At 38.3% G+C, this 72,089-nt stretch overlaps 4 protein-coding genes and 1 long non-coding RNA gene across 9 annotated transcripts; 2 read left to right on the top strand and 3 right to left on the bottom strand.

Annotated features, from left to right (window-relative positions):
• Positions 1-3,587: 3,587 nt before the first annotated feature.
• LOC139196984 (uncharacterized) lies at positions 3,588-7,026 on the bottom strand. 3 transcript variants are annotated; one of them, XR_011581913.1, is made up of 7 exons: positions 6,612-7,026; positions 5,767-6,472; positions 5,625-5,688; positions 5,253-5,471; positions 5,015-5,169; positions 4,623-4,704; positions 3,588-3,796 (listed from the first exon to the last, which is right to left on the bottom strand). It is a non-coding gene; the product is annotated as an uncharacterized lncRNA (long non-coding RNA). The 3 variants fall into 3 exon arrangements; XR_011581912.1 differs by having other exon boundaries at positions 4,623-4,689; positions 6,612-7,025; XR_011581914.1 differs by lacking the exon at positions 4,623-4,704 and having other exon boundaries at positions 6,612-7,025.
• A 20,928-nt stretch (positions 7,027-27,954) lies between these two features.
• Positions 27,955-39,510, top strand: GPAT (glycerol-3-phosphate acyltransferase, chloroplastic). 3 transcript variants are annotated; one of them, XR_529611.4, is made up of 14 exons: positions 27,979-28,523; positions 31,010-31,107; positions 32,460-32,546; positions 32,696-32,793; positions 33,635-33,692; positions 34,207-34,308; positions 34,423-34,484; positions 34,591-34,701; positions 36,601-36,679; positions 37,355-37,474; positions 37,545-37,658; positions 38,314-38,493; positions 39,138-39,249; positions 39,374-39,510. XR_529611.4 is itself a non-coding variant. In XM_008375303.4 (13 exons), exons 1-12 carry the CDS (start codon positions 28,103-28,105, stop codon positions 38,446-38,448), a joined length of 1,485 nt encoding a protein of 494 aa, XP_008373525.3. In that variant the 5' UTR covers positions 27,955-28,102; the 3' UTR covers positions 38,449-38,493; positions 39,138-39,510.
• A 500-nt stretch (positions 39,511-40,010) lies between these two features.
• Positions 40,011-43,223, bottom strand: LOC103436856 (receptor-like protein EIX1). The gene has a single exon (XM_008375305.4). The coding sequence runs from the start codon at positions 43,109-43,111 to the stop codon at positions 40,187-40,189; it is 2,925 nt and encodes a 974-aa protein (XP_008373527.3). The 5' UTR covers positions 43,112-43,223; the 3' UTR covers positions 40,011-40,186.
• Positions 43,224-44,390: 1,167 nt separating this feature from the next.
• On the bottom strand, positions 44,391-49,717 carry LOC103436857 (uncharacterized). The gene is made up of 7 exons (XM_008375306.4): positions 49,519-49,717; positions 49,250-49,320; positions 48,886-49,007; positions 47,616-47,764; positions 46,278-46,425; positions 46,042-46,201; positions 44,391-44,781 (listed from the first exon to the last, which is right to left on the bottom strand). Exons 2-7 carry the CDS (start codon positions 49,260-49,262, stop codon positions 44,690-44,692), a joined length of 684 nt encoding a protein of 227 aa, XP_008373528.1. The 5' UTR covers positions 49,263-49,320; positions 49,519-49,717; the 3' UTR covers positions 44,391-44,689.
• Positions 49,718-61,684: 11,967 nt separating this feature from the next.
• Positions 61,685-71,590, top strand: LOC103413612 (probable inactive shikimate kinase like 2, chloroplastic). Its single transcript, XM_029104438.2, has 8 exons — positions 61,685-62,155; positions 62,241-62,431; positions 62,676-62,870; positions 63,079-63,140; positions 63,818-63,884; positions 63,998-64,116; positions 70,359-70,535; positions 71,181-71,590. The coding sequence occupies exons 1-8, from the start codon at positions 61,952-61,954 to the stop codon at positions 71,288-71,290; spliced, it is 1,125 nt and encodes a 374-aa protein (XP_028960271.2). The 5' UTR covers positions 61,685-61,951; the 3' UTR covers positions 71,291-71,590.
• The last annotated feature ends 499 nt before the right edge of the window (positions 71,591-72,089 follow it).

Raw genomic sequence — 72,089 nt, 5'->3', positions numbered from 1 at the left:
ATACAATAAATCATATACTTTACTAATATGTGGTACCTATGGACCAAATATCAGGTTAACAGCCGACTCATCAGATCGTTTTGAAAGGATTATGTTATCCTTTAGAGTGAGAAGATTCTTAGCTACCACAGTAGCGGTTATGTTATTCTTCATCACAGAGTCCCCAACTATAAGAGGACCATTAGAAGATAAGAAGGACGGGCGCCATATATTATCCTGACGATGCTCGTTTGTATCACTCCTAAGACTCAAATCTAAGCAGATGTTAGATGGACAAGCCATTTTCAGAAATGATGAAGGAAAAATGAGGTCAAATAAAATCTTAAAAGTGCAAGAAGGAGAAATTTTCTACAGGCAACAATTTTTTTAGCATATTCTTGAACACAATTGATGTCTCTATAAAAGAAGAGACAACATAGCCACTTGTTCAGAGATCGAAGAGACACCGTTCTCCGAATTTCAAAAGACAGATTTTCCTAAATAAAGTTTTTTGGCATTTTTCAGACACAATCTCAGCTTTTTCGAGTATCGCGTGCAACTTTGTCGAAGATCTCTGATAAAGTTGAAAATGCGTAAATCTTAATGTTCTAATTACACCACAGTTGCTGACAAGAGTAAAGGCACAACACCACTACTTGCTATTGTGAAATCTCTATATATGTCGACCTCTGTTCTCTATAACAAGGCAAACTTGCAAGAATGTCTAACTCTTCCTCATCTTCGAGAATGCATCTTCAACATAGCATTTCGAAATACTCAGTTTTCTTCCTCTCCAAGAATACCTCTTCAAACAAATCACACTATAGCAAAAGTATATCATATCATCAGGGTCAAAAAGTAAGAGCATCTCATATCATGCTTTCTCTGTCTTTTCCTTTGTTCTTGTTCTTACCTGCAAAGACAAGGATAAAAAAAGCAATATTTCGGAACCTCCAATCAAACTTCCGCTGCCACACATGGATAAGTCACCAAAAAGTGATGAGCCATTCAAATGCAAAGGTTGCATTCCACTCCTGCATCAGTGGACAAATACTACAAGAGAAGATGCCACACATGCATGGGGCAAAACCAGGGAAAATACCACTTATGCAAGGGGAATAGATAAGGCAAGCAAAAATGATACATTGAAGCATGTGGAGACAAGCATAACAAACACGTGTTGATTTATCCCCGACAAAGATGAAGATCACTTGCCACGTGAAGCTCCTCATGGTCTAATTTCATTCAAGATCAAGCATCTAAGGTCCTTGAAGAAATCACAAGTCTAATTCAAGATCAAGTGTCCACCACCCTTGAATCAAATTTAGCTCCAGATAAATGAAGTAAATTCAGACTTTTGGAGGAAATCAGAAGACCCTCCAGCTCAGTTCAAGAACAAGCCTGTGGAAAGTTCACAACAAGTAAAGCACATTTTTCGGCAACTCTTCTTGCTAAGAGACTGAAACAGAATGATCAACGATCAGCTTAAATGAGTTGAAATCAGGGGGGGGATATTTATCAGGGGGAGCATCCAAAACAGATTAAGATTTTAACGAGTCAATCGAAGACTTATGGCCATCCAAGGGGGAGTGTTGTGAATAATATATGGATGGCCCACATGAATGGTTTGATAATATTTATGCACAATATTTTCACTATTCATTTGTGGAAAATTTGTAAAGTGAATAGTGTTCTCTTTGCTTATAAAATGAAAGAGAGGTGAATAAGGAGTAGAGATATGAATGAGGATAGAAGCAACATGGCTGAGAAGAGAGGAAGAATAGAGAGATAATATGGAGAGTTATCTTTGTATTCCTATTATTCCAAATTATAATGAAAGCATCATTGCTGTCCCGAGAACGTACTCTAGTCACACTGATTGTAGAGGAACCGCATAAATTTTGTGCCTTGTTTTATTTATTTCACTGCACACACCGTCGATTTTACAACAAGAGGGTGATTTTTGTTAACCATTTGATGTCTTAATATTTCGTATCCGATATCTCACCAAACACACTATAAATAATACGGTCATTAATCCGATATTGTACTAAAAGCCTGATTAATTTAGTCAGTACTATCCAATGACAGATTATCCTATCCGATTGAAATAGTCAGTATAATCTAAGCTGCCAAAACAAGGCCTAAAATGGTGGCTAATCTCGGTCTAGGTTTGTTGCTACTCAACAACACGTGTTAAATGTGATGTTGAGCGTGAGTTTTTCCTCCAATACTGTCATGGATGTGCGCTTAGGTTTTCATTTGTTTTGGGTCAATAGTTGGATATAAGCTTCTGTTACGTTTTATAATGGGCCACTGAAAAAGGGCCATGTGTTAATAATCAACACAAATGTCATTATAATGTCTATTTGCTTTCACCTCCACCTCACTGTGAGATTTTGAGAATTCATGTGAGATGGAAATGACAAGCAGGTAGTTGATGGCCACCATCACTTGAGTGTCGCCCTGGACAACTGGGCTAGGATCAATAGCGTGGTACTGATCTTTTCCTATTCTAAGTTATTTATTTATTTTCTTCTTTTTTGTTTTTTTCCTTCGCGCTTTGTCTTCATACGTTACTTTGTTTAAGTAACAACTAGTAAATTCAAATATCTTTACATTTAGGTTTTCAAGTGTTTAAATATGAATTATAATAGATTTTTCATGGAAAAAATAAATTTTGAAGAACATGAATATGATAGTTTGTTGTTATGGTAAGAAAGATAAAAAAAAATAACAAAAAAAAAAATTGAAAAGGGGGGTCAGTATGAAGCCAGGGATTGATTTAGATCCCCTCGCTACCCCACTAGTGACTTTTACAGAGTGAGGTTGTTACCTTGCTAGTGACACCTTTCATAGACAATCGGTATCAAAGTTCTGATTGTATCATTTTCATTTTAGCTATTTATTTTCTGCCTTTTTCTTTTCCCATTGCATTTTTTTTCCTTCCTATGTTACTTTATTTAGATTCAAATATCAGTAGAATTAGATTTGTATCCTTGTTTTCAAGTATTTTCACATGGATTATAAAAAAAAATTCACCGAAAATACATTTTGTAGAACATGAAGATTATAGTTTGGTGTTATAGTAAGGAAAAAAAGAAAATTTTAACAAAAAAAAAACACATAAAATAAATAATATTGATGGTTTAGAGTTTAGGAGTGTGTGGATAGTAGCAGGCCATAAAAATAACACCTTGAGTTCGGTGCAATTCAGCACTCGACACACGAATTTTTTTTCCCTTGTTGTGGTGTGGTAGATAGATTTTTTTTTAAATAAGGGGTTACAATGTTAAAAGTGACGACTTTAGATGCACCAAAGAAATATAGAAAAAAATTATTATGTTACTGAACCGTTAAATTGTTTTTGGAAAATATTACAACCCATTAATGTTAAATGTGACGACCTTAGATGCACCCATAACAAAATCCAAATCAATTGAAGAATGATTACAACCCATTATTATTAATAATAAATTATTATTATTATTATTATTATTTAGAAAATATGACACACCCCGATCCTAGAATCAAGGTGTGCTGGCCGTCACGTGGGCGTGACGTAACCAAAAGTGCGAGGCGGAAGCAATAGATAAGAGAAATACGAATAAACAAAAACCAAATACTAGCAATAATAACCAAGTAACGTGCTAGAGTAAGTTTAAGTGTGAAACACACAAATTCAGAGCATAAGTACTAGGTGCAGTCAAGTAGGACCATAACTAAATTACAACACCCGCATGTGGGTCCTACATTTATGTAGTCTGTCAGTACGCCGTGGGAATCATCGCGGGCCACCAACGCTGCTAACTAGAACCTGGAGGGGCGCAAAACAAAATTGAGTGGGTCAGTAAAACCAAAGTTTTTCAAAAACATTTCATTTAAAACATTTCTAACCCCTTACTATAAAACATGTATACTTTCCCAGAAAATAACATAATATGCATATAATCTTCGTATATCTCAAATCACAATTCTTTATCAAAACCCAAAAAATATGCCATGCCATAAATGTCAATAACAGATTAAGAATGCATCAATATAACAGGTGACATAATGAATCAACCGGAGACCCTGCAGTTGGTCCTGTACGGTTAATTCCATAGCTCAATATCCAAACCAACCGGAGTCACCACGGTGACCTGTACGGCACTACTCTGCACATAAGTCGGAACTACCTGAAGTAGTCTGTACGACAAGAATGATGTAATAATACGCTCTAGTGCTTCTCTCATCAATCACCTGTGCACATAATCTAAGGTCACCTACCAGTCGGAACTACCTCTAGTGATCTGTACGATTAGCATGTCGGAACCTTCTCATGGTCTATACGACATGCACCTACTTGGATCCAAGGTGAGCGTGCGGTGCGGGTGAATAACATAAGCAATAACACCAGGGGTGCAGGTTATGAGCTCTCAACACAATTCACATCATCAATGATTCACATGAATAACATAAAACTCACTTGATACTCACCTATGCGTCCACAACACCAATTCACATATATATATGCATCAATTATCAATTCATATATTTCATGTATATGTATGCATGGCATTTTAAAACATACTTTCATTTAAATTCAATTTCTGGGAAAATCGATAGTATATAGGTAAATACAGAAAATACTGCCCACACACTGGTAAGTCGAAGGGTCGTAACCCCCGTGACGTCCCTGGATGCGCTTGTCCTCGGGATAGGTATCACCTATATGCGAAACAACTATAAAAACGTTAATTAAAGCACATAACCGACAATTCGTAATAACTTCTCATATGGTGCTCAATTTGGGTATATGAATATACCACAGTGACCTACTCGACGTCACGGACGTCGACATATTTTTAGAAAAAAAATTCGAGGCTGCACGCGCCTCCACGTGCGTCATCTTCTTCCTCCAGTAGCCAAACTGTTTTTTTCGGTCACTGGAAACTGGAGATTTTTCAATCTCTTTGTTCTCTGTCATTTCTCAACCATTTTCCATGAAATTTTCACCAAAATGTCCTAAATCACGAGGGGAAGAAGGCTATACCTCTTTGGAGCCTCAAAACCTTCGAAAATCACGTCAGGAAACTTCACCAAAATCGGCCACCTTCGAACTAGGGTGTCTCGACATCCAAAACTTCCAAACGAACGTCCCCGAGCTTCGTGGGAACTTCCTAGAGCTCACTATGAGCATGGATTGTCCTAAAAACCAACCATTACAAAGTTCATGAATAGTACTCAATTCGGACCTTGAGTTTTCAACATGAAAACAAAGGGTTTCTTACCTGAAAATGGTACCTTTGAGTTCGTAGGGCACTCACGAACACAATGGTGCTAATCTCCACTTTGATCCATGAAGTTTCAAGGGTTTTTGGGTCGGTCCGTACAGTTTCGAGAGGGAGAGAGTGAGAGTGACAGAGAAGGAGGAGAGAGAGAGAGCACGGGGTGAGGGTATCCCGTGTGTGCATGTGCGGTCCATCCCAAAACAAGTCCAACTTCTTTCCCTAACCACACAAAACACATACAACCTTTAATCAAAATTCAAACTTTCCAAAACTTAGGGAAAATGCATTGTTCAATAATATGTCACACACCTACCTTAGCACCTGTCAAAACTTAGGGAAAATGCATTGTTCAATAATATGTCGCACACCTACCTTAGCACCCGTCAAGGATAATTTCGTCATTTCACAACCTCGATAAAAAGAATCACGGGACGGGCTGTGACAAAATATTACAACCCATTAACAAAAAAAACCACACAATTAATCAAACGTTAGTTGATGAATTTCAACAAACCTGGAATGATGGCTTTTGCTCTAATGAGGCGCGTCCGTGTGGATAGTTGTAAGGGAGAGTGGCACAAGGTTGTAATGAGGAGCAACAAATTTGGGTTGAGCAGAGACAGTGCACAGGAGAGAAAGAAGAGTTGTTGTTGTTATTGTCATTATTATTATTATTAGCATATGAACACACACAAAGTGTGTGAGCAATTTTTTTATTTTTGTTTTTGAAATAGAAAGAGAAAGGAAGAGAGTGATAAAGAATATGGGAGTGGGAAGTTTTTTTATTTTTTTTTAATTTTTTTTTATAATTAGAGATATGTTAGCATTACATGTAGGTGAGGTTTTGAAAAAAAAAAGCAAAATTTGGTTGTGTAAAATTATATTTCTGCCTTATATTTCTTATTCATGTTCTGTTTTAATTAGAGGGTTAAACTGTTAATTTCATAGGGTTTTGGTTGACAATGAGTGTTTTATTAATTAGTAGAGATTATTATTATTATTATTATTACTACTACTACTACTACTACTATTACTACTACTACTACTACTATTACTACTACTACTACTACTACTACTATTGTTGTTACTAGGGCTGGTTCGATATGGGATATCGAACCAAAAGTGGCATAGAAAATCCCGAACTGAAAATTTTCGGGAAGAAAATCTCATGATTGACCCTAATAGAAATTTTGGTATTTTGGAATTTCCCGAAACCAAACCTGCATTAGAATCCAAATCATCTAGATTGAAATTGAAATCATCCAAACGTGCATTAAAAATCCAAATTGAAATTAGAGACATAATGATAGTGAATCAGTGAAGATTTATGGTAGAGAGAGATAAAGTGAAGAGAGACACCTGCGTCATCCTCATGACCCGAGCCCTAATTCGAAACCCTAAGCCCCAATTTGAAACCCCGGAGTGGAGACAGTTCGTCAGAGTGAGATTGTTAGACAGTGGGTGGCTGCTGAGCTTCGAATCCAAGAAAGAGAGAGAGTCTGAGACTAAGTGAAGGCAGATGAGAAAGGCAAAATGAAATAAGAGAGAGTGAGTAAGGATGTGTCGGCTCGATTTTGGATTGAGTGGAAGGAAGGGTGGTTTGGGTTTTGAAGTGAGTAGGGGTGGTTTATGGGTTATAGAGAAAAAGATAATACAAGAGATAAGAGATGGAAAATAAGTGAGAGATAAAGGGTTAGGTGGTTTATGGGTTGTAGAGAGAGAGACAATACAAGATAGATGACTGATGAGAGAAAATAAGATAGAGAAAGAGAGAGAGTTCTATCTAGAAAAGCACCTGTGACCCATCCATCCTACTTTTGTCAGCACCACACCACACTTTAGTGATTGTAATACTCTATAATAATAGTCATTACACATTCCAACACACACACACACATATATATATATATGTAATACTAGTTAGCAAAGTTCGGTTCGGGAATACCGAATTATTCAAAGTGTGAGACCGAATCATATACCAAACAATTCGGGATCGGTTCGTTTTCAGTATGGTTTCGATATGGTTTGGGATTTTTGGTATTTTTTTCCAGCCCTAGTTGTTACTGTTATTATTACTATTTATTATTATTATTATTATTATTATTATTATTATTATTATTATTATTATTATTATTATTATTTTGTTGTTGTTTTATTTTTTGAAAAGAAGCGTTGTATTGATTAAATAAACTCATGCAGAGTTACATATGTCTTGTAGGAGGAGCTCCTGAATGAAAGTAGGAGGCTCCTTAATCCAAATGAGATTATTGCTACTAGACAAAGCAAACTTAGCAAGATGGTGGGCAACCCGATTACATAAATGAGAGACATGAATAAATCTCGCCATAGAAAAGGTGGAAGCCAACTGCAACACATCCTCTGTGATCATACCTATAGCCGATGAATCTATATAGGTCCCATTAGGAACTGCAATAGCCTTCAGAGAATCACTTTCAACCACGACTTATTGAAAACCTTGTTGTTGTGCTACCTGCAAACCATACTGCACATCAAATAGCTCAAGGAGTGGCACCTAAGTGACGCCTGGAAACTGCTGCTCCCCGACCACCAAGAACCCACCCCTCCAATCCCGTATCACCACTTTAACACCCCTCATATTATTATGGCCATTCATCGCCCCATCCATATTAATCTTAACCCACCATTGGCTAGGAAGAGACCACCGTGGAGTGGGTACTCACCCTGTCCTAGCAGGTTCACAATGCGTGCGACTAAAACACTAATAACCAAGAAGAAACCTTCGGCTACACAACCATATGTAATACTTGGGAACCCCTCCACACCCGTGAGTTCTTTTCTTGCTAGATGCCCCACATAATCAAACAAGACAACTCAAAAACCACTTCTTTATTTTCTAGCACCGTAAAAAACTAATCCTTAAGTGGTATTCAAATACTCCTAGATAACCGGAGACCAAACGAAGAACTAAACCACACCGCTCTAGCAAACGAACATGTAAGCAACACATGTTCTGCAGTTTCCTCCTCCCCATGACACACCCCACACGCCAACTTCGCTCCCACGCCTTTCTTACGGAGATTCACTTTGGTTGGAAGAATATCATGGCACACCCTTTAAGTGAAATTCTTAACTTTGGGAGGAATGTTAGCCTTCCAAAGATGCTTCCACAGTTTCACATATGCACTTACATTGGTAGAGGAGGATGAACTACTATCAGAGGATTGTAGCCATTGCCGAGCCACCCAATACCCACTCTTAACAAAGAAAAGATCATGCTTATCATAGTGCCACACCAACCTATCCTCTGGAGCAAGGAAACTAATAGGAATAGATAGAATAAGAGATACTTCATCCGAGCTAAAAAATTCTGATAACAAATCGGTACGCCACACCCTTGTAGAAGTATCAATTAACTTCTCAACCTTCATTTGAATCCGTTCTGGGGGAAGTGCCAAGATTACCTTAAAAGTACTAGGCCGAGGCAACCACTTATCCAACCAAACCCTTATTGTCCAACCATTTCCCACCACCCACTTAGACCCATAGACTAGGACCTCTTTCGCCTTAATAATACTTTGCCAATAATAAAAAGAGGATGTGGGGGCTTCTGCTTCCCAAAATGAGGAATTCGGGAAATATTGTGCCTTGAAAACTTGCGCTACCAAAGACGAGGGATGGTGGAACACCCTCCACCCTTGCTTAGCTAACACCACCATATTGAAAGCATAAAGATCACGGAACCCCAACTCACATTCAGCTTTAGGTTTACACATCTTGTCCCATAACTGCCAATGAATTTTTCGATCCTCCGAACCATTCCCCCACTAAAACTGAGCCATAAGCTGATGTAATTCATCACAAAATATCTTCGAGAGCAAAAAAACAGTTCATTGCATAAGAATAAAGAGTTTTAGCAACAACCTTTATAAGAAGTTCCTTTCCCGCATTACTCAGGAGCTTACTTTTCCACCCGTTAAGCCTTTGCATCACTCGTTCCTTAATATATGAGAAAGTTTGTTTTTTATTCCTTCCCACACATGTCGGCAATCCCAAATATCTCTCATGCCGTTCGACCAACTGAACTCCAAGGAAACCTGCTAACATTTGTTTGTCATATTGAAGCACATTCGCACTAAAAGCAACACTACGCTTACCAAAGTTCACTTATTAACTAGAAGCTTGAGAGTATATGTCTAAAATATGTTGAATCACCACACATTCATCCACATTCGCTCTACCAAAAAGGAAACTGTTGTTAGCAAACTAAAGGTGGTGAATCGTGGACGCTTCCCAACATAGCCAAATGCCACTCAACTCCTATACTTACTCTTTTTGTGTAATAAGTGGCGAAAGGCCTTCAACACATAATAAAAATAAATATAGGGATAATGGGTCCCCTTGCTGAAGCCCTCAGGACGGAATCAAATAACCACATGGCTACCCATTAATTAAAAAAGAGTACGACACAGATTTAACACACGACATCACCATCTTAATCCACTCGCTAGCAAAGCCCAACTTCTCCATCATAGCTTCAAGAAAGCACCATTCAACTCGATCATAAGCTTTACTAAGATCAACCTTAAGAGCAAAAGAACCATCCCTACCACTCCTCTTATTGTGCAAAAAAATGCCCAATCTTCACCGCCACAAGCGAATTAACTGAAATTAATCTTCCCGGGATAAACGCACTCTGATTTGGTGAAATAATTGAAGACATCATACCTTTGAGTCGGTTAGCAATCACCTTGGCACCAATTTTGTAAAGCACATTACATAAACTAATGGGGCGTAATTGGGACATATCTTGCGGCTTATTAACCTTAGGAACCAAAACAACATGAGTAAAGCAAACTTCCCTACTTAGATGGCCAGACTACGGAAATGACTGTACCACCTCCACCACTTCCGAGCCAATAATATGCCAAAATTGCTGGTAAAAGAGTGGGGATATGCCATCCGACCCCAGAGATTTTGATGGGTGCATTTGGAACACAGTCACCTTAATCTCATCCACGAAATAAGGTTGCAACAACACCTCATTCATTTCCAAAGTAACCCTATGCAAAACAGCCCTCAACACCTCATGTACAACATTATTAAAAATCCCCTGCGTCTGAAAAATTCACCTAAAATAATCCACCACTGTGTCTTCAATTCCTTTTGGCGAGTCATGCCACACGCCATCATCCCCATGTAAACCCTTAATTGTGTTCTTCCACCGCCTATTCGAAGCACGAGTATGGAAGAACCTCGTATTCCGATCACTTTCCTTCAACCACTGGGTTCTCGCCCTCTGTTGCCAAAAGGTTTCTTTTTAACTAAGCAAATTATCTAACCCTTTCATCAACACTCCCCTACATTCATGCAGGTCCGGCGAAGGAGGGTGATCTAACAAGATCCCTAATTTATCTCTAACATTTGCAATCTCCATCTTAGTATTCCCAAAGGTAGTATGCTGCCACTCCAACAAAGCCACCCTAGTGGCTCTAATCTTATTACAAACACGGGCCAGTGGTGAACCCCGTCACTGCACATTCCAAGCGGATGTAATGGTTTCCTCACAACTAGCATCCTGCAGCCATATCTCATCAAAACAAAATCTACGAGATTTTCAGATAGTCCCACCTATCGAGTCCCGAATCTCCACCGCAATAGGCAAATGGTCCGATTTGGAAGGCTTAAGATGACAAACCCGAGAGTGGGAATATATGGATCTAAGCCTGAGTAGCAAGCGCACGATCAAGACGAAATTGAACCTCATCTTCCCTGTTATCAGTCCACGTGTACTCACTACCAATAAATCCCAAATCCACCAATTGACAATAATGCATGGCCTCCCGAAACCCATTCATCTGACTTTTCCTCTTCCCAACCCTTCTAAGTTATTATAATGCACTCAACACCTCATTGCATTCACCCACGCACAACCATATAAGAGAATTTTGTCAACTTAACGTTGACAACAACGTCCATGACAAATGGCGCTCTGCCGTATTCGGGAACCCATAGAAACCTGTAAATCTCCACCAAGTCAAAGAACGCCCAACCTTACATTCCATATTAATATGATTCAGAGAAGATGACTTTACCACCAACTCCACCTCCTCATTCCATAGTAAATATAAACCCCCCGACCGTCCATTACTCACCACTGTAATCGAATTCTGAAAACCCAAACCACCTTTCTTAAACTCCATAGCTTGAGAACTACATTTGGTTTCACATAAGAAAACCAAAAGGGGATGTTGCCGCTGGATGATTTCCAGCAACGCCTAAATTGCTCGAGAGTCCCCCAACCCTTGACAATTTCAACTTAGACAATTCATTATGAACGGTGGTTGTTCACCGACAAACCCCACTGATGGACTAGAGCACTTCTTCTTAGAACCGATAGAAACCTCGTCTCTAGTATAAACATCCCCATCTATGCACCTCTTACTGCCCGTTAACAACATTTCCCCTAACACCAAGGTAACGGGCCCCATCGGGTTTGGACAGAAAGAAAGCAAGTCACCACCATCTCGAACCCGATCAAGTGAAGCTTGCTTAAAAGCTTGCAAAAAGTCACCCAACTAGAATAGACCACCCAAGAGCATTCAGGGCCCATGGCCATCATCATTGCCTAACCCACCTTGTTCCGCCTGAAGCTCAATAGCCTTCAACTCACCATGAACGACCTCTTCCTCCAGAGCACGTGAAGCCTTTCCAATAGCATCCACATCCATGTCATCTATATCCTTCCCATCCATAAAATATGGAGCTTACACTTCGATCTATTGCTGCCTTCATCCTCTAAACCAAAACAAATAGGCCGAGACCCCCATAATGATCCCAGGATGGGTTGCCCAGTCTTCAACCATGTACCAAATGGTGTCCTAAATTCATGTATAGAACCCTGAGTAAAAGTGGAACAGTGAGCCCCTTTTGTGGTCTAAAATACCACACAAGAAACAGAAATCCGGGAGACACTCATATTGCAACAGAATTCCCATCAACCTATCTACTTCCACATCAGTCAATCGGACCTATAACCTTCTTTTGAGTGCCATTGAGACATCAATCCCCACCCTTATTAGCATAAACTCTCAACACAACTACCATTATAATCACAGTCAACCTTCACCACCCTACCAATCGTAACCCCTAGTATTTCCCTCATACGCACAGACATGAGAGATGAGGGAAGCCCATGGATCTGAATCCAAAACTCTTGTTCGCGAAGCGAGACGTTTACAGGCACCTTTAATCCCTTTACCTCTGCGAGAATAGGCAACGATTTCCCAAAGAACCAAAAGTTTCCGCTCAGTACCGTTCGCATATCATCTTCAATGTTAAAAGATAACAGAATTCGATCCTCCCTAATTGCCATGGCTTCCACCGCAACCTTAGGCCGCCACAACTCCTTAATAACCCTCATCACTATACTAGAGCGAAACTTCTTCCTAGTGAGCACCTTCCTTACCACAAAATACTTAGACAACTTCAGCCGCTCTTTCGCCGTATCGCTAAACTTCGCTTCGATCTCCTCCCCTTCATTCAAACGCAGCATACTTAGAAATAGGTTTAGCACACATTCCATAATCACCGCACTCCCCATGCACCGTGTCGTTGACCCCCAAAGACCAACGTTGACGGCAAGGGAATAAAAACCCTAGGGAACCCTATAACTTTGAAAACCCTCACGCACGCAAGCAGAGAGACTTTTAATATTTAGTAATTCAATTGAATTGTATTTGTGAGAAGAATTCTATTTTGTTGTTGTTGTTATTATTATTATTATTATTACTGCTATTATTATTGTTATTATTATTAAGAATATTATTATTGTTGTTGCTGTTGTTGTTGTTATTATTAGCATATGGGCACACACACACAAATTTTATTTTTGTTTTTGAAATAGAAGGAGTAAGGAAGAGTGATAGAGAATGTGGGAGTGGGAAGTTTTTATTTTTTATGTTAAATTAGAGATATGTTAGGATTACATGTAGGTGAGGTTTTGAAAAAAAAAACAACAAAATTTAGTTGTGTGAAATTACATTTCTGCCCCATATTTCTTATTCATGTTATGTTTTAATTAAAAGGTTAAACTGGTAATTTCATAGGGTTTTGGTTGACAATGAGTGTTTTATTAATTAGTAGAGATTATTATCATCATCATCATCATTATTATTATTTCTAAAATATTACAACCTATTAACAAAAAAACCACACAATTAATCAAACATTAATTGAAGAATTTCAACGAACCTGAAATGATGGCTTTTGCTCTGATGGGGCACGTCTGTGTGGATAGCTATAAGGGAGAGTGACGGAAGGTTGTAATGAGGAACAACGAATTTGGGTTGAGCAGAGATAGCGCATAGGAGAGAAAGAAAAGGCTTTATGGTTTTGGGAATTAAAAAGATACAGAGGATGAGGGTACGTAGGCAGTCTAACACAGAGGTTAGATGCACCCAAGAAATATAGAAAAAAGTTACTACGTTATTAAATTGTTGGGTTGTTTTTGGTCATGACTTGTAAGCAAGGCATGATAGTTGAATAGGGACATGGTGATGTCACCTGTCGATCCTGGATGTATCTCGAGATCGGGGCGTGACAAACGAAGACAATGAAAGACCATACTTTGTTTCAAAAACCACAATATACACAAAATAAACTTGATGCCTAACCTTATAATATTGTGTACCCGGGCCAACACAAACACAACTCATATACGGCCAAATAAACCATTACAGTTACTTTATACATTTGTAACAAATTACTTTAAACAAGATCTTTTAATAGAAGGAATTGAGGAAAATAGGGATGGTAATAAGGCGAGGCGAGGTCAAGGGGTGCCACTGTAACAACACGTCCCTAATTTTACAATTTTATTAATTTTAAATGAGTGAATTGACAAAAATGCCCTTTAAGGTAAGATTGTAGACTTTCGTTGACTGTTAGTTCGTGACGCGAATGAGCTATTATTTTACCATATTCTTAAAGTACTCGACAGTATGAACATGTAGATGCAAGCGGAATAGAATTCAGAATTACGACGAAGATTTTACAGAACTACGAATCCGAAAAATTCTTTTGTAAAAATTACTAATTTATATTTTATATTTTTATATTATTATTTTCATATTTTCATATTTGATCTTTTAAATATTTTAATAATTTATTTTTGGCCCGTGGGGCCCACACGTCTCAAACTCTTTACTCTCTCCATGTCGCGTGTCCTTCTTCCCTCACTCTCCTGGACCTCTCTTACTTATCCCGCTAAACTCTATGAGCTTTCTTTCTCTTTAAAACCCTCTTAGCTTTCTTTCTCTCTAGAACTTTAGACTCTTTCTTCTTCTCGGCAAACCTGAGACCCTCACACCTCTCGCCACTCCGGCAAACCCGACTACACCACCACTTTCACTCCATCAATCAAAGTTAGATCCACGAATCTGACCATACCTCTCGCTCTCTGCACAGTGGTACCCCCATTGTTTCAAATTTTGCTCCAGTGAGTTTTCACCATCTTCGACGAGGTAAGTTCAAAAAACACCCCAAACCTTCATGGATTGTGGTTAGGACTACGATTAGGTTGTTTTGAGACAGTTTGGTGATGTTTGGACGCAGAAACACCAAAGTATTTCCCCAGATTCCGACGAACCATCCAACACTTTGCAGGCCATTTTGGGCCAGTACCGACCACGACTCAGTCCCATTTAGTTATATTTTTGTTTCTTAGCTCTTAAGCTTCATTTTGTTGAGAAATGAACTCGTTATGGCCATTTAATGTTTTCCGGCCACTTCCCCTGTGATTCCGATCTTCTTCATCATTGGGTCCGACAACCCGCAAGCCAAATAGGTCAACTCGACCCAATACAAAAAAATGAATAAGAGAAGCCCAAACCGGATCCATGGGCCGATCTAAATCTTTGGCCCATTAATATGATCTAGCCCATTTCAAAAATGGACCTGGAATGTTCCTAGAATTTTCTCTGTAATATTCCTAGAATATTATTGCCTTGTGTTGACTTTTTCAAAATTCAAAATTTTCTCGGAAACCATTCTAGGCTATTTCGATGCCCTGAGTCTGTTTTTGACATCCGTTTAGTGAAATTCCAAAATTTTAATGTAGTTGATCGCATGGGAGGCTTGGTGACTTTTTAGCGGTGACCTGTTGACTTTTTATCAAATTTTCTCGGGACCTCTCTTAGCGTATTTCGACGTTCTGATTCCAAATCCGCACTCCGTTCACCCGAATTTAGTCATTTTAGTTAAGTTTTACCAACGGGTTCCAATATTATGCTTATGTGAGATTACTATCGGAGACTCCAGCTTTCTTAGCTAGAAAGGATGTGACATCGCAAGTATTTGTGAATGAGTCTTTTCTTTTAAATATTATATATTTATTTAGTTTTCATTTATATATTTGATAAAGAATTTTCTATGTTATACCTAGATTAGGTTAACATATATAAAAATGAGAGTATTGACGGAATTCATGAAATTATACTACGTCCTACGGGATGCACAGTATGGATGCTTTAATTATATTTACAGTCATGAATAGTATTTCACTTATTAGAATTATTGAATTATCGAATTATCCATTTACCATTGCATGATCATATTTATGTTATTTGCTCATCGTGTGCTACACTGGTGTTTGTACTCGTCTGGGCCAGGGCCAGTGTGACAGCCCGTCCCGGAAAATATTGATTTCTATAATTTTATTAAGTGATTTTACGAAATTTCCTTACGAGACACGTGTGTTGACTGAGATTATTTATGGTATCGTGTCACCTAAACATTTCTTTCTTGGCCTATCCTCGTAGTACTCATCATTACGGACGCGTGGGCGCAAGTGGTTCATGATTTGGAGCTATATCGAAGAAGTTATTAAAGTTTGAAATTTGATCAATTTTATTAATTTCTGAAAATATGGATTCTTCCTTTATAAAATCTGGTGTGCTATTTGGATGGCCCAGATTTAAAGAAGGAGAAATGGATGGTGCGGATGGAAAGGAAAGAAAGAAAAAGAAGAGGAAGAAGAAGAGGTTGGGCAAGCTGCCCAACCAGAGGGAGAGATGCAGGAGCTCCGGGAGGAAAAGAGAGAAAGACTGACCAATCGGAACAGGGAAGGGAGGAAAGGAGAGAGGGTGAGAAGCGGAGGAAAAGAGGGGAAACGGGTTGAGAGAACCCGCAACCCGTGTTCAACCCGGTCGGCACCCGTGTGTAATTTCGACGATTTTCACTCATTTTTCCGTCGAATTGCTACAAGAAATTACTTGGGAACTCCTCCACGACCTTCCCTCTATCCATTCCATCTCAAATTTGGAGAGAATTGGTCTTGAAAATGAAGGAACCCGCGAGGGAGGGTGCGGCGACCTTGGCTTCGAATCACCCAATCCCGAAGCAATTTCTTTCAATTGCCACCACCCATGGCATCCTCTTGAGGCCTAGAACAAAGCCCAAGCAATGGTTGGGACGGCGAAGTTGATTTGAGGACGGATTGAGCACACCCAAAACCTAGGGTTTCCGACGGGTTTTGTTGAAATTGGAGGCCTTTCCGACTGAATTGGCCTTGGCCACATGTGTGAAAGTTGCTCTACTCATTAAGATCTTCATTTCTGTAAATTTTTTTAATTTTTGGAAATAGTTGGATTTTCCGGCGAGCCGGGGCGGCCGACCGCCACCCACGGCGGGGCGTGCGGCGGCACGTGGCCAGTGGGCCGCCAATGTTATTTTTAAGTTATATTTGATGTCTTGAGTTCAGTTATGATAGTGGTTTAACGTCAGTTGATCATTTGGACTTAATTTCAATACGATTCATGGTTAAGCTAAAAGGTGAATTGACGATCTAACCGTCGGATCGTCACCAAACTTTGATACGTAGTAGTATGTAATATTTGAAGAATGCAGGAACTTACGGATTGGAAATCCTACGTATGGATCTTCTCGAATTGGATTTGTAAGTTCATAAAAATAAAAGGTTAACCGCCACTCGGTTTTGGAAATTGGCGGAGATCCAACCGTCGGATCGTAACGAAATTTTAGTATGTTGTTCTAGAAGCTTAATGTGTATCTTGGGAAGTGACAGACTGGAAATTTGAGTTGTGGATCTTTCAGATTGAGTTATGTGGGGTTATGACTCTACCGTCGAACTTAGTCGATGGTTGACCTTTGATCAACGGGTCTCGCATTATTCTTGAATGCCCTTGTGGATGTGTGTTATATGAATTTCATATTCTATGGATAAGAGTTCTGAGACGTGGTTTGATAACTGTTTTAGGAGCCGAGCGTTCGGGACGCCTTGGTTCTGATGTTAGGGAGTCGTAGCGCGGACCCCAGGTGAGTGAGCAGTTTTGTTTTCGTATTACCTACATACTACTGTTTTTCCCAGAAAATGCGTTTATATGAAAATATGATTTAAATTGCCATGCATGTAATTGTTGAGTTATGAATTGATAATTGATGCATATATATGTGTGAATTGGTGTCGTGGACACACAGGTGAGTATCAGGTGAGTTTATATGGTTTATATGAATGAATGATGATGTGATTGCGTTGTGAGCTCATAAACTGCACTGTTGGTATTAGTGCTTATATTATTCACCACACCGCACGCTCGCCTTGGATCCAAGTAGGTGGATGTCGTACAGACCACTAGAGGTGATTCCGACATGCTAGTCGTACAGACCATTAGAGGGGTTCCGACTGGTGGGTGACCTTAGATTATGTGCACAGATGATTGATGAGAGAAGCACTAGAGCGTATTATTTCACCAACTTAGTCGTACAGACTACTATAGGTAGTTCTTACTTATGTGCAGTGTAGTGCCGTACAGGTCACAGTTGGTGACTCCGGCAGGGCCATACAGGACCACTATAGGGTCTCCGGTTGATTTATTATTTCACCTGATTTATATTGATGCATTCATATTATATTTTGGCATATGGCATGGCATGGCATATTCTTTCTGAAAAGCGTTGAAGGATTGTGATTTGAGCTTTTGATGATATATATATGTTTATATACGATTATATATTATTTTCTGGGAAAGTATACAGGTTTTTCAGAGAGGGGTTATAAATGTTGAATAAATGAGATGTTTTGAAAAGCTTTATTTTCGCCCACTCACGTTTTCTGTTTTGCGCCCCTCCAAGTTCTAGTAGCAAAGTTCCTTATCGACGAGGATTCGTGGCATGTCCCTGTTAAGGTGGCTACTTTTGTGGGTACGGTTTTTACCTACATTGCTGTACTTGACTATGCTCTGACATCACGTGTGATTTGGGTTCATACCCACACACAGTGCACTCTGTTATCAGGCACCTTTAGGTTTAAAATTATTTGCATTTTTTTCCTTATCATCATTTTATGGCTTCGTCACCTTCCAGGTGGCAGCCAGCACAGCTCGATTCGGGGTCCTAATGGACATTCCGGATCGGGGTGTGTCAGTTTGGTATTAGAGCATAAGTTGGGCAGTCTTGCGTTCATCACACACGTGATGTGAGCATTCTTGGTTTTCGTGTCTACTATTTGAATCTTGCCACCTCGTCGATTACGAGAGAATGTAGTAGCTCCTCTAAGTTTTGGTAGTTGGGTTGACCTCTTAATGTTTTAGAAGGGCACTCCGGTGAATGTTCTCATAATTGAAGTGAAGTTCTCTATCAAGGAGTGAATCAGAGGAAATATGATGGCCTAAATTATGGTTAGCGCAGCATTGGGTGTTATCAGATGCTTTGCCAATTAATTCGATACTTATCCTTTAGCCACCCGTATTAAACTGTTGAGATTGGAATTCCGGAGTTGTTTGATTCCTTGACAGTACCTATTGGATTATTACCTATTGGAATTCTTGTGAAGTTTACCTTGTTAAGACTCAAAGACAGTCTCGTGTGACGATGGTGCTAAAGTAATAGCATTTAATGGAAAAGCACTTTAGAAAGATCACTTTGGTGTATGATTGGACTTGGAAAGTGATATTGTACACCCTTATTACTAAGTATCTTGTATGTGTAAAGGATGTGAGAATCAATAGTCTTGGTGTTGGACCTATGCTATGCTTATGTGGAGTTTCAGTGGATGGTAGCTTTACTTAAGTGGGAAGCTGTATTCTTCTAGCCCTAAAGCTTAAACTATTAGCGATGTTTTCTTTCCTTTAAAAGGGCGCTAATATTTCGACGACCAGCATCGGTGGATCAACTGAGATAGAAAGGTGAGTTGTTATTGATTTTCTCTCACCTTGTTATATAAAAGTCCGTGTTCACGATCCAATCAGGTGTGGAGATATAAAAGGAATTAAAAGTCGAGGCTCCACCTGATGTGATTGAAGGAAATTCTCAGTCTAGGTGAGCTTGCCTTTGGTTAAAGCAGAAGAATGTTTGAGGATATACAGTTCAACTTCCTGGGTAACCACAGTTTCTTATTGGTTGTTTCCAAAGGATGATGGCTTTATGAGAGAGCTACTTTGGACTTTTATACTAGTTCGGACAATTAGAAATCGAACTAGATTATTATTTGGATATAATTGTAATTAGCAATATTGCATGTTTTATTTCAAGAATTGAAAAGTCTTTCCTGAGGTTATGAGTACTGGATAGTACGTGAATTGCGGACGAGCATCGTAATCAGGTATTTGGAGGATCAAGATTGTGTCATAGAAATTTTATGATTTTGACTCGATGTTTGAAAAGGTAGTACGTGAACACGAGCAAGGTTTTGTTCAGATGTGGCGTTCTAAAGTTTATCAACTAAGGAATGTATTCAACCAAGTCTTCTAATTAGGGAACTTCGAACTTTGGGATTTTACTTAGATTTAGTCACTTTCTTAAGTGACGGTTGGAGTTATTTTCCTCAGACACCAATTTTATTCAGACTGGTACTTATATCGGAAAGTGTGATCTTCACAGATGGTATTCCTTTCTCATTTCAAAAAGAGTTATAGGGATGAAGATTGAAATCCTTATAAAGTGTCGTGAGATTTAAGATATTCTTGGTCTTATTGAGGTTATCGACTATTGATGGGCGAACTTACAGTTATAGTGTTCTGCATCACTTTTGATCGAAGAAGTTGGTCTAGTGTGTGATGTGAGTTGTGAATAAAGATCTCTGACAGTTTAAGTGTTGCCTTTTCTTCATATGATTTTTACATCCTTTGGTAGCAGTGAGAAATTTTGGAAATTAAGGTGACGTTTTTCTCGGATGTTGGTTAGGTAAATGCATCGAGATGGGGTAACACTTATGCTTCCTAGCAGTGGAACCAATAAAGATGAATCATCTTATATGCGTTTGGAGGTAACAATGGTCATTTTTCATTTGAATACGGTTTGGTACTTCTTCATGGAGAAGTGTGTCCAAAATCTTCATTAACTTGGAGCTTTTTAATTACACTTACTTTTGGACAGAGTGAGTTGCTGGCAGCAACATTGGAGGGATTAAATCAACGCCTATGATTGCACTATCGTGTATTATCTCAGTTGTGCAAACGTAATTACTGAGCATCGTAGCACAGATGGTTTTTATCCTAAGTATTTTAGTCTCCCTCATTTCATTATAGATGACCTCTTGAGTATCGTTGCAACGTTATTTGGATTCTTCAAGAAATTGTCTAAATGGGTTACATCACTTACCACATCCAGATGCAAACGGGATAATTACTATAAGCTCTTGGTAAGAAGTATTTTGGTACATGTGGAGTGATAGTGATGCCTTGATGTTTATGGATTGACTTGGCAATCAATCCATTCTTCCATTAATTCTGAGGGAGCTACAGTTGGACCACTTGTTAAAATTACCTATGCTTGAATTTATTGGTTAGTTGGCATTTTGGTCAACATCATTTCTGGTCATGACTTCGTATTCATCCCTTGTGCTAAGAGTGTATTTGGTCAACTTTGGTACATGCCTACCCTATTACAATTCACACTATTTTTAAGGACAGATAGTCATTCGAGAAAAATTGCTTGGATATTGAAATCTAGTTGGAATCGTTAATTCCTCAATCACCTAACGATTATTCTGTGGATTAGATTATTACCATTGGTGATTGAGTATTCTGGAAGTTGTTTTTGGTAAGGGTAAGGACAACCAATCAGTTGGATATCATGAACTTTGAATGTGATGACCTTGTTTGGGGTTCTCAGATTTTCGAGTATGCTTTAACCTTCTTGACATGATTTTTCACTCGATCGATGAGTAATTCGATACATTGTCTCGGCGAAGGCGTGCGCCAGTTTTATATCGATGTGTACAAGAAATCTTGAAGTACAATCTCCTCATGAGTTTATTGGACTTACCAAAAAGGAATTTCATGTGGTATTGAGAATTGAATGGATTTCAGCTGAGTATTGGTGAAGGTATGAAGCCTAGTAATATTGACGACACTCTTCATGTAAGGTTGAGATTACAATTGTCGCTTGAATGTTGTTGATAAAGATTTGGATTCTCAAATTTTGGATTTCAGAGGTTATATTCTTGATTCGGTGAGCGATACTAGTGAATAATCGCGAAGGAAATATTTGAGGATATATGTTCTTCTATACGCATCTTTTCAGGACGTCATTCCAGGAATTGATAATTTGGGGAGTTCATGGGTATCAAACACTCCTAATAGTTAGATTGATGCGCTTGAAGATTTTATGATGTTGTGATCAAGACACGAATTGGATGATTTGGACATAATTGCATTCAAGGAGCAAGATGATTCTTACTAACTTATTGAAACAACATTGAACTATCGACAATTCAGGCCGCAAACAATAATATCAATGGCTTAATTTTGGGTTCTCTAAGTTAGTGGGCAAGACGACTCATCTTTAATAGTAGTTACTAATTAGTTATATTTCAGTCTTTCCCGAAGTTCGTGTCACGACAAATGTTTGGCAAGGACCATTTTCATTTTGAATCTTGATTTTTGTGTGTAAGCATCTTCTATGAGATTATTCTATTTATTTGAGTATTTCTGATTTTGCAAATGTTGAGTGAGTTATTTCTACTCTTGATTTTAAGTTTGGCGCAAGTATCTGAACTGAAGGTTTCTATATTGATAGTTGTTTTTGATATCCGTAAACTTTTCTTAAGCCATTACGGGGTAAGTGGTATTCTTACTTGACGGATTTTGTGGATGTTATATTACTATACTGATGAGGAAGGAAAAAGGTGTGAGCTTGGAGGCATGAAAGAGGAATAATTGCAATCCGATCGCGACGGAATGGCACTCTCTTTTATGCAACCGCTCTAACTTGATCTCTTCCTTGTGTAAGTATTTTTTATATAATGGTACTCTTCTTATTTTTTTTGAGTATTTTGCATCTAGCAAGTTATTTGAAATTTCGGGGACGAAATTTTTAAAGGGGGGAAGATTGTGACAGCCCGTCCCGGAAAATATTGATTTCTATAATTTTATTAAGTGATTTTACGAAATTTCCTTTCGAGACACGTGTGTTGATTGAGATTATTTATGGTATCGTGTCACCTAAACATTTCTTTCTTGGCCTATCCTCATACTACTCGTCACTACAGACGCGCGGGCGCAAGTGGTTCATGATTTGGAGCTATATCGAAGAAGTTATTAAAGTTTGAAATTTGATCAATTTTATTAATTTCTGAAAATATGGATTCTTCCTTTATAAAATCTGGTGTGCTATTTGGATGGCCCAGATTTAAAGAAGAAGAAATGGATGGTGCGGATGGAAAGGAAAGAAAGAAAAAGAAGAGGAAGAAGAAGAGGTTGGGCAAGCTACCCAACCAGATGGAGAGATGCAGGAGCTCCGGGAGGAAAGGAGAGAAAGACTGACCAATCGGAACAGGGAAGGGAGGAAAGGAGAGAGGGTGAGAAGCGGAGGAAAAGAGGGGAAACGGGTTGAGAGAACCGCAACCCGTGTTCAACCCGGTCGGCACCCGTGTGTAATTTCGACGATTTTCACTCATTTTTCTGTTGAATTGCTGCAAGAAATTACTTGGGAACTCCTCCACGACCTTCCCTCTATCCATTCCATCTCAAATTTGGAGAGAATTGGTCTTGAAAATGGAGGAACCCGCGAGGGAGGGTGCGGTTACCTTGGCTTCGAATCACCCAATCCCGAAGCAATTTCTTTCAATTGCCACCACCCATGGCATCCTCTTGAGGCCTAGAACAAAGCCTAAGCAATGGTTGGGACGGCGAAGTTGATTTGAGGACGGATTGAGCACACCCAAAACCTAGGGTTTCCGACGGGTTTTGTTGAAATTGGAGGCCTTGCCGACCGAATTGGCCTTGGCCACAGGTATGAAAGTTGCTCTACTCATTAAGATCTTCATTTCTATAAATTTTTGTAATTTTTGGAAATAGTTGGATTTTCCGGCGAGCCGGGGCGGCCGACCGCCACCCACGGCGGCGCGTGCGGCGGCACGTGGCCAGTGGGCCGCCAATGTTATTTTTAAGTTATATTTGATGTCTTGAGTTCAGTTATGATAGTGGTTTAACGTTAGTTGATCATTTGGACTTAATTTCGATACGATTCATGGTTAGGCTAAAAGGTGAATTGACGATCTAACCGTCGGATCGTCACCAAACTTTGATACGTAGTAGTATGTAATATTTGAAGAATGCAGGAACTTACGGATTAGAAATCCTACGTATGGATAGTCTCGAATTGGATTTGTAAGTTCATAAAAATAAAAGGTTAACCGCCACTCAGTTTTGGAAATTGGCGGAGATCCAACCGTCGGATCGTAACGAAATTTTAGTATGTTGTTCTAGAAGCTTAATGTGTATCTTGGGAAGTGACGGATTGGAAATCTGAGTTGTGGATCTTTCAGATGGAGTTATGTGGGGTTATGACTCTACCGTCGAACTTAGTTGACGGTTGACCTTTGATCAACGGGTCTCGCATTATTCTTGAATGCCCTTGTGGATGTGTGTTATGTGAATTTCATATTCTATGGATAAGAGTTCTGAGACGTGGTTTGATAACTGTTTTAGGAGCCGAGCGTTCAGGACGTCTTGGTTTTGATGTTAGGGAGTCGTAGCGCGGACCCCAGATGAGTGGGTAGTTTTATTTTCGTATTACCTATATACTACTGTTTTTCCCAGAAAATGCGTTTATATGAAAATATGATTTAAATTGCCATGCATGTAATTGTTGAGTTATGAATTGATAATTGATGCATATATATGTGTGAATTGGTGCCGTGGACGCACAGGTGAGTATCAGGTGAGTTTATATGGTTTATATGAATGAATGATGATGTGATTGCGTTGTGAGCTCGTAAACTGCACCTTTGGTATTAGTGCTTATATTATTCACCACACCGCACGCTCGCCTTGGATCCAAGTAGGTGGATGTCGTACAGACCACTAAAGGTGATTCCGACATGCCAGTCGTACAGACCATTAGAGGGGTTCCGACTAGTGGGTGACCTTAGATTATGTGCACAGATGATTGATGAGAGAAGCACTAGAGCGTATTATTTCACCAACTTAGTCATACAGACTACTATAGGTAGTTCCGACTTATGTGCAGTGTAGTGTTGTACAGGTCACAGTTGGTGACTCCGGCTGGATGGGATATTGAGCTATAGAATCAGCCGTACAGGACCACTACAGGGTTTTCAGTTGATTTATTATTTCACCTGATTTATATTGATGCATTCATATTATATTTTGGCATATGGCATGGCATGGCATATTCTTTCTGAAAAGCGTTGAAGGATTGTGATTTGAGCTTTTGATGATATATATATGTTTATATACGATTATATATTATTTTCTGGGAAAGTATACAGGTTTTTCAAAGATGGGTTATAAATGTTGAATAAATGAGATGTTTTGAAAAGCTTTATTTTCACCCACTCACGTTTTCTGTTTTGTGCCCCTCCAAGTTCTAGTAGCAAAGTTCCTTATCGACGAGGATTCGTGGCATGTCCCTGTTAAGGTGGCTACTTTTGTGGGTACAGTTTCTACCTACATTGCTGTACTTGACTATGCTTTGACATCACGTGTGATTTGGGTTCATACCCACGCACAGTGCACTCTGTTATCAGGCACCTTTAGGTTTAAAATTATTCGCATTTTTTCCCTTATCATCACTTTATGGCTTCGTCACCTTCCAGGTGGCGGCCAGCACAACTCGATTCAGGGTCCTAATGGACATTCCGTATCTGGGTGTGTCAGCCAGGCTTCATGTGTATGTTTATATCGCATCATACGCTCACTTTGGATCCATTGTATGTGACTCGCATATCTCCAGTCTTCATGTGATTATAGTACTATAGCGTAAATCATTATTACACCCAATTCTGTCCATGTTAGAATACCTCTGCATGAACTCGTGTGTTAGCATATGTCAATGAGCACTCGATATGATATATGTGTTATGCGAGATTATGGGATTACTGGACATTATGTTTTATTTATGAGATATTGTGACGTATTGCATTTTAAGGTATTGCTAGCTATGGTAGGTATTTTCATACCACGTGCAATATATTATTTTTGGAAACTATACTTGTTTTACAGCGAGCGGTTATTATACTTTCGAAAAGGTTTTACAAAGCTTTCTTTTTAGGCCTACTCACCCTTATTTTTTGCCCTTCCAGGTTCTAGTGGTTGCGTTCGTGTTGACGAGGATTTCTGGCAAACGTTGATATCGGAGACTACTTCCGATGGTATAATTCTTATTCTAATTTTATTGTACTTAAGTTCTGACATCACATGTGAAATGAGTTCATTCTTACTCACAATAGCACTCTTACATTTAGGCACTTTTAGGTTTAAATTTATTCACATTTTCACCCTCACTACACTTTATGACTTCATCACCTTCCGGGTGTCGGCCAACACAACTCGATTCCTACATCCACCAACCCGCCTATCATGGAAAAATTATCTCTAAATTTGGATTATGCAACACAAATTAATCAATAATCAACTAGCATAAATTTGTAAACCCAAAAAGCTAATAACAAAGTAAGTAACTTTAAAAAAAATCCATACAATTGCAATAACAAGAAAACTAGTATTTGGCTACACACTTTGTGTATATGAACACATTTTTTTAGAAAATGAGAAGGAGAGAAGAAGAGAGAGAATGTGGGGGGAGTGGGAGGATTTTGTTTTTTGGTCATTTTTTTTAATATTGGAGGTATTTTAACATCACTTGTAAGTGAGAATTCAATAAAAAACAGTAAAATTTGGACCTGTGAAATTACACTATTGCCCATCAGTTTTTTTGTGTGATTGAAGACTAAGTAGTCTTTTCATCATTTTTTGGTTGACAAAGAAGGTTTTATTAATTAATAGAGATATGAGACATTGCACAACCAATAAAGAGGACTTACAAACATAATTGATAAGAATTGTATTAATAATTTAATATACGTTATAATCGGGCAAGCATCAAGTCAGGGGAAGGCAATTACCATCATTGCTCTATATTTGCCTCGGGTTTTTAAAACGGATTTGGATCCTCTCCTAAACTTAGGAGGTTGAACCTCCTGAGCAAATTACACAGGCTGTTGGATCAAAATCCAACGGCTACAATTATTATAACTTTTAGAAGGGTTCTTGTTTGTAACCGTTGGATCAAAATCTAATAGCCCATGTGATTTGCTCAGAAGGCTCAGCCTCCTAAGCTTATGAGAGGATCCAAATCCTTTTAAAACAATCCCCAAATCTGCCCCATAATTGTTTATTGTCCTCTCTAAGCCCCCTACTAGGGTCGGGTATTCGCAGATACCCAATCCCGTGGAGTTTTTTTGCCATCCTTAGAGGGAAAACTTACTAAAAGTGTGGCTTCAAAACCACCAATGAACCATTAGCACAAATCAAATTTTCTTTTCCCAACATTCAAAGGCGCGAACTACGTTTGGCTAATTACTTGGTAGTGCACGTAGAACATAAAAAATACATTTATTTTTCAAGAATGGTATTTGGAAATGATTAGATTACTATACACCTGCAATTCTTCAAAATTGCTCTTTCCTACCAATAATATTTGCAAGTGGTTGAATTGCTACATATTATAAGCTCTGAAAAATCATGGAGGAAATAAACTCATAGTTTGCATGGGCAAAGTCATTTTTAAGCATGAAGTTTGAGGTTTATCGGTTTAGCAATAAATTTTTACAAGAAAAAAATGTACTAATATTTGGCTTCTCAAAGATAAAAAAATAAAATAAACTTGATGGGCCGATTGGAGTGTGAAGCATCTATTCCTAATCTCCATGCTGAAAGAGGCCTAATTGTTGGGGCTGTGCCGAGTCAATCTGGTAATATTGGGTATTGTGTAACTATCTGGTAAGACTGGGGTATATCTCATTAAGGTGGGTATGGTATTATGTTACGCTAAAAGAATCGAATTTCATTATAACTACAATAATTATTCGAAAGAGCATCGTGAGATAAACATGTTTATTTACCAAGAAGCTTTAAGCTATGAGATTCTCACCGATTCAATAATTTTAACTCAGACATCGAATAATTCTTAGCTAACAATGTGTCTATTCATCTCTTTGTTGCAGGAAAACCGACGTAATTCTACTTTTTCCTGAAATTCATTCCTGAAACTGAATGTTTATTATTATTTTTTCAATATGATCGACTAGTATGAGTAATGCGTAGACCAAATTTATAAATTGTCCAATGTCTAACCAGTAAAAATTAAAAATATTAATCCAAAACGTTAGAAAATTAGTGACGTGCGGGCATATGACTGGTTAGTAGTTAAATAAATCAATTTACAAAACAGTAACAACAAGCAAACGACACCACAGCCACTTTCGGGTTGCCTCCCCTAAATCCACCCTGCGAGAAAAGCCACGTGTCGAGATAGCTTCCGCTGGTGTCACTCTCTTCCCCCCAATCCAAAACCGCCGTCACCATTCTCCCACTATTGGCGTTGGAATGCACGTGATCATAACCTTGCCTCCACCGTCCACTCCCCCACTCTGCAGAAAACCAAAACTCACAGATCGATCGATCTATCCATCCTCCGCTTCTCTCTCTCTCTCTCTCTCTCTCACTATGTTTACTCTCTCTGCGACGCCATCCACCGCATTCCTCACGCCTAGGATTTCGCCGTCGTCTCTTTCCTCCTCCGCCTCCGCTGCTTACTCTTCGTCACCGTCGTCTTCTTCTCGGCTGTGCTTGGTCTCTTTGAGGTGGCGGAGCTCCGCCTGTCCTTGCTTGTTTTCCACCTTGAAGGTGACTGCCATGGCGGAGCTGGTGAAGGACACGGAGTCGGCTTCTTTGTCGCCCATTCAGTGTGCAGAGAAGAGGGAGACTAATCATTCTCGCACCTTTCTCAACGCGACCACTGAACAAGGTGTGAGCTCTTCGCCATTTTCTCTGTTTGGTTCCTCAGAAAATGCAAGAAAGCTAATAGTTTTTTTCTTGAATTGAAATTTTGCCTTTCTTGAATTGAAATTGGTCCTCAATTTTATTTTCGTGGCCGACTTAAATTTCTATGGTGAGAGCTCTTCGCATTTTGTCTGTTTGGCTCCTCAGAAAATGCAAGAAAGTGAATGCTCATACTTTTTTTTTTCTTGGAGTTGAAATGTTGCCTTTCTTGATTTTCCTTTTAAATTTGCTAGAAAGAGAGGAGTATTTCAGTTATTTGTCAAAAGAATTTTCTTCTCTAAACTTGGAAGTGATGAAAGTTTCAAATTTGATTGACACTGCAGCCTTCCAATCTAGTGAAATGGTCGATACAGAAGCCCCCTAGTATTTTCAAATATCCATTGATTTCTTTGAAACCAATCCTATCGTTAAATGAGTGGAATGTCATGATAACTTGTTTTCAATTTGAAGGAAATGTTGACAAAAAAGTTCAGGTTGAAGTTCCTATTTATGTAAAGGAAACCGATTCTTGTTGGGCATGTATTCTTTCATAAGGATGTACAGTCTGTAATTGTAGCACTATGTACTAGGGCATGACACTGTAGCCAGGGGTTGGTTATGAGACTTGTATCTGTATATATTAGTGGTTGTAGTTATGTATGGTGCTGTAGACCAAAATGATCACAAGATCGGACAAGATAGAGAATAAGGACAAGGATGGAAGGTATTTTATGGGATATAGTTGTTACTTTAAGGTTATAACTTCTGAGTAATTCTTTCCCCAAATGTATACGCATATAAAGTACATTTTGAATTATGTTTTTAAGCCTTCTCTAAAGATATTATGTTTTAAGGAAAACCGCTGTATTTTGAAATGAGTAAAAAATCATTAACAAAATTGTCCATTTTCGAAAAGCAACCTACCTAGTGTATTCAAAGAACAAACAAAACAGAGAACAAATGAAGAACAGTGAAAGTTATGACAAGTCAATAGACTCTGATTATGAACCTAAAAGTACATCATACTTTGAATACCTTATTTCCTTATACAAATTTATTAAAAAGTATTGGTTTCATTAGGTATGAGTTGTCAACACGTCGAAGTTGTTCAATGGTTATTGCTCCTTGTTTTTGTGTTATTCACCCTTTCTGTATCTTTTTTATAGATTGTACACATCAAATCCGTTGTTTCAAGTATGTGCCTGTGGAAGCCAGATTTTTTTTAGACTAGTTATCATGATAAGATCTACTTACTCAACAGCTTCATCCGTTCCAAGTCCATGGTAGGTGGATACCCATCAATCCATGCTACCATAACGAAATGGGTACAGTAACAATATAAATTTCGAATGATTCAAGAATCGTGCAAAAAGGACTTGAAACTGAACATGGATGCATCATATGGTTGGCTTTCTCATCATGGGATTGCGTTTCATGTAGGTACAATTTTTGCAGGGTATGCATCATATGGTTGGCTTTCTCATTATGAGCACTTTTTGCTTGGTTTAGGACGGATTTCACTGAAAGACCTGTCTAGTGGCCCTACCTTATTGTTGTTCACACCCATCGTAAAATTCCTATATTTATTCCCCACCATGCAAACCAAAAGAGAAACAACAAACAAAAGGAAAGACAGATACTATTTGACAAAACATAGATTAAATAGACAGAATATGGTACATGGTGACGGATAGGACCAGTGTTGCAAGAGGTGGTCAAGTTGAAGGACCACATGAACTAAAAAAGGGTTGGAGGACTAAATTGTAACTATGGACAAGTTCAGGGACCATTGCTCATAATAACCCTTATAATTATGGTCGCCAAAAGTTGGGCTTCTTGCTTCAAATATTTGGAGCAGAGGTTTGTAGTATATGCAAGCTTCAAATCTTGTTCAAATTCATAGCTATTTGATTGGCTTGTTGGACATCTGAACCCTGTGGTTGGATAGTCTTTGAGTCCTTCCTATTAGTGCGACCATCAGGATATAGTCTAACTCCTAATAGCCTAAGAATGTCCTCAAATTTACAGTGCAGTATCACTGGGACTATGGTCCCAACTGACTCATTTTCTCTCTTTTTCTTTCTTCCACTCCCCTCATTATTTTTACTAACCGTTTTGTAAGCATAACCTCCGATGTCATTGATTGCATGCTCTGATATGTAATTCAAATGTTCTGTGTCTTCTTATTCAGGTTCCTTGAAGGTTATATTTTTGTTTTTCTTACTTGTATCCTTGTATTGTAGTTAAATAATTCATCTATATTGTTTTATGTTTCCATTGAACATAAACTTGAAAATCTTTGTCAACACTGGAAAGAAATTGCCACTAGACCTAGAGCTAGTTTGTCATTAACTGCAGCTTTCTTAATGAAAAAAAAAAATCTCCTTTCTAAGCAGCTTTTCTTTACTTTATTAATGTTCTCCTGTTTATTGATGCTAGTTTTCTTGACTTGTTTGAAATGTTCATCTGTAGAGCTGCTGTCTGCAATAAGGAAGGAAACAGAAGCTGGCAGGCTTCCCTCAACTGTTGCTTCAGGAATGGAAGAATTATATCAGAATTATAAAAATGCTGTAAAATTCTTAATCTTGTATTTTACTGTACATAGTTAGATCTGCTTCTGATATTTTATTTTGAATTTACTTGATATCCGTAAACGTTTTGGTTCGAGTCTCATCTGAAAGCAATTTGTGTACAGATGCGTGCATCTGTAAATTTAATTTATTTCAACGGTTTTGGCATTCAAAATTGCCAAACGAAGAAGCTTTAGTATTTTCTTCTCAAAATAGAAGAGATTTTAGTATATACTGCTGTAGCCATATTATTTAGAGACGACAAAACTGGCAATAAAATTTCATAAATTCATACAATTTTAAACTTCTTTTTCCTTATGAACTAGGAATATCTTTCAAGTTGCTAAATATATTGTTAATTACATATATCCTATGCTTGGCTTTGCTGATGAGTAGGAATTAGAATTCTTTGAGATAGACATTTTGTGGTTCAAGGCCTACATTTTTACTAGAAATATTGATACTAATTGAGTAGGATCGAATCTTTAGTTACGACTACTTAATGTGACCATGGTACTTACAAATTGTGAGTAACTAAAAGAATAACAAAAAGTCAATCACAAGCTAGCACGCGATTAATGTGCCTTAGTTGTTTAAGGTCAAAAAGAAAATGTGACATTTTTTATCAGAAATCCGAACAATTTACATGTTGTGCTTACACGATCAAATAGCCACAATGTGGCCATTGTGTATGGATCTAGAACTTGTTTCATGGTTATTTTATTACAAGCTTCCATAATAATCACTGTAAACTTTCTTAAGTTTGAAGCTTATCTTTGTTATGCTTCACTGGTTAACTCATTGTGTATGGATTCTTCTTGACTAAAGTGGACTTTATATATACATACATATATATATATACATACATATATATATATATATACATACATATATATATATATATATATATCTCTATATACTAGTGTGTGTGTGTGTGTGTGTGTGTGTGTGTGTGTATGTGTATGTGTGTGTGTGGGTCTATATATATATATACACACGTAGATGCCAAGTTTAGCCTTTTTTTCCTTAATTAGCGGACATGAAATAATGTGTTCCTTAAATGTCAATAATCTGTCAGTAACGTGTGGCTGTAATTATATGGGTAGCTTCAGGAGAGTGAGATCACAGCCTGCTTTAATTGTTAGATTCAAGTACATGCCAATCGGCTTTGATTTTCTAGTGTTTTTTAATATCTGGATTTGATATTCCGTATAGAGGTTTGAGGACTTCTTGTTCAATTATTAGATCGTATATGGATGGCTTGTATGTGTTAGATGTCCTGGAAGTAATTAAATCTAAGTGATAAGAAACTCGTTTTCTTTTTTTCATAATCCTATGCTATCAATATTCAGATTCTTCAAAGCGGAAATCCCAAGGCAGATGAGATTGTGTTGTCAAATATGACTGCTGTGTTGGATCGTGTATTCTTGGATATAGAGGTAATACTGGGTTTTACATGCGTTATCATACAGTTGCCTTAGTTGCTGATGTGTGTAACACTAGGAAACCAAATTATCGTTTGTTTTCTTGTATACTTGTTTTATTTTTTTTATTTTTTTGTCTATGTGATAGATCAATAATTTTTCAGGATCCATTTATCTTCTCACCATATCACAAGGCAATGCGAGAGCCTTTTGATTACTACATGTTTGGTCAAAACTATATTCGTCCTTTAGTTGATTTCAGGTATCTTGACAACTTCTATCCTTTTTACCATCTTCATCAGCTACTTTGATGTATATAAACTGAAAGATGATGCATTTATTCTTGTTGTCTATTTTTGCTAAAAATGAAGGGAGTTTTAACAAAAAGCCCAAGGTACTGTTCACTTTAACGAAAAACCACATTTTTACATTAAAAAGTCAAACCTGCTACTATTCAATTTACCCTTTATTTTGTCCTTATCGTTAAAACTCAAAGTTTTTAAGCCCTTTTCATTAGTTTTCCTAAAAATGAATGTATGTACTATGCATTAATTCATGAAGTTCATTGGAGCCTTAAAACTGACAGGGTCATGGGTGATTTGTCCATCTGACGTGCTTTCATTGGATCATTCAGCATGAGATTAAAATCATTTATTTTGATTTATAAGAGAATTTCTTTTATAGAATAGTTGTCTTGGGAATTTTAAATATTCTGATTTTTAATCATCGATACAAAAATGTAAAGATCAATTTAATTTAGATGCGTCTTCATTTCTTTGCCCTTTTCTGACTTGTTTAATGAAGTAAATATAAAATGGAATTTATAACCATTCATTTTGTAGTTTTCTTCCTGAATTCTTGACTGAATTTTGAAATAAATCTACACTACAGTATTATTATGGACTAGAGTAATGCAGTGTTACCATGTGTGTCCAATTATTAGAAAAAAGATTTTTCAAAAACTTGTTAACAGAGAATACTCACACGAAGAAACAAAAAAAATGCTGGCAAATCACATTTTCTTTCATGTGTGCTAGTTCTTACTTTCTTATATTCACGTGAATATGAGTTCTAATCCTAAATTCTGATGCTTATTTGTGCAGAAACTCATATGTTGGCAACCATTCCATTTTCTATGAAATTGAAGAGAAGCTTCAGCAGGTGCGTATTCTCAGTATTCAACTTATTTTCTTTGTGGGGTTAACAACTATACATAGCTGAATGAAACACTTACTTTCTAGAAGCAAAGTTAGACTAAACTTCCTCCTTGTTTTGTTGTTACAACTTACAAAGTTATATAGTGGCCTCCGATATAAAGGTGATGTAAATGCATGTTTGGCAGTTCAAGTTTAGGTTTGGACATATATATGTTTAAGTAATTTAGAAAACAATGTCAGAGAACTGATAAGGAGTGATAGTCTGAAGGGTTCCTACCAGTCAGTTTCTTGCATGGGCTATCAAAATAGTAACTGTTTTTCAGTAGAATGCAATACAATGCAATAACTTTGTATTGGTGCTGTATATCACATTTATAGTTGACCAGTAGTTGTCTCAATTCTTTTCGTGGTATGATTTTATTGGTACTGTGGTATGCACTATGCAGATGCCATATCATCTTGATTAGTTTACACATGGACGTGACTCGTGATGTAATGCAATTGGATTATGCATGCAGGGTCACAACATCTTTTTGATATCAAACCACCAAACTGAAGCAGATCCAGCTGTCATTGCCTTGTTGCTTGAATCAACAAACCCACATCTCGCTGAGAAAATGGTGAATTGCAATGTTCTGTCTTCATTCTAAGTGTACATTGGATGCATATGCTATTTTGTGCACTTACACCTATTTGCATAACCAAATTTTAGACTTTGTAGTTTTGTACTGCAGACCTACATAGCAGGAGATAGGGTTTTGACAGATCCTCTTTGTAAGCCTTTCAGCATGGGGAGGTACTTGTGAATTCTGGGATAATGTTATGCAATTAGTATGCACCTCTGTGCTTTGATTAGTTAAATGATGAAATTCTCATCATTTGTTGTTTTAATATTCTTACAGGAATCTGATATGTGTATACTCCAAAAAGCACATGAATGATGTTCCTGAGCTTGCTGATATGAAAAGAAAAGCAAACACACGGAGTTTGAAGGAAATGGCAGTGCTATTGAGGTACCTCAATTATTTTGTTTGTCTATGCGTTGTCAAAGTTGGTTTGATTTTATTGGCGGCTCTTCTTATTTCTGCTTATCAAGGTCCGACGGTGTTACTACCATGTCAGGTCCTGTGCAGAAAGATTTTTTTCCTTTTTATTTTTTGCATTGTTTTTGTGTTCTTGGACAATCTTTATCTCTCCCTCTTTCATATATTTTCTCTGTTTTATTTGCTCTTACCTTTTGGAAGATTTGGTGCAAAACCGAGCACAATGGTGTTCTAGGATTCTTACAGCCGACCACTATTAGTGGGATAAGGCTTTGTTGGTGTTGTTGTATTTGCTCTTACATCTTGCTCATTTCTTGTCTCATTGAACCCTATTAAGCACTACACATCTCAGAACTAACCAATTTGTTTGAAGTAAATCTTCTTGTTGTGATAGCTAGGAACAAACTGGTGATAAAGGAGCTAAGCTGATTTTCCTTGTTAGCGTACAAAAATGCATATCAAGTTAACAAGTCAAGGAAGCACTCACCCTTTTTTCTCCATTCATCTTTCTTGTGCTAATGGACATGGAAATTTGATTTTACTTGTTGCATAAAAAATGCGTAGCAACTCAAGGAAGTGCTCCTCTTTTTCTTATTTCATTCATCCTTCTAGTACTTAATCAACACCTACTCGGATTTTTATACTAGTATGTCAACTCAAAATGGAGTACTTGTCATACTTTGAGTTGAGGATACTGTTAAAACTGAAAAACAATTCGTTTTAGGTGCTAGACTGAGAGAGCAAGGGCTCGTTTGTGCCTAGGATTGGAAATCTCACTAGATTCCATGTATGTTGAAGGAAGAAATGGATGCCAACTTGTAAAGCTTGTCGAAATTGAAGGTAGAAGTCGCATTAGTTATGAAGGAAACTTCTCATTCCCAATTCTACCCTTTATGTGGGGATTTGAAGGGATAAGTTTACTTCTTTACTAATCCATCTTGTACCTTTCAACTTGTACAATATGCAAGTCGTCACCTATTTCTTTATTCAACATTCATGAACCTAGCGAGTTTTCCAATCCAAACTAGTCCTCGAGACCAAATTAGGCCTGAAGGTTCAACATTGTAACAAATGCTTACCTTTAGGTCTTCGCTGGTGGTAGGTTTGCTAATCAGGGTGGGGGATGATCTCTCTAATTTCAATTACTGGTAAAGGAATAATATGCATTTAATCACAATATTAGTGGACTGTCCACTCTTTATGTAGTTTTCTGCAATAAAATTTGTGTCTCTTTAAGAAAAAAAGGTCAAGTTGAGTTTCTTTATCTCTATTTGTTCTTGTATTTTTTTTTTCTAGGACACATGCTAGATTCCTACTAGAATTAGAAAATCAGTGCATGCTAGATTCCTACTAGAATGAGAAAATCAGTTTTTCTTCTCTATCCGAAGTGATTTCAGATTAGGTTTCTTCTAACCCACAACCTATTCTCTGTAAATAGTCTTGATAAGAGTTCTTAAAATATAGCGAGCACACAAGGGGTAGAGAACTAAAGAGAGTGATAGAGAGAACGAAAGCTAGGGCTTGGGGATTAGCATAGGAATTTCAGAATTTTTTGTAATAAATTATTCTTCTTGATAGTGCAAGTGATTCTCTCAAGACAGATCACACAGGGACGTAGGAAAAGTTAGCCATCTCGATAACAATTTTTCTTGTGATTATGTGAGGCGGTGTTTAGTTTATTGTTTCCGTTTACTCACATATCATCATCCAAGCTGTTTGCATAACATCATAATCCATCGAAAAGCTAGATCAAGAAGGGCATTAAAATTTAACAATTTTCTTTTCTTAAAAAACTTACTCTTTTAATGTGGTGAATTTGTTTACCTCTGTTTTCTTAATACAGCCTTCTAATTTAACATGTTTTTATAGGGGCGGGTCACAGATTGTATGGATTGCACCTAGTGGTGGCAGGGACCGGCCAGATCCTGCAACAGGAGAATGGTACCCAGTAAGCTCTTTCAACTTCATCGTGTATGAGAAGATTGAGAAGGAAATCATGTATTTTCATTGTCGATGTTTAATATTTTTTATTTTTCGAGCTTTCTTTTTGTTAAATGTTTTGATCTGTATAGGAGATTCAATGTTCTGATGATGATTTTTATCTTGCAATTGTCTCTCTAGGGTTGCCACATAAGGGGTCTTAAAGTTGCATCTATATGTTCTAGTTGTACTTGTGGATTTAGGTCAAGCAAACCTGACAGCGTAGGTGTAAAATCAAAGGAGTTCTTTGGTTCATCATGGATAGAATAGGGACTCAATAGCTCTAGAGGAAATCATAAATAGATTGAGGATGATTTCTAAATATATTCTGTTTTGTGTCTGTTGAAATAAATTACTGTTTTAAGCATTTACTAAATTTGACCTCAACTTGGTTGTATTCTAATTGAGGAGTTGGGCTTCCATAAAACGAAGATTGGCTACAATTTGAGATCACGTTGACATAGTGTTCCACTATAACCAAGAATTTACCAATATAGATAAGCATCCACCTATCTTGACAAGGATTTCGAGTTGGTGGTGCAATGACTTCATACTAACAAGTCTAACATACATGCGAACACGTAGACATAAGTGTAAGTGTTGTCTTCATGATTCAAACTTCATACTGATATAAGTTGGTCAGGCACCTTTTGATGCTGCTTCACTGGACAATCTAAGAAGGCTTGGTGAACATTCTGCTGCGCCAGGGCATATATATCCCTTAGCATTGTTGTGTCACAACATCATGCCCCCTCCACCCCAGGTTCGTCAGCTCTGTTTTGGTGGTTACTGTAGTGCTACTTTTCCGCATTAGTGACACAATTGTTTTCCAGGTAGAAAAAGAAATTGGAGAAAGGAGAATGATCTCCTTCCATGGTACTGGATTATCGGTTGCACCAGAAATCACCTTCTCTGATATTACTGCTTCCTGTCAAAATTCTGAAGAGGTTGGTTCTCTAAACAATGTCTTTCAACTTCCTGATTGATTTGGACGGTTCCTGTTGTATTCTTTCGGATCTTTACATTATTCTGCAATGAAAGCTCATGTGTAATTATGTTCTGGATCTGAGACTTAGCATTGCATTTTAAATCATGTCATGATACCGTTTGATAAACTGCTGAATCATGTGGAAGAACTAGGTACACCTATTGAGTGGTGATGAACATTGGCATTTAACTAATACAGTCTTTTCCTTGGTCAACAATTATGTGAAACTGTATGCAAAAGTAGTTTAGTGTAGGGGTATACTATATAGATATATAATGTTCATTCATACGAGAAAAAGTTTTGAAAGCTAATGTTCAAGGACTGGGAAAGTCATTTCCATTGATTTCTAATTGTTAAGAGTAAATTTCACCCTTATCCCCTGAATTTTGAGTTTTGTTGACTCTGGTTGCTGGACTTCAAAACTTTCGAAACGGGCTTAACTGAGACGCATACTATGGGGACCAAACGTTTTGAAGTTGAGGGACCAAAGTGCCACATCAGTCAAAGTTCAGGGTGCAAAATTGACATCTACTCTAAATGTTTTTTTTTTTTTTTTAACTTCATTGTTTTTCTTTTATCTTGTTTCTAAGTATTCTGGCTGTTCTATGTTGCAGGCGAGGGAGGTATACACACAAGCTCTGTACGGTATCGTTACTGAACATTACAATGTGCTGAAAGCTGCTATACATTACGAACAAGGACTAAACGCATCCACTCCAAATGTTTCTTTGTCACAACCGTGGAGTTAGTCCATCTTTAAGCAGATTGCCTTCCTACTTTGCTTTCATAATCAGGTACTTTCTTAGATCCTAAATTTTCGATTCAAATCAGAAGCACAGGAATAACTCCACATTCAACTTACAAGAAAGAACATATCAATCAGAATTAAAATGAACTAACACAAGTCACTTCAGCACAGCAACCCAGTCCAACATAATTGATGACATTGTATTCGTAACTGGAGCCTCAACGAACTAACGAGAATCTGACTGTCCAAAGTAAATCCATCCCAACCCCATTTTAGTTCTCAAAGTTCTGTTACGCTCCATCTAACTGATCCCCAAAACTGCCTACAAACTACCTTTCCTAAAGCCTTGAATTGAGTCTCGATTGCTTTTCTCTGTTTCATTTCAGTAAAGACAACTAGAATTTGGTTACTTATCCAAGGGGTAGCATTTATTAATTTTTTTCTGTTCAGTTTGGTAAAACTGATCGGAATTTTGTTTTTCTTTCCAGAAAGGGTAGTATCTACCATCGTATCTATTTTGATTATCGGTAGTTATCAGTTGTGTGACCACTTAAACGTGTGTAAAAAGCTTTTCATTCTGTTTGTGTAAAACATTGTGGCTCGTTCTTAAGTGAAATTTGCACTCTTGGGGCGGCAATTGAATTTAATGGTCATTTTCTTTTGTTAACTAGATTTGATTGAATCTCGCAGGTTAGGACTTTACCTTAATTTTGCAACTCCTGACCGAAAGTTGAAGCTGATGACCGACCAGAGTATGCACTTTGCCAACAAGATCGAATTGAAGCTGATGACCGACCAGAGTGTAAGTTCACCACCATCTGAAATCGATGGATTCTTTTTGTGCATATGGTTTTTCGGCAAGAGCTGAATTCTTCTTGAAATGGAGCTGTCTCGCAAGGGTTCAGTTTTTGGTGTATACTGTGCAGATGAAGCCAGTTGTTGACTCGCCATGTAAATCGAACCTCAGCTTCTTTCTAGTAGTAGATGTTGAATCAATTTCATTGTAGAACTTCTTCGACAGCTGAGAAGTCTTACATTTTAAAAGAGAAACCTTTCTAGCCGAGATGACTGCCATGGAAGCAATTTAATCGAGTGTTTAAAATTGTCATGGAACGATATCTGGGAACTCTTAATCTGCACCAAGAAGTACCCTCGCGAAGAAGCTGGGGTTGCCCCCTCCTAGCAGCCAAAGCTACGAGTTCGGGAAGCAACTCGTGTGACAGCGCCTGTTGCAGCAGCAAGAGAACCCCCATTGCATTGTCTTAGGAGCATACCAAATGCTCCTTAACATCTTGGAAACCTCCATCAAAATTGACCTTCAGCCACCCTTCTTCTTGTATTAGTACGAAGAAGAGAGAGAGGTGTTACGTGAATTAGTACGAAGACGAGAGAGTAGTAGTGCTGCGAAGGAGAAGGGGAGAGAGGAGAGAGAACAAAAGAAAGATCGAGGATACGAGTTACTGTCATTCAATTTACTTCTGCTGAATGAAAAGTTACTTGTTCAGAAAACAAGTCTTTTAATTTTATATGGGATAATTTTTTTTTTTTTTTTTTAAGAAAACCTTGATGATACGAGGGATATTTTATTGATAACGAAAAAAAAAGTTACACCTAGTCAGGGAGGACATAAACCTTACCCCTCATAATGCCAAGAAAAGAAGAAAAATACAATGAAACAAGAGGATGAAATTTGACAAAATCATACAACACAACCATACTGGCATATTCGTCATATAGACCTAAACATATTTAACAATTACATGATACATTTTAAGCACCATCCTATTCTGCAACTGTGAAAGAAGAATGCTCCATGGCATGTTTACCAGCAAAGAACCAAGCACAATCCAAAACCCCGTGAAGAATCCAACTGCCAAATTCACGTAGAACCACTCGTCTTCGAGTAAACGGTATCCTCCTCCTCCGTCTTGCTCAACTGTTGGTGGCGGTATCACCCCATTTGCGCTGCAATTCTTGTTGAGTGGAGCTCCGCATAGTTCGTTGCCAACGAAGCTAGACTGATCAAGGCTCTGCAGCTGAGTGCTTTCCGGAATTCGTCCCGTCAAATTGTTGTAGGACAAGTTTAAGTGACTCAGAAATGTCAAATTCGTCATGCTTGGAGGAATTTCACCATCAAGTTGGTTCATGGAAAAATCGAGAGATTCTAACATTGCCATATTACCAATCTTTGAAGGAACTCTTCCGGTGAAGCGGTTATGCGATAAATTGAGTGACTGCAATGCGAGGAGGTCGGTAAGTTCTTCAGGGATCTCTCCATACATAAAGTTGCATGAAAGATCCATGCCTTTTACGAATCCCAGAATCTCGGTATATTCCACTTCTATCCCTTTCGTTACCACTACAGAAGCCTCAACAGAAGTACCAGTCATAAACGTGATTGACGAAAATGATTCTGAAAAAGTAGCCATGGCGCTCAAATTGTGGAAGCATCTCGGTATCGTTCCAGAGAGTTTATTACGTGCAAGGTCCAATATCTGGAGACTTTTCAAATAACAAATTTCAGAAGGAATGTCTCCTTCAAACTCATTCGAACGAAGGTTAAGAACGTTCAACCTTGAAAGGCTTTTACCCATCCATATTGGTATGCTTCCGACAAACCCATTTCCACCAAGGTCAACAACTGACAACGAGGAACAGTTTTGTAGGGAATGTGGCAATTCTCCGTACAGGTGATTATTGCGCAAGTGCAGCGATTCCAACTGTTGCAAGTATCTCATAGACATTGGGACATTTCCAGTGAGAAGATTGTTTTCTAAATTTAGGGCTACCAAGTTTTGCCAACTCCTCCAACAGTCGGGTACTTTTCCAGTGAGAAGATTGTTCCCGAGATGAAGAACAGAAAGTTGCTTTGGTTCTTCCGGCCTATCACAGAAGAAGTGGAAAACGGATCCAGAAAATGATGAATTGGAAAGATCTAGCCAAGCTAATGAGGTGGGAACAATAGGCAATGCACCAGTGAATTGGTTAGAACCAAGATCAACTACTGAATAAGGAGCAACAACTATATTTTGAATCTCCCCGTACAATTGATTGTGAGAGAGATTTAGATAACCTAATTGGAATGTTAAGTTCCAAAACCAAGTTGGAATAGTACTTGAAATTCCTGTACCAGATAAGCTTAGATCCGTTAACTGTGTTTGTGTCCGAAGCCACATTGGCCATTCAGGTCCCAGATGCCATGAATCCAATCGTAAACTTTCAAGTTGAAAAGGATGAAGCCAATCTCGACTGGTGTTCAGAGTAAATGAGTTTCCTTTTGCAATGAAATGCTTCAATTTTGTAAGGTTACTAAAAGAAACTTCCGACACCATACCCTCAAACGAATTATAAGATATATCCAGATATGCTAGCAATTTGAGTTTCCCAATAACTTCTATGAAAGTTCCTTTAAACTGATTACCAGATATGTCTAGTTCTACTAAGCTTGACAGGTTTCCTAGGGACATTGGAATGGAACCTGATATTGAATTACTTGAAAGATCAAAGTGCCTTAAACTTTTAAGGTTTCCAATGGAACTCGATATTTCACCACGTAAGGCATTGTGAGAAAGAAGTAAGGACTCGAGATTGTTCAAGCTATACAACCATTCAGATATGGTAGAATTGAAGTCGTTCTCCCTGAGATTAAGAACTTTAAGACAAGTCATATTTTGAATACTGCTTGGAAGTTGGCCTGAAAGTTGATTGGCTTCTAGATTCAATTCAAGGATTTTTTGGTTAAACAACCATTTGGGATCCGGATCAAGATTAATAGAATTGAATGACAAATCAATTTCCCTCAAATATGTGATATTCTGTGAAATACCAGGAATTGGACCTTGGAAACCACAACCAGTGAGACGAAGAGAAACTAGATTTTTAATATTGAAAACCCATCTCGGCATCAAAGAATTAAAACTGTTGTAAGAAAGGTCAAGGACGACCAGGGAAGTAAAATTTATGGTGGGTAGAGGGGGAGTATGATGAAGTACACAATCGGACATAATTAACTCTACCAAACAAGGAAGCATGTTTGTAACTTGCAACCAGTCAGATGCTTTGCTAAGATTTACAGAACTCAAGTCCAACTGTTTTAGCAGAGAAAGACCAGAAATCCACTTAAGGTTCTCAACCTTCAGACTGTAACTACTGAGATTGAGATAGCATAGACTGGAGAGATTTCCTAGTTGATGAGGAATTACTCCATCAAACGATGAGTCTCCAAGATTAAGGTGTGTTAAACTTGTCATAGAACCAAAGAAACTAGGAATTTGTGTTGTACTGAAATAATTGTTACTCAAGTCCAAGTAGTTGAGATGCTTTAAACCGAGCAAAGAAGAATTTATCTTACCACCGAAGGAACGGTTGAAATCCCAATCAGAGTCGGAACTATTAAGGTGCAGCTCGTGAATGTGGCCAGTTATGTGATCACAGACAACTCCTGTCCAACTGCAACAGTCTGAACCTTCTTCTGCAACCCACGAAGAAAGTCGATTGGCAGGGTCCTCGAGATCTTGCTTGAACATCAGAAGTGCTTGTCTTTCGCTTTCTTTGCAAAGCGGAGGCCAACCGGGTATTCCATTGCATAAACCAATACTGAAAGTAATGGTTGCAATAGCAAGAACCCTGATTAGTAGTAAAACAACTCTCATGCTTCTCTCCATGAAGTTTTAGTGTATGAAGTAGGTGATGTGTACGAGCAATGAACCATCCAGAGTAGTGCTAGCTATATACACTAGAGAGCCTCACTTTTTCTAAACCATCCTCTACGACATGAGCACTTTTTCTAAACCACCCTCTACGGCATGAGCACTTTTTCTAAACCACCCTCTACGGCATGAGATTGAGACCGCTTTTTCTAACACATCAATGAGAGTAGCAGTCGGACAGAATCTTGGAATCTTTGACAAAAGTTTCATGGATGATAAGACGGAATACTTACTTAAGAGGAAATTTTCAGAAATTCTCTCCCGCGCATTTCACGGGTGAACGGAACTGTCGTTTTTTGTTTTTTTATGTGGAATAATGCGCAGGAGAGCAAGGCTCGTTTCACCGTAATCCCCAAGCCATAAGAGATTATTCCCCTCTTTGTCATAAGAGGGATTATTCCTCTCTTTCCACAACGACGATAGTAACATAAGAAAGAAACCCCTCTTTTGGGAGATCAATCGATAGCAGGAATACGCATTCCTATGTGCTGGAATGACATGCTACAACTCAGATACCCAATGGGAAGGCAAGCAAGACAGGTGTAGCTTTAGCATAATCACGCAAGGCCGACCTTCTGACAGAGAACAACTTTTAGGGAACAAGTACACATCGCCACATGATGTTCTGCGCTAATGAAACAATGAAATTTGGCCAAAAAAACTTACACGTCTTTATTTTATTGGCACCTAACACCACCTTGGAAGTGTACTCATTAGACATGTTAACAGGTTGGATCGAATCGTATCAACCTTAACCCATATCCACATCCATTTAAAATCAGATTCAAACTAATTCAGATAATAAAAATAAGTATCGATCCATGTCCTTTTAATTTCATTTGATTCGGATTGGATCCGGTTCAAAATCTGATCCATTGACAGGTCTAATACTCGTGCCGTATAAGTCTTTCTCTATAACAGACTCACCATAAATGCATGATAGCTCAGTAGATCACGGCGACAAACAACTGTCTCAGGTGGGCAAGATATTATGATGGATCGCCATCTGAACTTGAAAGGGCAATGTTTCCCTTGTCTAGTAAGCAGCAGCTCATGGTGTAAATGGGCATTGTTTGGGTGCTGGGGATGAAGTAGGGTTTCAAAATGGCATCCAACCCGTGACTATAACGACCCAATTGCAAGAGGAGGGGTCATTGAATTTGGAATTTTACACGAGAAATAAAAATCCAGCATTTTATATAGAGAAGTGAATGAAACAAATGGGAGAACAAGATGAATAAAGGGCAAATCTTTTGCAACTGTAGCCATAAATTTGACAAGCCAACTACGACTCCCATGAGCTCAAGTATGCGCAGCAAAATGCAGAGCATGTAGCATCCGTAACCGACAAAATTGACCATCATATGAGGAAAAAATAAACGATATCTGAAACTCTTATTCGACAAAATACATAACACTCGTACCAATCAATCTCTGTTGAGGGGGTGCCCGCAGAATCTTTCTCCCTACTTCAATGTTGAAAATACGTGTTCCTTTACTGCCTTTTGATAAAAACTCGCTACATCAAAACACTCACATAAAATCATAATCATCGAGTTGATCATAGCCCTCAACAGCTATATCATCATCCGCCTTATCAACAATTAGCTGCTTTTTCTTGGCACCTGAAAACAAGGAAAGCAATTACCAAACACCGAGAGAAACTATATCATCAACAAATATTTGTGCACCTCTCTAACATTTAAGTTTTTTAATGTTTATCGATGAAGAGATCATGGTTCCACACTAAAATAATTCTAACTGGGAGTAGTGAACAAGTATTGAGGCTCTACGAAGGAAGTTAAGCCTAACACAGAAGCAACCCTCGACTACAAGTTCTCAAAATGGGTGAAGTGGTCAATTTTTAACGCAGACAATTTTTAACATTAGGTTTTCAGATTGCTTTTAACAGCTGTGGAAATTTTTTGTTCCAAACCCGTGGACAATTTTGATTGGGTGATGTGCGGCATGTGTCTGTTGGGCTTCACAAGCGGACAAACCTGCTCTGAATAACATAAAGGAAGTTGGGGTTCCACCCTAAAACCAATTGGCAACAGGGGGAGTAGCCCAACTTATAAGCCCTCGCAAGGTTCCTTAACTCTCTGATGCAGGATACTTTTCAGACTTAAAACGAATACCACTTGGTAAAGATAAAGGCCATAACTATGTTGCTCTACATAAGTATCGAAAATAGCACTAACAAAATTCCTCTATTTCTTCTTTATTTTTTTCTCAGTTGAACATATTTTTTAAAGGATAGAATGGGAAAAGAAAGGAATTGATTGGTATGAGACTCAAAGATCCAAAGTGGATTGCATTGTCATACCTTCAACTCGGATTACATAAACCATAGCTATTTCGGCACCTACACCTAAACTGGAAAGCACAGGGCCTGCTTTGACCAGTAACCTAAACAAGTCTTCTGAACCAAACGTGCAAGGCATTTTTTAACATGTTAGTTTCACTTGGTGGTGACACCTACACCTGAAACGGAAAGCACAGGGGCTGCATTGACCAATACCCTAAACAAGTTTTCTGAATCAAACTTGCAAGGCATTTTTAACACATTGCTTTCACTTATTGGTGACACCTACACCTAAACCAGAAAGCACAGGGGTTGCTTTGACCAATACCCTAAACAAGTTTTCTGAATCAAACGCGCAAAGGCATTTTTTAAACACGTTAGTTTCTCGGTTCCACAATACTAAGAGCTTCCGGCTGATGCTTCTCAACACAAACCCAATATAATTCCTTATTCCTTTTCTTTTCTTCACATATAGGACATTAATTTGGTTTTCAAGTGGATGAAAAATCATAAATAAAACTAAAATGAAGCATGAGACATTCTACTCTTAGCAAAGAATGAAATAAGCAAAGACACGCACCTGTCTTCTTTTTGCCAGCATTTGCTTCCTTCTCTGCTTTTATCTTCTCATTTGCAATTGCTGTAATGGAAGATGCAACTTCTTTTGCATCTGCTCCTTTCAACGAAGTCATTGACAGTCTCATTACTGCCTTGAGTAGACCAATATAATGGAAACTTTTCTGCAAATAAATTTTAAAAAATTATGTACCTGAAATTCTTGAACGTTTGTTAAACAGGTAGGAAAAATTAACACACCTCAAATGGACGAAGTTTATGTGAAATAAGTTCTGCATATTCCAGGAAGTCACTTTCGGATTTCGGAATGAAATTGTCAATGTTTTTTTCATTGCCTCCACTGGAAAACAATTCTTTAGTGGACTTATAATCTGCTTCTTCCACCAGCCTGTGGAGTAGAGAAAAGCTTTAGTAAGAACCACTAGTGACCAAAAGCTAACGCATTCAACATGTAATTGTTAGTCAAATGTACCAAACCATGTTCTCAAGGAGAATGATTAACTCTGAATCAACTGGGTCTATCATCCAAACGATAGGCATAGACATAAAAATAAAAAAAATATAAAAATATAAAAAAAATAAAATAAAATAAAAACCGAATAAAGGCCAGTCCCCACACATCACAATTCTGAAACTTCATTGAGTACATAATAAAAGTGCAGCCCAGGTGCACCATTAACAGATAATACAGTGCATGGTAGACACAATGATCAACAACATTTTAAAGACAAATTGAATCAACATAATAGATCCAAAAATCAGAAGTACCCAAAACAATGGTTTCTCTCATAGGCACTAATTATAGCAAGTTTCTAAAAGAATTCAAAACAAAAACCAAAGAAAGAATTGCGGGGCTTAATTACATCAGAATGCATGATAAATCGCCACATTTAAACCACAGTTGCACAATAAACAATATAATTAAAAAAAATCCTAAAGTTGAGCTGATTGGGCTGAGAAGCATCATTCAGAATATGGTTACAACAGAACACTAACTATTCGCATTATAAACCAAAGATGAATAAACTATCTGTTTGAGAAATTTTTATCAAGACATGGTTATTTAATTTTACTTCCAAATTTCAGTATGCAAAACTCGAAGTACTGAAGAGATTACATAGCCACTACTTCCACCAAAGGATCCCAATAAGTACAATTTTGGGAATAATAGTACCTAAAAAAAAAAATAGAACAAGGGTTTCAGTTAACTGACACAATGAACTACATAGCGAAGATGAAAATTCCCACAACCTAATTGACTAAGGTACTTATCTTATTGTTTGGTTGGTTAAATTGAATTGGGCTCTTGGATGAAGTCACCAAAGCATTTTAAAAACTATGAAGTTGAGGTTGGCTTTCAAACTGGATGTTTCTATTGATGATTCATTTTGACTTATAAAATGTTGTGATCCTTATTTAAATTAACATAAAATTTAGTTAGGCTTCTTAATCGGGGGCAGCACCAAATGCCTGACTAAATTCTTTATAATAGTCAGTTCTATAAGACGTAGATTACTACTATCCGACAAAAATTAGTCAGTACAAAATACCAAACGAGGCCTAAATGTTAACTCTCACCTTTGTTGGCGAAGTTTCTCAGCCACAGGATCCAGTGGCTCTTCCTTTTCTACTTCAACGGTTTTTCCTTTCTTTTCTGTAGCTTTTGCAGCAGGTTTTGTTGCAGGTTTCTTAGGTGCCTTCTCAGCAACAGGCTTTGCTGCAGGTTCCTGGCCACCATAAAAATAACAGATTATCAAGATTAATCATTATCATAAAATAAATACTAGATTTTTTCAGTAGAACAAGTGTGAAAACAAAACAGCCATCAATATGGTGCATGCAGTTTGTGGACAAAGCCTCCAAGGTTAATGACTGCAAAACTACTTGCTGTGGTTTGTGGACAAATTGAAAATACACACACAGCAACAACCGCGGCAACCCGATGGAAATCGAACAAAACCAATTCTATTGGATCCCGATTCATTTGGTTCTGTTACAACGGTTGTATTTTGCTTCATCCAACTTGAACAAACTATCCTGCAGAGGTTTGCTTGGCGACCATAGGGGTAGCACTGTAGGCTGAACTTACCAGTTTGGCTTTAGGGCTCCCACCCCAAAGGCGACACACACAAACAAAAATCCTTTGTATCCTCTTAAACAGTCACAACTTTCTTTTACCATTTGTATATAACTCATTGGAATACTGAGATTTAAACCCGACCATATAACATGATGATCCAGAACCTATTCATCTAAATGACTACCAGTTAGCAAAATATTGCCATAACAAACCATTTGATATGGCCTAAACTAGTAAATCTCACTTTCAACAGTAAAGCCGAAATCAATCCAATCATTGAAATCAATCAAAGTTGTTGCAAAAAGGAGGTTAAACTTGACAATAATGTGGAACCCTTTTTCTCAAACCTAGTCCCTATTTTATTTTTTCAATGGGCAAGGAAGAGAACTAGCGCTCAATGAACTATTTGTAATATGACTACCATTCTACATAGACAAATGCAGTACAAAGTGACAATATATGGTGTGACCAATCAAAGACATCCCATATAATATTAAAAAGTCGTCTCCTTGGTGTCTTTCACCATTTATATGCATATATTGCCGCAAGATACAAAATTGGATTTTCACATCAAAAGAAAAAACAATGTTGTTCATGGTCATTTTAAAGATAAATATACATGAAACATTCCCCAGCCAATTAGCTAGTACTCAAACAAGAACAATCATCCATCAACCTATGACAAGGATTCTGAATGATGAGCAGGAAAAAAATTGCTTTCAGAAACTCAACAAAATAATAAGATGACAACTGCGTTATTGATCTTACCAGAGGAGCAGGTTCATCTAAATCCTCCCATGACTCCGTAATATCATTTTCATCCACATCTTCGTCATCCCATTTATGTATCGGTTTGTCCTTAGCAAGGAGAGCTGGAACTTTCTCCTCTTCTGAAGCAGAGAAAAAAACCAGCTTTGTAAACAAAATAACTCCACTTATACTAATTATAGCAAATGAATAGTTATTCAAAGGTTTAGGCAAGAGAGCTTAGGTGGTAAATACTAAACATAATAATTACTAAGAGAATATAACAAGACAAACCAAAATTACCCACAAAAAAAAAACCCCCACAAACACATCTCACAAAATTTTACAGGAATACTTAAGATGGAATTAAAGCAAGCAGTATTACCCCAGTCCTCCATCTAATTTGGCGATTCTTGTATCAAATTACCGATTTTTCGGCGAAACAAAGAATTAATCCTGCATATCAAGACACGCCAACATCCATCATCAGACAAAAAAAAAACAAAAATTAGTAAATTAAAAACAAAAATTGAGCTGAAACAGTTGTTGGGATTTTGCAGATACCGTCAATATTTTCTTTTGGGTTAGGAAGAGAAAATCCAGAAACAAAATTAGGGTTTCGATAAAATCGATCTAGAAAATTGGGGGACTTACCTTAGCAATGGAAGACGCGCGATTGATTGATCAGGTGGTGAGAAGAGTCTGCGGCTCTTTCTGTGAAACCCTAATTCTCCCAGTATTCTTCCTTCTCGGCTGGCTGTCACTGTGCCCAACTCGACCACAACTTAGCGGAGGCCATCTTTTCACTCTCCATTATATTTATCTTTTTGGCTTTTTAGTCAAAATTGATTTGTAAAATACATCATTTTGATTCTTGATATTTAAAATCAATAGAAATTGTCCCGAAATTGTCCACCATCTATTATTTTGATCATTCTGTTAAAAAACTTTGTTAAGTTGAGGGTATAACACATAATCTTGGTCCTGAGATTTGCAAAACACATAATTTTGATCCCTAAGATTTACATAACACATAACTTCGGTCCTTAAGACTGCATAACACATAATTTTGGTCCCTAAGACTTAACGGAGTTTTTTTAATGGAATGATCAAAATAATGGATGGTGGACAATCTCAGGGACCAAAGTTATGTGTTATGAAAATCTTAGAGACCATTTTGGCTAAAAAAACCTACCTTTTTTGTGTTGATGGCTCACTAGTTCGTAACTTGGGTTATTTTCCGTAACTTGGGTTATTTTCCAATTGGGTTCAAAGTCACATGTTCGTAACTTGGGTTATTTTCCAGTTGAGTTTTAGAGTGGGCTCTAAAGAGAAATGAGGCGTTGAAAATCCCAAGGATGCGTTTGTTGCACCGGACTGTCTCGGACTGGACTAGTTTCAGGGACTAAGCTGGAATGGCTTAGACTATACTAAGATGGACTAGCTTAGTGAAGCGTTTAGTGTAGTGTCGGACTAAAAAGCAGAATATAAACAAACTATAATATTATATTATTTAACACTTATCTAATAATATTTTATTATTTTATCTAATAATATTAATTTAACCCTTTTCTTTCTTTTTTCCCACTCTACCTCTCTCTGGAACCTTCTCCCATCTCTTCCCTTTGACTCCATCTATTCTCTCCGACTCCATCCATTCTCTCCTTTCCTCCTTGTATTTCCTGCAAAACGCAGTCTTTCAAAACAAGGTCATGGTAGATCTTTCAAGACAAGCTCATCCCTTTCGCCTTCTTCCTGCCGTTAGGCATCTCCACCTTCCTCACCCTTTTTCTCCCAAAAATTTTCGAATCTCTCTCCTCCCTCTGATACAGGCGTCGGCTTCTCCATCTGCAATTTCAGAAGGAGATAGCCATCTCAGAATTTTCTGGGAAAAAGGAAGAATGCTTGCTGATCAGCTTCTCCCATTGTTGTTATTGTTTTGCCTTTTTTTTTTTTTTTTAATTTTGGTGGTTCGATTTTGAGATTTTGGTAGTGGGAGAAGTTGATTTGGGGGTGGGTAAACGGAGACGAAGCAACGTACAGAAGATGCAGTGTAAAAAGGAAGCAGATTTGGAGACGAGACTAACAATCTCATACATTTCGGGGGGGACTCGCCAAGACTACCTAGCGAAGGACTTAGTCGGGACGAATCCGACTTAGTCTCATTAACGCTAGTCCTTCTTCACACCAAACACGGCTTAGCAATCCCAGTTAAGCCAGTCCAATCCAACGAGGTTTAGTGAGGGCAAACAAACGCCCCCCAAAGGTATTTGTTGGTTTGCCATATGAACTTGTATGGAGTTGATAATTTTTTTTCATGAATTTTAATTTTAACTGATTATTTCTTAACTTTTATAAGTAGCTAATTTTTCTCTGAATTTTAATTTTAATCGATTACCCCATAATAATTTTATGAATAGCCAATTTTTCTCCCAAAGTTAGATTTTAAATTTTTTTTTTTTTTTTTTTTGCCCCATACATTTGTCATGTCTAGTTCGTGTGACCAAAATGAATGAAAATTTGGATAAATTTTTGTAAAATCTAGCGTGGAAATTGGCTACTTATAAAGTTCAGAGAAGTATTTAGCTAAAATTAAAGTCTAAGGTAAAAATTGGCTAATTATAAATATTTAGGATAATCGGCTACATCGACCAAAACCCAAAAGGGTATAGTGCCAATTTAGTCTCTGAACTATTATCTCAGTGAAAATTAAGTCCCTAAATTATTTTTGGGTAAATTACATAGTAGCCCATCAGGTTTGAGGTTTATTACAACCATATACAACATCTCTAAAACATTTCACTTTCATACCTCACGTATTATTTTATTTCAAAATAATACTTCCGTTTCATTTTCCATCTATTGATCCGTTAAGTGCTGACGTGGCTGCCAAATGTGTGCCATGTGGCATAAAAATAAATTTAAAAAAAAAAAGAGAAAATCCATATCCCATCACCCCACCCCCATACATGAACCTTGAACCAAAAAAAAACCAAAAAACCCAGTTCCCATCGACACACCCTCCCCCTAGATCCCATCAACCCCCCCTTCCCAGGAAACCCCGATCCCATATCCCCCCCAGCCGAAGTCCAGATCTCACCAACCCCCTCCCCAAAACAAAATCATCTTCCATCCGTCGTCTGCACCCATCCTCCACCTGCACCCATCTCCACCTCCTCTGCACACCCATTTTCCCATCTTCTTCCCCCCTAACCTGAGCCCAACCTGCAACCCAGAAAGAAGAGTAAAAAAAAAACCCAGCGCACCTACCCTCACACGCATCATCTTCCCTCTTTTACACACCTCACTCCTTAAATCCACACTCATTGGGGAAGACGGGATCTGAGTTGCATGCAAGGTATTAAATATCAATGATATCGGAAATATCGGTAGTCCGAAAACAAGGAAATATCGATGGAAATATCGGGATAATATCGATATCGATAAAAATAATATGGAAACCACGGAAATTGTAAGAAAAACTTGGAAATTTTTATTGAAACTTTGCAGGATGTTTATTTAGTCAATTATCTATTAGTTTATCACAAAAAATTGGAAGGAAATGCATTGCATGATGGATTTAACATTATCAAGTTGATTATATAGCGAGCTGGCAAACATTGTGAGTGTAGAAAATATGTAGTAATTAATGAAAGAAGTTTAAACACACCATAATCATTTATATATAATGAATTAGTACAATATTTTACACTTTATACATTGCATAGTAAGATACATGAGTGACTTAGTACCACATAGAGTTCCTATGAGATTCAAATTTTTCACTATCTTCATCATCTCTATGTGTAAAGTGAGTGTATTGTGAAGAGTAGTTATCAAATGATAAATCCCCAAAATATTTTTGCATGTAATTGTTAACATGCCACCCATATGGATCCGAGATTGGTTGACCTTGTCCATAAGCAAAATCATTTGAAGATTAAGTCTCGGATTGTTTCCATGAGTCGCTCGATTCCATCCCAACAGGAATGAGATATGAAGGGTAGGGAAATGGTTGGTTTTGAGTATAACCATAGTTAATACTTCCCACTCCAACAGAGTCCGAAGTTATAGATAACGAGTCATCTTCTTGACTTGACAAAATCCCCTTGCCTCTTTCTCTACGAGTATAGTCCTTCCCTATGGCACCAATTCCTGGTCCTACCCGCCTACTGCCATGGTCCTCATCCTGTGTTGCATGCGTGAAGTTTGCCTCACCAATGAATGAGCTCATAAATCCGGGAGGTAGTCCAACATAGTTTCCATATCCACCACCACTACCTCCAGCTCCACTATATCCTTCATCATTCCCACCTCCGGTGGTAGGTGAGTCTCCTCCTGATCTTGTACTAGAGCTATCATTAGTATCAACACAATGTTGTGGTTGTGTAGGATTGGAAGAAGGTGGAATTCCAGTGTTTCTTGGTCTTAGGTGCAAAAGTTCTTCCAAATAGTCAGCGCTGCTAGATCTCACCTCCTCCACTAATACTCTTTCTACATTTATCCCTTCATTACGTGCTTCTTCAGCAACTCTGGGAGCTAGGTTGCCTTCATCATCATCTAAATGAAAAGGTCTAATCCATTGATAAAGTTGGTTACCCTCTGTATCATCATCTTCAGCAACAATATCAAGCACATCTAGTGGGTCACCACGGTCGACATGATCTATTTCTGCTTCCTTATCTCGAATTTGAAGCTTCATGTTATAGTAGCAATAAACTAATTTTTCCAACCTACTATGAGCCAACCTATTTCTTTGCTTTGTGTGTATGAGTGCAAATGTGCTCCAATTTCTTTCACAAGCATATGAGGAAGCTGTTTGTGATAATACTTTGATTGTTAACTTTCTCACAGTTAGTGCATCGATCCCATACATGATCCATCATTCAGCTACAATGAAAAACAATGTTGATAAGCCTAATAACTCCAACAAATTCTATTATAAACTTATCGTGAAATATGTTTACACTCACTAGGAGACATTTTTGTTCGAGTAGCAACTGATGTTGGTTCTCCAAAAGTTCTTCTTGCATCTTTAAACCATGTTAGCTGAATTCAATAAATCGTGTTAGTTTAATCCAACAAAGTAATTATTATAATTTAAGTAATTGTGTACCTCATTTCCAAATTGGCCAACTGCTGGTGATGCAGGGTCTAATTTAGAGTATACATTATGTACAGCACGTATAAGGGTACCATTATCTCCAACAACGGGTCTGTATTAGTATCGAGGATTCAAATAATATGCTATTCAAATAAACATATACTCTAATAAGAGAAATAATACATATGCAACTAAAGAAATGAATTGCAAATTATGACATAATTTATATTTGCTGCATGCAAATCGTGGTATAATGTTTTATACCATCGGTCTTCAATTATCTTTATGGCCCACCTTGCACCATGTTTTCTTTCCAATTCATCCTTCACTACACGCATCAACTCATATAATACCCCCATAGTAGGATACACTTTTGTGTCAACGATCCGTAAAACTTTGTAAAGAGGTTCAAACACTTGTCACACATGTTCTGATTGAGTCCAAAAAGCATGATCAAGCACTATACTTTCCACCATACGACCTGCATTTGAGCGGCTAAAATTGTGGTTAGCCCAATCGTCACTAGTGAATAGTTGCTTCAACCCTGCTTTCTTCTTAAGTAGGCTGTCTAATGCAATATAGTTGGTGGCGAATCAAGTGGTAGCTGGACGAATAATTTCTCCTTTGCAAAATTCACGCATCTTTGCCAACAACCAACCGTGATTGTAAATATAATTTGTGATCGGTCTAGCTCTTTTTACCACAGTAGCAACATTCTCTCTCTTCCCCATTGCCTCAAACATGAGATCAATACAATGTGCTGCACATGATGTCCAAAACACATTATGATGCTTAACTTTTTTCCAGCTTTGACAAATGCAGAACCGTTGTCGGTCACGACTTGGACAACATTATGCTCTCCCACCTCCATGATTACATCCCTCAATAATTTGTAAATATACTTGTAGTTCTTTATATGGTCTGAAGCATCAACAGACTTCAAAAAAATTGCCTTTCCATTGGAGTATACCATGAAGTTTATGATAGACAATCTGGTCGGGCCAGTCCATCCGTCACACATGATTGTGCAACCATTAGTTTCCCACTTTGACCTCAACTTGTTAACATACTCGCCAATGTCTTTATACTCCATATCCAAATATTTGTTTCTTATCTCATATGGAGTGGGAGGTTGTACTCCAACACCGGCCTGTTGACATCCCACTACCATATTTTTGAAATGATGTGATGATGCTTTCTCAGCAGGGACATTTTCATAGATAAAGAACTTGCTAAGTAGACGCATCATTCCCTCCTTCACATTACCTCCAGTGAAATAACTCCAAACACTCTTTTGACGTGCTTTGGATGACTTATATAAACTTGGGGCTATTGGTGGTGTTGGTTGTGATTCTCTAAGACTGCATCTCCATCTCATTTGTGCACCACCACTTGTCCCGGAACCTTGTGCTCTATTAGGAATTTTATGAAGGTGTTCTCTTTCCCATACTGACTGCTTGGAGGCACGTAATGCTTGTTTCAAACTGCGTCGTTCTTCAGGTCCCATGTCATCATCACATTCGTCCTCATCGTCATCATCATCATTGTCAACCGCTTGGCCAATGACTTCTCCTCGTAGCCCAGCTCGAATATTTTCCATTCCATGTGTTATCTTTTCCTTCTGCTGTTTTTTATTTTTTAATAATGTGGTGATGAATGCCTTCATTTCTAAGGGGACATTATCGCATTGTTGGACATTATGTGTTGGATCTAATCCACTAAGATGGTACTTAAGTCGTGTCACTCCGCCACTCTTCATTACCCGACCACAATATTTGCAAATTGTGTCATGTTTATTTCCGTCTATTGGGTCTCCATGTTCCCAAGCTGGATCACGTTTAGTAACTCCACTAGACATCTTAAACGTACATATATTTATTTTTCATGAAAATTAGGCAATTATTTTTTGGCCAAAAAATATAGTAGTGACGAAAACATATTAAATAGGAAGTAAAGAAAATAGGAAGCAAAGTTATTCTATAGAAGAATTAAATAGGAAGTAAAGAAAATGATTGTAAGAATTTAAGTAATTATAAAAATAATATGGAATAATAAAACCTAATATTAATGAATAATAATCCAATTTGATAATAAAATAATAAATAACATTAAACATATTAAAATTATTCTAGGGAATAATTATACAACATTACTTAATTACTTAAAAAAATTAACATGCAAGTATAAATTACAATAATATAAATATAAGTTCGTAAACTTACCTTAAATATGGAACCCTTTGTGTTGAACCTCTGGAATAGATCTGGAATGGCTCTGAAAGGGGTAAGGGAAGCAGAAGAAACGAAAATGTGTAATAGAGGTTTTAATTTTTGAAGGGTAAAAAAATGTGTGATGATCTGATACTCCATCTCTGAGAATGTGAAAGAATAACACAGTGGCACACGATTTTGAATGGTCTGAAATTGTAAAAGTTGTCCATGGTATGATACTCCACCATTATTTTTGTCCATGGTATGATACTCCACCATTATTTTTGTCCATGGTCTGAAATTGTACAAGTTGTAATTGTAAAAGTTGTCTGGGTTTTGAATTATTTAGATGCTTTTGAATGAAACCACCATTATTTTTGTCCATGGTCAAAAAATGTGTGATCATCTAATACTCCACCTCTGAGAATGTGAAAGAATATCACGCGTGGCACACGCTTTTGAATCTTGATGCATGAAACCACTTATTTTTGTCTTGTCAAAAATTGTACCATTCCTAAAAGCTGTAAAAGTTGAATTATTTAGATGCTTTTCTTTTCTCACACTGTCACACACCACCTACACACACACACACACACGCCACCGACACACACACACACGCACACACAGGGATCACACACGCCACCACACACGCACACCACACACACACAACAACACACGCACACAGAGACGTCAGTCGTCTATGGATCCTTCTCTCTTCTCCATCTCCCTTCTCCCACAAACACACACACAGATCTCTCGAATTCTCGATCCTTCTCTCTTCTCTCTTCTCCCACACACACGCACAAAAACCTTTCTCGATCCTTCTCCCACATGGCCTTCTCCTCATCCATCGCCTTCCTCCTCGTCTGCGTCTTCCGCCTCATCAGCGAACCCAGGAACTCTTCGGCAAGTTCTCTTGATCCTTCTCCACCTTCCTCACCGATCCCACCGACAATAACCCCACCTCTGTCGTTGACTTCAGCGACGACCATCACGACCCCCAATCGCCCCCAAACCCCAACCTCAACCTCCACAACAACCACCCATTCTCCTCCTCCCCCGGGAGCCTGCCCCGTCGGCGCCGCACTTGCCTCCGTCTCTGTTCCACGTCTGCTTCAACCAAGACCACGGCTGCTTCGCCGTGGGGACAGACCACGGGTTCATGATCTACAATTGCTATTTGTTCTGTGAGCTCTTTCACCGCGACTTCGACAACGGCGGGGGAATCGGCGTCGTTGAAGTGCAGATCTTGGGTTTGAGCCTGGATTGTAGAGAGATATCTGGGCAGCTGGGATGACGCAGCTTCGGCTGCCTTTCCGACGACGGAGCCATGACGACTTTTTCGATGATATCGAATATATCATGATATTTTGATGATAATGAGACAGATACGTGGGAAAATATCAGTGTATCTGAAAAACGATAATATCGGCGATATATCGCCGATATTATCGATATTTTAGTCATTGGTTGCAGGGAAAGGGAGATGAGTTTTTTTTTCTTTTCTTTTATTTTCTGGATTGGAGGTAGTGGGTGTGGAGGAGGTGGAGTGTAACACCCTGAAAACTTTAAATACATGAATTACATATTCATCATCAGGAATATGTGGAAAGAATCGAGAATTTATATTAATTTATTGAGTTTAGTCTTAAATTAATTTAGTTATGAAGTTTGGAATTTGGGAATTAATTATTTAAAATCCGTAGACCTTTTGAGGTCACAATTTATATTTTTGAATAGAGCCCGATCACACGAACAAGTAGGCGCAAACCGTTCGTGAAACGGAGTTATAACGAAATAGTTATTAATGTTTAAAATCAGGGTTATTTTGGTAATTTTATTTTTATTTAGAAGGCTCTATAAATCTGGAGCCATAAGTTGTGCCACGTGTGTGGCTGTGATTGAAGAGAAAAATAAATTATGGATGGTTGTGATTAAAAGAAAAGAAGATGAAGGAGTTGGGAGGGAGGGACCAATAGGGAGAAGGAACCAGGAGGAGAAAGGAGAGAAAGAGACACGGGGGATCGAGATTACCCGTGTGACTCGACTGTACAAGCTGGCGGTTCCTCGCCATTTTTCGTCCAATTTTTTTACGAATTGGACCTATAAACCACTCTCAATCATCACCTTGGCCCTCTCTCTGAAGGGAAATAATGAGATTTATGTGAGATTTCTAGTGACTAGCATGCATATACAATTCAAAACTTATATACATTTGCAACGGAATCATAATATCAAAGCTTTAATCATGCAAATCTCCTTCAAGAAGCATAGGTTCATATATGATGCATCTAACAAAATTGAAGAACAAAGTGAAAGTATAGTTTTATACCTCTTGATCTAGATTTGAGACCAAGAATGGACCACCTCCAAGCTCTTTGTTCTTGGAACTCCTTGAGTCTAGCCTCCCTTCTTGCTTCCTCCACCTTGATAGATTTAGAGCTCTTTTGATTCTCCTCTAGTCTCTAAAGTAAAAGACCTCTAAAGATCCATACCTACTAGTGTAGTGAGATGGATAATGGAATAACCAAAATGAGGAGAGATGATTAGTTTTCCCTCTTCTTGGTGGCCGGCTATAAGTGTGTAGAGAGAGAGACTTGTTTTTCTCTTTTGTGAAAAAGAACACACAAAACCCTAATGAAACTTTTTCACTAAACTTCCTTTATAAATGTCAAAGAAGTGAGTCAACCACTTGACTCTCTCTCTCTTTTTGGCCGACCCCTTTTGTGTTGTTTGGGCTTTGGGCTTTTATCAATTCAAGTCATCATATGCTTAAATAAAGGCCCAATGGGTTTGGGCTTAATAGGCCCATATTAACCCGAACTTTTCTTTAGGTCCAAAACGATCTTTCATCACTTCTATGATTTCTTTAGACTTTCTAATTAATCATAACACTTAATTAATCCAATTAATTTATTCCATCATCCTTTAGTTGTTTCACCGCAAGAGTGTTTCGGTGTACAATCATTTTAGGTTCTAATTAGTAAGGCAGTGAGGTGATTGGCACAAATCCAATTGATTTGTATTAATCCAATCACTTAGTGAATTAAAACTTACTTTCAATTCTCCTTCTTCTTTGATGACTACTTATTTAATCATCTAGAAGAACCCATAAGCCATGAGTGATATCTAACCATATATCATGGCTACCCAAGCTAATGTAGAATTTGTTCGGAGAATCTATTCAATTGGAATTACAATGCAATTCGATCATTCTCTAATACAATACTCACAATCATATTACTAGAGTATGGATATTTAATGTCAAACCCCTAATGTGATTATATCAAGTTATATGATTCTATTGAGTCGTATAGGAACGTTTTCCATCATTACGCTCGATACTTCAACCGAAGATTCCTGAATCATATCTTAGAGTATTCATCCTCTCATAACAAGGATTAGAGATCCCTTGTTGATCATTCACATGATTCTGAGAATAAATCACTGACCCCAACAATGCATAGAACACATCCAAGATAAGATGTTGTCACGTCTCATTATCAAATGATCAGCAACGTATCCCCAAGACGACTATGATGTCTCAGGTCAAAGGATTACTTACATTATTCCAACCAGTAGAGTTACTTGCTTGACATGTGAGTAGACCTCCATGCAAGTACTCTCGTTTGATTGTGTTCAGTGAACTCATTCCCATAATGAGCACCTACATACTTGTCTTAGTGTTACTACACGAATGGCATGAGACTTTCCATCATTCCCATTGGAAGGGGACATAGTATGTACTGGTCTATGTATTGTCAGTGTCCCTCCGACAATCCTATGACCAAGAACCTTTTTGGACATTATGGTTATGTGAATAAGGTCTCTGCAGTCTAACATCATTAGATTACTTCTTCCATCGATCCATTGTCTATGGATTCACTCTTTAGGACGTATATCGTTTATTGAGATAGTCCTAATGAGTGACTTTGCCTTTTGATGTATTAGAGTTTTCCATACATATAGACATTGTCTTGAAAGGTTTCTTCCAAAGATTGACTTTCAAGGCATATCTCCAACACTCTCTTCCTGTTCCACAAAAAATTTGAGGGAATTTGATGGTATTTTGGTACAAAAATCCTAATGGGTGCCGCGGGAGACTTTACCCAAAATCCATAAATTGTGAAATTATTTCATACAATTTCTTCCACTAAAACCCTCCCCTAGATGTCTAAAACAAAGCCCAAACAACTAAAGGGGCGGCAGAACACCTGAGATGAAGGATCCAAGTCACCCATTTATAAGGTTTCCGGCGGGTTCAAGGCAAATTGGAGTCTTTGCAGGCCAAATTGGACTTGGCCACATGTATAAAGTTTACTCTACTCTTTGAGATCTTCATTTCTGTAATTTTTGAACATTTTTAGAAATAGTTAAATTTTCCAACGAGTCAGGGCGGCCGACTGCCACTAGCGGCTGCAGGTGAGGCGGCACACGGTCAGGGAGTCGACATTGTGTTTTTATGCTTCTAAGAGAAAGAAATGCTTCTAAATAGGAAGTGAAATTGTATGTTTTGATATATGATTAATGGTTATGGATTACGTGGGATGAAGGAAATTATTTGGAGAATACTGACCAATGATAGTGAATTCAAATGTTAATTTAAAGATATGTTTTGACATTTAAGAAAGTATGGATAGATTGTAGGAATTCTAATTATTGACTTAGAGGAATGTGATTAATGGAAATAAATTAACTATGATTCTAAGTTGGGCCTACTATAATTAACTCACGAAAACATATATTTCGGGGGCGGGGCGTGACATGGAGGATGGGGTGCACAGTGGGTTTGGGGAAGACAAGAGGGGGAAGAAAGGGGTGGGTAGCAAGGAAGGGGGTCGGGGAAGATGAATATGAGTTTTTTTTTTCCTCTCCTCATCTTCTTCTTCTGGGTTGCAGGTTGGGTGGGTGGGGGTTGTGGGTTCAGCTTTCGCTTTTTTTGTTTTTTTTTTAAATTAAAAAATTATTATTTTTGCCACGTGACACACATTTGGCAGCCACGTCAGCACTTAACGGATCAATGAAAGGAAAATGTAACAGATGTATTATTTTGAAATAAAATAGTACGTTAGGTATGAAAGTGAAATGTTTTAAAAATGTTGTATGGAGTTGTAATAGATCTCAAACCTGAGGGGCTACTATGTAATTTACCCTTATTTTTTTGGGTAAAATAAGTCCCTAAATTCATTAAAAATATAATTTCATCCATACTGTTATATTCAAAGCTATTTTATCCAATTTTTCGTCAACTTATGTCACTTGACACACTTTAGAGTATAACACCACCATTTTCTCACCTATAAACCCTTAACATTTCATATAGGTTGCGATCTAATGCCTAATTTACCCTTTAAAGTTAATTTCATGCATTATTTTTTTATTAAAATTATCAATCTACCATCCAATGTGTATCACGTGCAAATAATATGACTTAAATTAACGAAAAATTAAATATAATAGTTTCGAATCTAATATTAGAGATGTAATTGACAAATTTTTATAATTAAATGATAGATTTTTTATTAAAAAAATAGTTTAATGACTTAATTTTCACTCGGACAATTAGTAATTCATCCAAACTCAAAATAATCCTGGCCGTAAGATGCGAGACGACAAAGCTGCAGCACTCCTGCCGAAACGACAGGCCGTTCAGCAGTAGCAGTAGCACGGTGAATCACAAAACAACGGCATCCGCGGCCTTCTTATCCAAGGCTGCAAAGCTCTCCGTTTTCCTTTAACCAAAACCCAAAAGGTGGCCACTGCAATTTCCGCCATGAATTCCGTCATGGCTATCAGTTTCTCGCAAAACCCATTCAACAATTACCGGAACCTCTGCAAACCACAATGGAGGAGGCCTATCTCACTCACACCCACCCACCTTTCCTTCCCAACTCCGACCAAAACTCGGCGCCCTTTACAGACCTCCACTCTCGTCTCCTCCTCCTCCTCCGTCCCCGCCGCCGTCGAGGACTACGAGGTGCTCTCTCCCTTCCTGTGCTTCTCTTCTCTGTCACTGTCTGTGTGGGTTGGATTTTGTTTTGCCTAATTCGAATTTAATGCAGTTTGTTGATGCTTCTTCTGAGGTGGAGTTGAGATTACAACTCGGGGGTCGAAATTTCGAAAACTCGAGAGATATATTTGTGGATGCAGATGGCACCTCATTGACAATAAAAGTACAGCATTCTGGGTCTCTTATCACACTTGTGGAAACTAATCATCTCTTTGATAAAATAAAGCCTTCTGAAACAATATGGTTTGTGAAACTAAAAGCAATGTTAAATTTATAGGCTTGTTTTTAGCTATGACACTTGTACTCTTCACCAAATCTCGCTTTACCCCTTGCACTTGCACTGTATATATTGTTTCACTTTACCCTGTAAACTCTATAAAGTGAGATTTGGTGAAGAGTACAATTGTCATAGCTAAAAGTAAGCCAAATTTATATACACTGTAGTCTTTCGGGTCATGTTTAGATGGGTTGTTCTTGTTACGGGCAGGTATATCGATGATGATCAGCTAGTCGTAAACTTGAAAAAGCACGATCCCGAATTGAAATGGCCTGATATTATGGAGTCCTGGGAGTCTCTGACAACGGGATCCATGCAACTTTTGAAAGGAGCATCAATTTACATTGTTGGGGATTCAACTGAAATCAACCAAAAAGTGGCTCAAGAACTTGCAGTTGGTCTCGGGTATTTCCTTACTACCATTTTGTAGTTGCATGTTCATTACGATTAACTAGCTGCTAGTAACGAAAGATAGCTATTTATAAAGGGCACTGAGATTCAGTTGCATGGTTTGACGGCTCTGCCTATGTCTCAAATGCTTTTAAATTTTCAGTGTTTTGATTTTCCAAGTCTTCCTACATTCATTTGTTATCTTTGGTTGATATGGTTGTAGATATACACCACTCAGTACGAAGGAGTTTATGGAATCATTTGCGAAGCAGACCATTGAATCATGTGAGTACTTCGCTCGAACCTTGTAATTGTTCATTGAGCCTCAACTCGCTATGCCTTCTTCCCTTGATCTGTAATCTCAGGATGTGCACATTATTGAAACTTGAACTCGTTATGACCAATGTCAGTATCAACATAGTCATCTTTCTTTTTGGTGTGTGCACCAAGTGAATCAATGAAGTTTTAGATTATAGAATTAACTTAATGTGAAACAAACTTATGCTGTTATGATTTAAAATTTTTGTGGCGGGGCCATGCAGCTCTGATGGTTGAGGGCCTTCAACCACCTTACTCCCTCTCCACCCCCCCACCCCCCCCCACCCCCCCCCCCCCCCCCCCCCAAAAAAAAAGAAAAGAAAAAGAGAGTCACCATTGCCGACCAAATTTGTTTCCTTATTCCCAAAAATAAATGATTAATCCTTTTTCTGCTTTATGATTGTTTTCTTGTCCATACTTAAAAATCAACTGTGTGTAAGTTAAAACAAAATAATGGATTATGACTGAATCACTTTTAGTGTTTGTTTGCGATATTCTCTAAGTTTTTCATATGTGTTTTTCACATTTGATCGTACTTACTTTCATTTGTTTGTGAATCGCTGATTTCCTTACCCAAAAAATCTTCTTCAAAGCTGATCTAGTTGCTATTAGTTACCCTATATTCATTATTTTATCAATTCCAGGGTTGCTTGCTGAAGGTTCTGACTCTGTAGCAGAAGCAGAAAGTGCTGTATTACAAAGTTTAAGTAGGTACTATATGTCAATGATTTTTTATTTTGTGTTTTCTTTTGGGGATATGGTGGGGGCAGGAGGGTGTTGAAAAGATTGAGTATCTTTAATGGGCGTTGTTGGTGGTCTTACAGTCATGTTCGGGCAGTAGTTGCAACATTAGGAGGGCAGCACGGAGCAGCAAGAAGGGCTGATAAATGGCGTCATCTTTATGCGGGTTTCACTGTCTGGGTGTCCCAAACTGAAGCTACAGGTAACTTGTCTTTGATCCTTTCTTTCATTACTTTTGTTTGGACAAGATACTCATCTACGACCAGTGTCTATCATGCTTAATACAATTGGTTGTAGGTTGTTCTCTAGTATCATTAGGAACCTGTGTAGGCTGATTAGAAGTGTTAATAAAGTTGATAGATATTGTTTATTTACCATTTTTCTCAATAGCATATTCATTACAACTGGAAAATAAAATAAAAAGCATAGGCTGTTGGAACTGAAAACAAAAGCACAAGTGATTGTAACTTTTTTTTTTTTGAGAAGAAACAAAACATTTTATAGAAGAAAAGAGAAATACACTGGAGTGGATAAGAAATCCACCATTAACAAGAAACAAGAAAAAACTCTCACTAGGATTTGGCTACAGCAACATTAGCTAGACCTAACTCACTTTACTGCTGCTAACAAATCCCACAGTAATTGAGAAATAGAGTAGTTATTAAAAACATTTGAGACTGAAGCCCAAAGGGCTGCCCAATATTTTACTCTTCCCCAAAGTACTTCTACCCCCACACCTGTATAATCCTCAAAAATTCTTTTGTTACGCTCCAGCCAAATGTTCCAAAAAACTGCCGAGACCAGACAACCCCACAAAGCTTTAGCTTTCCTCCCACTTCCTAGGGCCTGAAACTTGGTGCTTAGAAGCTCGAAACAACCCTTTGGAATGACCCAACTAGCTCTAACCTCCTGAAACAGTTTCCACCACAGCTGAATCGTGTAAGAGCAATGGAGAAAAATGTGGTTTACACTCTCCTCCTTTGCTTTGCACAAACTGCACCATTGTGGGGATAAGCAAATAAAAGGGCTTCTCCTTTGAATTTGGTCACAAGTGTTGAGCTTCCCTTTGGCCGCCAGCCATACAAGAATCTTAACCTTCGGAGGAACTTTGGATTTCCAAATCTGTGAATGGGGTTGGAAGTATTGCATCATCCCATTGTTACTCAAGAAGGAACAATAGGATTTGCATGTGAACAATCCTGATGCTTCCATTTTCCACCTTCTGTTATCCATTCTTGATTGAGACAATCGGACCTCTTCCACTTTCTGTAATAATCTAGCCGCCTCTTCTATCTCCGCCTCATTCAAATTTCTCCTGAAATCAAAATTCCAACTTAAAGAATTGGTAGAAAGATCTACAAAGCTTGAAATGTTCTGATTGTGCTTCCTCGATAGCAAGAATAATCTAGGAAATTGCTCTTTCAATGGTCCTCCATCTAACCACCCATCCTCCCAAAACCTCACCCTCTCCCCGTTGCCCACCTCGAACTTACAGCAGTGAAGAAACAATTGGGAACCAATCGATATATCTTTCCATGGGCTACGGCTTGAACCCCTTATCGGAGGAAATGCGTTCCATCCGTTATCCTGTAGCCCATATTTGCTTCTTATCACTTTGTGCCAGAGAGAATGAGGTTCCATTGGGAATCTCCACAACCACTTAGCAAGTAATGCTTCATTCCGATTCCTCAAATTCCCCACCCCTAAACCTCCTTCCTCTTTACTTTTAATAACTATCTCCCATTTTACCAGGTTGTTTTTCTTTCCTTCCTCCACACCTTCCCACAAAAATCCTTTCATTAGTTTTTCTAGGCGTCCAATCACCCCGCAAGGCATTTTGAACAGAGACATGTAGTAGGTCGGCAAGCTTCCCAAAACAGATTGAATCAGAGTTAATCTACCTCCTCTGGATAAGAAGGCCTTCTTCCAACTTTGAAGTCTTTTTTCCATCTTATCTACCACTGGATCCCAAAACTTGAGTGCTCTTGGCCTACCCCCAAGAGGGAGTCCCAAATACTTTATAGGCCAGCTACCTACCTCACAACCCCAAGAATCCGCCAACCTATTTAATTTCTCACAATCTGAATTTATTCCAGCCAAATAACACTTAGCTTTGTTGATTTTCAACCCTGAAACAGAACAGAATAATTTGAGCAGCTCTAATAGATTGTTCCAACCTCCCTCATCTTCCGCCAAGAAAAAAATGGTATCATCTGCAAATTGAAGATGAGAAATCTCCACCTTTTCTTGCCCAATACATAACCCTTTGATGAGATGATTTTCTTGAGCCTTCTCCATTAACCTACTCAAAACATCGACTACTAAGGTAAAAAGAAAAGGTGACAGTGGATCACCTTGTCTCAAACCTCTTGAAGCTTGAAATTTTCCCCTAGGCCTCCCATTAATCAAAACAGAAAAATTTGCGGAACTTAAGCATCCCTGCATCCATTTCCTCCATCTGTTGCCAAAGCTTTTTCTTTGTAAGACTTCGTCCAAAAATCTCCACTCTACATGATCATACGCTTTTTCAAAATCTATTTTGAGCACCAATCCCTCCTCTTTCTTCTGCCTGACCTCTTCTACCACTTCATTTGCGATAAGGACAGCATCCAATATTTGTCGATCCTTAACAAACGCTCCTTGATTTTGAGAAATTGTGCTGCCCAAGACCTCCTTTAATCTTGAGGCCAAGGTTTTCGCCATAATTTTATATAACCCAGTCACAAGACTTATGGGCCTGAAATCCGTCACTTTCATAGAATCTGACTTCTTCGGAATTAGACAAATAAAAGTTTCATTTGTCACCGCATTTATTATCCCTGTCTCGTAGAACTCCTCCATAATCTTCATAATGTTCGCCTTCAAGATATCCCAACATTGTTGAATCATTTGCAAAGAATAGCCATCCGGTCCTGGCGATTTATCCTTTCCACAATCAAAAACTGCTCTTTGAACTTCGGCTTCCTCAAAAGGCCTCTCAATCCAATTCGCCTCAAGTTCGCTTATTGGAGCCCAATTGATACCTTCCAAGCCCCAACATGCCTCTTCGTTGCTACTAAACAAGGACTTGAAGAACTTGACTATATGATCTTCTATCTCGTTCGCATCCTCTATCACTCCCCCAACCTCCGATTCCAACCTTTCTATATAGTTTCTCTTCCTTCTCCCGCTTGCAACTCGATGGAAAAATTTAGTATTACCGTCCCCTTCCTTTGCCCATTCCACTTTACTTCTTTGCCTCCATTTCACTTCTTCCTTGTAAGCCAAATCTCCCATACGGAAGAGTAGTTCTTCCCTCTTTCTTCTAGCATCAACATCTAGCCCTTCCATCCCCTCTCTCCTATCTAACTCCTCTAAGCTAGCCTCAGCTTCTTTAAAGTCTTTCTCGACTTCCCCGAAACTCTCCTTACTCCATCTTTGCACCTTTTTTTTTATGGCTTTTAACTTGATCATAAACTTGTAACCCTCCCATCCCTCCACCTGCTCAGATTGCCACCATAGATTGAACTTGTTCCTGAACTCTGGATGTTGTAGCCACATGTTTTCGAATCTAAAAGGACTTGGCCCCCATTTCACCTTGTTGGATTCTAGCTGGATAGGGCAATGATCAGAAATTACCCTTGCCAAAGCCATTTGTCTTACCTCTGGAAAAATCTCTTCACAACCTGCAGAGACCAGAAATCTGTCTAGCCTCCGACACACAGGTTCTTCTCTGAAATTTGACCATGTAAATTGAGCATTAAGCAATTCCAAATCTTTGAGTTCTGTTTCTCGAATGAAATCATTAAAATTCCTCATGCTTGTAGTCAGCCTTCCCCCATTTGATTTCTCGTTTACAAATCTCACCACGTTAAAATCCCCTCCTACACACCATTTTGGTCCGCACAGTCCGTAAAGGCCAGCCATTTCTTCCCAGAACTCCCTCCGCTCTCTACTTTTGCAAGGGCCATAGACCCCTGATAACCACCATTCCAACCCGTTGAAGGCCTTAATTTTTATGGAGACAGAGAAAACTCCAATCAGAGATTCAGTAACTGAGATGTTTTTGGTGTTCCAAATTACTGCTATGCCCCCAGAACTTCCTTGAGCAGGGGCATAAATCCACTCTTTAAATCTGCTTCCCCACACGCTGGCCACAAGTCTCCTATCGATTGATGTTTTCTTAGTTTCTTGTAATATAATGATATCAGGCTGTAAACGTCGGAACTGCTGTTTCAATGTCAGTCTCTTCTGTTTACTTCCCAATCCTCTAACATTCCAGCTAATTATCTTCATTAAGTCTGATAATACCCCTTTGAAATTTCTTGTCTCCCTTGCTTCCACCCTCACTCTTGCTGACTTTAACTTTCCCAGTCTTCATTTCATGGAATAAAGACCTTTTCAGAGGAAACAAGGAAACTTTCATCTTTGACAAAAATTTGGAAGATTGATCTTGTGCCTCGCGTTTGACTGATACGCAAGCCGATCTTTTCCTTCTACTGTACTTTAACATTTTCTTGTTTTTTCCAATATCCTTGAAATCGGACTGCTCCACATCTTCTAATGCTACTACATGATGCGTTTGACTTGGTTCCTCTTCCGCTGTCGCCTCTGTTTCCAAATTTGTATCTATGAAGAGGTTGTGAAGCTCCCCGTTGAACCGATCAAAAACATCAGATGGTTCTTTTTCGTCTTGTGAAGAGTCACCATTCTCCTCATCTGAATCTGATGATTGTGACATGTATTCTTCTTCAGCACTATCTGATAAAAAAGACGAATCCAATCCAAGAGCCTCTGTCCATCTCATCCTTTGATCAAATGGTTCCTCCTCTGTCGACCAGCCCGATCGCCGAACAGGATTTTCATCAACATCACTCTCCTTTTCTTCCTCTAATTCACAAACAGAATCTAAGATGGAAAGATTGGGGGAATGGATTTCCATCATTTCAGGCCTTACGACAGCAGTCTGGTTAGATCCGAATTCGTGTGGGAGAAGAAGCTTCAGCCTTTTTCCAAGTTTGTCTATTTCACCAAATCTCCCAAGAAACTTCAAATTGAAACAAGTGGGGGCTTTTTTTGGGACACCGTCGAAATGAGCTTCCTTAGCCTGTTGTCGCTGAAATAAAATCTCTGTAGTAAAATTTGGCATGTTGCTCACCCGAAACGACAACTTTGGTTCTGCCGACATGGCTGAGTGCCAAAAGATCTTGTTTGATAGTTCCCTTCCTAACTGAAAATGATATCTCAGCCCATCATAGTTTAGAATAAGTGGGCCTAGACATGACCCAACATAATTATTTTGTGGAACAAGACCCACGAGCCTTACAAAGTCACTTAGAACAAAAACCTTGTGAACCAGGGGCCCACGCACCATCAAAGCTTTTTCTTTACTTTTTAGACTAACCTCCTTGTTTGATCTATTAAAATAATACCCACTTGTAGAGCTTTGTGCTTCTTCGGTGGACATACCACCACCGCCACCTGCTCTCCCACTTACTTCCATGCCTTTGCCATTTTCCAAAAAGCACCTTTGTCTGAGACTTTCTTTCCTTTTTGAATTCTTGAAATTATCCTTTGCATCTGCATTTTCTTGTTCTTCTATAAAGCTCGCCGAATCTGTCAGACATTCTTTCTTAAGTGGCCTCCCGTGCTTGCTAATAGAGAAAGTAAAGTCATGGGTTGCAGACACCTCATGCCGTGCATCCTCTGTCAAAAGCCTGTTCAGACCATACTTTCTGTCAGCTCCAACAGTGACAGGGCATTCAAACTCACCAATCCGGAAAGAGACACGTGTCCCCGGAAAAGGAACTGATTGTTGCATATCCGCCTTCGCCGGAAGGGTAGCTCCGGTGAGCCTCTGTATTTTCAGGTCCTTCACTATATATAAGCATTCATTCTCTCCCATGGATAGCTCTAGCCGTTGGTACCCGGAAACATCTTTAACAAGGAATGATAAGATGCTGCAATGAATTTAGGTGCCTACGGATCACACATGCATTCTGAATGTTGTGAGTGTATAATATGCATCTTCTTCTTTTTTTGTATAACAAGACCACAGTGTCTGTTAGCTCTTCTTATGTCAAATCCTCTTATGCTACCATGTCCTTAACCATCTAGTTATATAATTTCTGCAAGCTAGTGTTTATGATTTACTTTGCATTTCTCTAGGACTATTTGATACATTACCAACTGTTCATAGAGCTGGGTATTCGAGAAAGTTATTATTGTGTTTAATTTCTTTTTAACATCCTGTAGCAACGTAATATATGATAAGTAATTGATTCTGTTTTAGAGTTCTCATATGACATTTGGAGGATGAGCCCAGCCCCCACCAAGTAGGTCTGCGTGTTCTAGATTGTAACCTAGTGATGTATAATCATTGGTCATATCTGCATTGTTAGTCCATATCTTCTGAAATCATTATGTTGTGATTATACTCAATTTGCATGTTTCTTCTCTATGCAGATGAAGATTCAGCAAAGGAAGAGGCTAGGAGTCATATTAAAGATGGCAGCCTAGCTTACTCAAACGCAGATGTTGTTGTCAAACTACAAGGTTGGGATGCAGTTCATGCTAAAAGTGTGGCTCAGGGATGCTTGAGTGCCCTTAAGCAATTAATTCTATCGGACAAGAAACTTCCAAGTAAGTGTGTAATAATGTTTATACTTGTGACTTTAATCTTCTTGTAGATGGCATAGCGAGTGATCCGTTCTCTTCTATTTTCTGCTTCTTTTCAGACGGTTGGTATATAGTAAAAGTCAATTAAATCGTAAGACTTGGAAAGTAAACACTCCAACTTGAAGCAGTTACTCAATTGCTGCTAACAAATGCTAAAACGAATATTAATTGAACGAAAACAAAAAACCTTTGTCATGCTTCATTTCGTCAATGAGAAAACAAGCCACGGACAAATCTATCCCTCTTGTACAACATCTTGAACGGAGATGCTAATGTAAAAGAATAACAGTAGCTTGGCACCTCCACCCCTTATGGTAACTAATTTCTGAGACATGGAAAGTACAGACTTCAACTTGAACCACCAATATCTGTTCTAACAAAACCTATTGTTTTGAAGACCGTGTAACGTTGAGGTATACATTGTAGTCTGTAGTAGTGTTGCATCATTTATGTTGACGACCTTATAAGAAAACTCGAAAGATGGCTACTTTGAGAGTTGGTATTGCTTAGTTCTGTGTTTGAATAATGCTAAAGAAAGGTATCACAAAGCCCAGGTTGTTTTTATGGCCCTGTTACTGACAAGCCCTTTGTTTGTGGTTGCTTTTGAAGGTAAGAAGAGCCTCTACATAAGGTTGGGATGCCGAGGTGACTGGCCAAACATCAAGCCTCCTGGATGGGATCCGTCAGCTGGAGATGATGTTTCTCCCAACGGATTGTAACAATAATTGCTGCACTGCATGTAAGATTGGAAGGCAATTCGGCTCCAACCTAGTCCAACACCAAGCCATATAGTCGGCTTGCAAGCAGAGGAACCTCCATCCAAGTCACTTCTGAGATGTAAAACTTAAACCTTTGTAATCAAAGTAAATGATGGTTTGACAAAATCGTCATTGGAGATGGCCAAGGTTTGCAGATCTCCAATGTCGGTTCTGCTATTTTAAGCACGCAACATGCTAAATTCCCTCTTTCAAAACTATCACATGTTCTTAAGATTGTTTATATAACACACTGTTAGTCCATCAGTTTGTTCAAGATAACAATTTGGTGAACATAAGTGGAAGCAGCGGTGAATTTGCCCAAGGCCTCTACTAGAACCCTACTGGTATGACGTGTCCTCGTCATATCACAACCTCGTTATCAATTGAACGAAATACATGTATTTCAATTTATACAATCAAATTATCATTCAACTATTAATCCCATATCCTATTATGATAAGACTACTGAAAAGTGCCTAAATGGGAGGAGTTGTAACATGTATAATCAATGCAAATGTGACGAGCAAGTACACCAAGGGACATTGTCTATTCTTTTGCCTTCATCAACTTTTGTGCAAGATTACTAATTCCTTTCAATCCAGAATTTTCACTATGTAAACGCATGTTAAAAATATAATTTCTAAGTTCATATTCAAGAAGTGTGAGCTTCATAGGAGATCTTTAGATTAAAAGTCTCCTTCTTTCATGTGCCTTACCTAGTATAGTATAAGGGTCAAATAAAATTTTAAAAGGGAGATTT

The sequence above is a fragment of the Malus domestica genome, chromosome 06, assembly GCF_042453785.1.
Source record: "Malus domestica chromosome 06, GDT2T_hap1".
Lineage (NCBI taxonomy): Eukaryota > Viridiplantae > Streptophyta > Magnoliopsida > Rosales > Rosaceae > Malus > Malus domestica.
This window is presented reverse-complemented; position numbering and strand designations above follow the sequence as displayed.

Coding starts and splice junctions, on each gene's coding strand:
- GPAT (XM_008375303.4), top strand. CDS start 28,103: ATGCACGTGATCATAACCTTGCCTCCACCGTCCACTCCCCCACTCTGC. Junction 34,485..34,590: donor AAGCCTTTCAGCATGGGGAG/GTACTTGTGAAT, acceptor ATATTCTTACAG/GAATCTGATATGTGTATACT. Junction 37,659..38,313: donor CCTGTCAAAATTCTGAAGAG/GTTGGTTCTCTA, acceptor TCTATGTTGCAG/GCGAGGGAGGTATACACACA.
- LOC103436856 (XM_008375305.4), bottom strand. CDS start 43,111: ATGGAGAGAAGCATGAGAGTTGTTTTACTACTAATCAGGGTTCTTGCT.
- LOC103436857 (XM_008375306.4), bottom strand. Junction 47,765..48,885: donor TAGATGAACCTGCTCCTCTG/GTAAGATCAATA, acceptor TATGGTGGCCAG/GAACCTGCAGCAAAGCCTGT. Junction 46,426..47,615: donor GAGAAACTTCGCCAACAAAG/GTGAGAGTTAAC, acceptor TCTACTCCACAG/GCTGGTGGAAGAAGCAGATT.
- LOC103413612 (XM_029104438.2), top strand. CDS start 61,952: ATGAATTCCGTCATGGCTATCAGTTTCTCGCAAAACCCATTCAACAAT. Junction 62,156..62,240: donor CCGCCGTCGAGGACTACGAG/GTGCTCTCTCCC, acceptor AATTTAATGCAG/TTTGTTGATGCTTCTTCTGA. Junction 63,885..63,997: donor GTATTACAAAGTTTAAGTAG/GTACTATATGTC, acceptor GTGGTCTTACAG/TCATGTTCGGGCAGTAGTTG.